At 40.1% G+C, this 72089-nt stretch overlaps 1 protein-coding gene across 2 annotated transcripts; it reads right to left on the minus strand.

Annotated features, from left to right (window-relative positions):
• Positions 1-2742: 2742 nt before the first annotated feature.
• On the minus strand, positions 2743-54370 carry LOC149440878 (choline kinase alpha-like). 2 transcript variants are annotated; one of them, XM_089658105.1, is made up of 13 exons: positions 53953-54370; positions 32064-32172; positions 26613-26666; positions 23306-23332; positions 22917-23030; positions 18323-18456; positions 17247-17351; positions 15438-15496; positions 14642-14729; positions 13026-13134; positions 12449-12555; positions 9887-9968; positions 2743-9144 (listed from the first exon to the last, which is right to left on the minus strand). In XM_089658105.1, exons 1-13 carry the CDS (start codon positions 54210-54212, stop codon positions 9085-9087), a joined length of 1308 nt encoding a protein of 435 aa, XP_089514231.1. In that variant the 5' UTR covers positions 54213-54370; the 3' UTR covers positions 2743-9084. The 2 variants fall into 2 exon arrangements, with proteins under 2 accessions (XP_089514231.1, XP_089514232.1); XM_089658106.1 differs by lacking the exon at positions 23306-23332 and having other exon boundaries at positions 53953-54369.
• Positions 54371-72089: the final 17719 nt, after the last annotated feature.

Genomic DNA, 72089 nt, shown 5'->3' on the forward strand with positions numbered 1-72089 from the left:
TCAAAGTGATGAAATCAGAGAGTTGGGTTTAAGCATGTGCTTAGAATACCAGCACTGGTGGTATCTTTTGGTTAGCCTAGGATCACTTTAGTGAGAGCTGTATCTTGTGTATGAGTAGAGTGCACTGTTATATGTGAATGGTTTAATAAATTTTAATATAAGCCTTTTTTTTTTTTATAAAAAGCACTATGGAATGTTTTATGTTCTACTTCTCTGACCCACCATCTGGATCCAGACACCCATATATTTTAACTGCTTGGTGAGTAAAGCTTTGTATGATCATACTCATTATATAAGGTCCACCTAGGAAGGTGAGAGTGTACCCATTAAGGGTGGAGTGGGATTGAGCATCAAGGGTGTTTTGGCAGATACGCACAAGATAATATGGTTGTCAGATAGCTGGCAGAAACTCAGACCTAAGTAGTATGCCTGTACTTGATGTTGACTTTTGTTAGATTACTATATATTGAATGCTGAATTTTTATTGTAATTGTTTTATAAATGTGTATTTACTTGAACCATTATGTTTTCACAACCTTGCACTGTATTTGCTGTATCATATTGCACAAGTAGAATATTAGGAAGGTATAGTGATGAACTTTGTAAAAAAAAAATACTGTATTTAAGTTAGCTTGCAGTGTGTTCCTATTCTAATTTTGGTTCTATTTATATGATGCCCACGTACTTTGGATAGGAGTGGGAGTCTCAAATTCATTGGGATGACTGCCTTATTACATACTACAACTAGCTACCCTGGAGCGGAGAGTGCTATAGATACAAACACTTCCTGGCAAATTTTTACACTTGTGTCAAAAGCAAAAAACAATTGTGCACAAAGCTAAAAATTGTGTACAATCAGATAAAAACAGTGCTGCAGTAAAGATAATAAAATATGAAAACCAAACATATAAATTACTTAATATATCATATATTATGTAATACTGTTAAGTGCTAAAAAAATTGGCTTGAAAAAAATATGGTGCAAGACTACAAAGTTCAAAAACAGTGCAATTTTCACCATCTGTTTATAAAGGGTGCTTAAATAATAACTGCAAAAAATTCAATACACAAAACTGTCAATCCCTTGTATAGATTACTATGCTTAACCTCCCTAGCGGTCTGATTATGTCAGTATTTCTGTGCTCAAAGCGGTACATTTTTTTGTATGGAAATATGTATTTTTTTAATTGTAGGCCTGTAATTTTTAGGAATAACTCACTGAAATCTGTCCCAACAAGAGTCTAATAAACATTCAAGGTATGTTAAAATTTGAAACACAAAATCATAAATTAGGATTTAATAAATAATCATAAAAAATAATATAATAATAAATTTAATTCAATAATATAATCAAAACAAAAACACTACAATTTGAAATAGAGCGCCAAGTTCACACATCACTGAGCAAAGTTGCAAAATCGTTTTCAGTGTCTGATGACGAATTTCCCCACGAATCATTATCACTCAATTCTGCAAGTGGTTCTAATTTACCATCGCTGTTCTCTAGCTGGTCTACAACCGGTTTTGACCTAAAAGGGACACTTTTTGGACGCCAGGGACATTTCTCAGTTTCCAGGCAGAAAGAACGGTAAAAATGCAGGCAGGGCACAGGACAAAGCACTAGGGACAAAATGTATGTGAAATGGTTTGATGCAGTAATGTTTTACTATGTGATTTTTGTGTATTTAGTGAATGTCACTTTTTCACAGTTTTAAATTTCCTGCCAGTTCCATCCCCCATACGTCCTGACGTCACAGGGAACGGAACCCAGAAGACAGATGCCGGCATCGGCCGGAGGACATTGCCGGGGACACATCGCGGGAGCGCAGGACAAGGTAAGTGAAGAAGAGATCCGCTGCAGGGTATTCCCGAGTGTAGCTCAGGGTTACTGCTTGTGGTACTGAAACTTTACCCTGAGCTATAGTCGGGAATACCTCCAGGGAGGTTCAGAGGTGCTCTCCTTATGGACTCTTCATCTGCCCTTAGTTTGGCAGGGGATTCAAGCATAAACACTGACTGATTTATACATCTTTTGACAATTACAGTTCAGCCCCTAACTACTAAGGCAGGCCATAGATGGTGCAAAATTCTTTCCTGTAACCAGTGTTGACAGGGGAATCCTACCCACCGAGCCATTCTGTTCTCCCAGTGGGGCAGGAGAAGCCTTCCTCTCCAGGAGAAGACAGTGATTATTGCTAATCAGCTAGAACAGCCGCTAGTGATAATTGCATGTAAAATACAACAGGCTAGTTGTACCCAAGTTGATAGATAAACCAACGTGGGTACATTCAGCCTGCACATCTATAGCTGGCTTAAGCACCGATAGGCTGGAGAAAATGCATCAGGGCGTGTGGTTTATTGGAGACATAGGTGGAGGCTTCTTGTTATCGTTTATTAACTTGGGATAGTCAGGAGTAGCACAATCCTTTCTTCATTATATTTACTACTCCCCTGGATTGGTATTAGGAGAAGCCTGTACCCCTGGGACATAGGGATATGCTATCACCTCTACTTGCAGCAGCGCCAACAGCAATCTAACAGGTTGCAATTAGACAATTCATTTATTTTCCCAACTCAGTAGCCATTTGCTAGAATTCCAATCAACATCTGGGGGTTAAAGTATTTTGAATGCAATCGATATTACTCTTTTAAAACACTAATGACAAAGGTGTCATTAATCTGAATATTTAAACAGATGCTCAGATAAAATATATTGGAAAAAAAAAAGCTACAAGACAGATATTTACCATCCACATTTTAATATAAAAATACAGCTTTGCATTTTACACGTAAAATAAAAAAGTGCAAGGTAATTTTGATATGCATAACAGATGCAGAGAATACATAAAGAATACAAAACATTTGTATATAATGTCAAGTTTTCTAAAAACCTGTCTTAGGTAAAAATCAAAGAAAACACCGGTGTTAAAAGAATACTTAACAAATAGTGTCATGGAATTTCACAGTATAATTTCTAATGTCACATTATAATTCCTATAGATAAAACAACCCAAGTTAGAAGGTAGGCAGCACCCCTGAACTAAGCCATCAACAGCATGAATACACAAAAGTCAAATCACTGTTTGTGGGTTTGTGGCCTTTACTTGTGGCACTATATTAGGTCTTTGGATACTCATTGCTGAGATAGCATGATACCCAATATGGCAGTGACCCATCAGCAAAATATTGCATCTATAGCTTCCTACGGCAATATCGCACCCTGATTTTGCAAGCTGGTGTTTATACTTTGTTATGGCATACCATTTTAATGGCAACCTCTTCTGTGAGGGAAGGTTAAGGAACAGTACCACTATTACCCAAGAGCACCATATGTGTTTATTCTGGTGCTTTTAACACTAGTCAATTGCTGCACCTCCATTCACAAGGATTATATTTCTATGGTTACAAGCGAAACCATATTAACAAAGGTCCCCCAATATGTGCTTTATGGAAGGTATGTTAAAGTGTAACACCACACCATTGTATAATATAGGCAAGATTAATTGGTTGATCTAGGGATATTGATTCTGTCTGCAACAGAAGCAAATCTGTTACTCATACTAATCCAAGTGCAGCAAGTCTACCTTTGCATAAAGGAAATCTTTATTAATAGAAACCTAAGAGCTGTCATTTCAGATGTCTGTGTTAGAGCAGTTTTCCTGGCTGTGATGCTGACCCTCTGTTGGTTTAGTACAGTGGTCTCCAAACTGTGGCCAGATATGGCCCTTTGCTTCATTTCATCCCGCCCTTCCGCAACAGTGGGGCATAGTTTCTGCCACTGACACCAAAAATGGGACACTATTCCTCCCATTGACACCAATGATGAGGGACTATTTCTCCCACTGACACCAATGATGGGGGACTATTGCTCCCACTGACACCAATGATGTGGGACTATTCCTCCCACTGATACCAATGATGTGGGACTATTCCTACCACTGATGCCAATGATGGGGGACTATTCCTACCGCTGATACCAATAACTGTATTGTTACTGTATTGTCTCCCGTTATATTGTAAAGCGCTGAGCAAACTGTTGGCGCTATATCAATCCTGTATAATAATAATAATAATGTGACACTATTCCTCCCACTGCCATCAGTCATGTGGCATTTTTTACTGCCACTGACTATTTCTACTCACACTGGCCACAGTCCGGCCCCCCTAAAGATTGAAGGACAGTAAACTGGCCACTTGTTTAGAAAGTTTGGAGACCCCTGCTTTAGTACATTGATTTACTAATCCAGAACAATTACCTATAATATAATATAAGGAGTTCACGTATTTTATTCTTATCCACATACTTGTTCCATATCAGCAACACAGAAGGTGCTAAAGCCGGTTCAGTTTAAAAATCAAGAAAAAGAAAAGCTTGGCAGCCTTGAGGTTTCTACAAGGAAAGGTTTATTTAAATTTTCTAACTAACCCTGCTTCAGAACAGCCCAAGGATATACTTCCAAGTAGAGGATGGGATGTAGCAGGGGCCAAGCCAACTACAGGACTCTGTTCTGCACAGACAGAAATTTAAATTTAAGCAAAGCCTATACCCTCTGATTATGCATAGATCTCTTTATAGAGAGGCAATATTTGCAATAGAATCTTTTACAATGACTGTGAATGGTAAATTGGAGTCACACTGTAACACTATTCCCGATTTGTGTTTAATGTCCCTACTGAGGATATTACACACATTTTTCCCCATTTAGTTCACTTAGTTAATATTAATACACAGTATTAGTGTAATTCAAGCATAAAAACCCACTACAAGATTCATTATCAAATGATTATCAAGCAAAGAATCATTAGCTTACAAATATTGTTTCCATTATTTTATATACACTTACAAGAAGAGAAGGAAAAATCGATACTTTGCCTGGCCATATAATACTGATATACGGCACATCAACCTAACTTGTGTAAGGTCCAGGATAGTACAAGCCATAGCAGTGATCTATTAGCATGGTGTAAGGATTTGCAGATCAGAGTATCTTATTTTTCCTTACGTAACCTTCATACGTTTGACAGTGAAGTAAACCACTTAACACTTTTCTAGTGCTTATGAAATAACAGGAGAAATATTTAAGTTTGCCCTGGAAAGCATACAGTATATTACCACATATGTATGGTGATCTTATCTACAGAAATTGTACTGTAAGCCCTAGTTCACACTGGTGGGACTTGTCATGTGATTTGACAGTTTCAAATTGCACCCTATTGTCAGCAATGGAACCAGTCAAATCTGTGCGACTTTGATGAGAAAAAAAAAGGTTCCTGCACTAGTTCAGGTGACACAGGACACTGACATGCGACTTTGAAACTGCTGAACTCCAACTGAAGTCGTACAATTTCAAAGTTGGATCCAGTGTGAACCTGGGCTAGATGTTACTTAAAAGAAAAATGAAAACTCGTGAAATGTGGCAGGGCTAAGTAAATAAAGATTGCACCTAGTGCCTACTTAACAACAACTATAAATGACATTTTTAATTACAACACAAAATTAGCCTTTTGTTGACCACAGCATAATTTGCAAAAAAGTTTAATGCAAACATGTCATCTGTAGAGAAGATGTCAATCATACCAAAGGCTTGTTTACACTTGCAGTTGTGGGGACGGTAAAAAACAGGCACCCCCAACCCCATCCTAACCCCGCCAACAGTCTCCCTAAGCCACAAAGGCAGTCAGATAGGGGTGTACTCATACCACAGCACATTCCTTTGCAGGCTCAACAAAAATTAACCCCCCCCCCATCCATTTGCTGGGCAGTACTGGTACCAAATATGACTCATTTAAGTTAATGAGCTGTACTGCACACTGTTGCAGCATGGTGGCAAGGCATTTACATGGTTAAAAAGGCGGTGAAGAGGCAACATTTCAACCTGCTAACTGCTTACCAAATGCCTCTGAAAATCGACCCACTATGGATCAAATTTGAATGTAGTGGCATGCACTACTGGATGTGTAAACCTAGTCTAAATCTTTAGAATCTCAGATACAGTCAAACCCCGAATACTACATCTGTTTATATAAAGCAAATACAGGTTTAATATAGGTTTTGTACATGACTGTCAGGAAGATCTCTGTGCACAAAATGAATGCATGCTAAGTACTCAAAACACATAGGGAGTTGAAATAATTTGAAGAGTGAAAGATCCTCTGCTAATAAAGTCCTGAAATTATATGTCAGTTCTCTGCACAACTGTAATTCTTAGGTATATATTCCCCATTTATGGCCAGCCCAAGTCATAGGACTATCTCATCTCCCTCGAAGAATATTTTCTAGTTCTTGTTTGCTCAGGTGTTGACACATAAAATCTGTCAGGGAAATCCACCTAAAGTACAGCAAAAAGCCCCCAATAATCACAGAGTGTTTAGCCATTAAATGACAGATGCTAGATCTCCTAATGTAGTTGATCTGCCAGCATTTGGAAGGCAAATTTGATACAGCAATAAATAGTGCTTTCAATATATCAAATGCACATTTCCTATTTTCCTTGTACATGTATATTTTGTACTGTGGGTTGAAAACATACCAAGGATACATACATTCTGCAAGCATCTGGCAACCTTAATGTTTTTAGAAAGAAAAATGGATGGATAATGACTAAAGGTGTCAGAATACACAAGTTTATGCTGCCAAAGGAATAAATCCACGTACAACATTATTGGCCATGAGCTAGGAACTATCTTAAAAAAAAGCTTCATTTAAGCCAGCACTATGATCAACACAAACTAGCTCAGTTTGCTAAAATGAAATACTTCAGGTAGCCTTAGGATGTAACACCATACACATCGTGACACGAGATCATGACCCTAATGACTGTCAGGGTAGAATACCCTTTCACATGCTTACATTTTTGCTTGACTGGCTGTTAAATAGAGCAACAGGCTAACCAAGTCCTGACGTTTAACTTTCAAGGCTGGAAATACAAGAACTGAAATATTGAAGTGGGTAAGAAATAGCTGAATCAGATAAGAAATGATATCAAAGCTATAAACAAGATGTAAATCCATGTCAGTGCAATATATACAGGATTAACAGTCTCTACACTCCAGTATGTCAATTGTGTATTATACATAAAAATGACTGCGACAGTGTTGCATTTGCATTGATATTGCACTCATTTTCTTGCAATGAAACGTATGGTAATGTGACTGGTTGCTGTAGGCAATGGAACCTTTCCTTTGTGTTTAAAAGTAGTGTTCAGCTTATGTTCCTTTGGTTGAATATAAAAATTCATCTATACAGTTCTCCCCAAGCACAAACACATACGTCAGTTTGGGCATTACCTTCTTACTTGATCCTCGACTATGGAGTCGAGAATTATATTTGAAGCCTTACCTGACATTGGTTTATTGTAATACACAAAGAACTGTACAGTACATGTTAAAGTGTTACTAAACCCACAACAGTCTATATATGCAGTAAAGCATGCTTGTTATACTCCCTGTAGAACCTAAAGGGTTAATCCTCTGCATTGTTTAAAAACTCTGTTTGGTCCTGACTTCTCTAATCCTCCCCTTCTTCCAGTGACCCCCCCCCCCCCCTCACATGCTCAGTTTGTGTGGAGATACTGTGCACATGCTCAGTTTGGTGTGTATTGCTAGAGGTTTTTTTTTTTCTCTTGGAAGAGTGCTAGTGATCAGCACAGGGCCAATCAGCACTGTCCAGACAGAGGTCAGGGATTCTGCATCCTCCTAGAGCAGAAAGAAAACTCCTCCTACAAGCTTTAACCAGTGCTCTGCTGCACATGAGAAAAGGTATTTAGCAGTTTATATTTACTAAAATAATTGCATTTCCATGTGCTGTGGGAGACCAGATAGAGTGAATACAGGGTCCTGGGTTTAGTAACACTTTAACTGGGTATTCTGGTTACTGGAATGTCAGTAAAAACATGTAAAAGCCCAAATCAGTAAACCATTCTTAAAAAAATATTTAAATACATATTACACCTTTAAAAAAAATTATACAATATTTACAATTACAATAATAAACCACTTCACATACCATCTTGGTTTCAGATTAAGGTTGTACATGTAAAATATTTTGAACTGATTTACAATTATGAGAATACATAACCCATCTATTTAATAATCTCATATCAAAAATGAGTTAACACTGGCAATATTCCTGTGATCACATTAAGCAGAAAACCCCCACTTAGCACTTTGTTGAAAAAAGATCAATGATTGCATAGTTTGACCTTAGCTCCATAAGGATTGCACAAAGTATGCTAAAGTCTTTGCAATGTAAATAGTTGACCTGGAGGAGTTTTACCAACAAAACTGAAATTTCTCTTAAAATAAAAACTCCAGTGTACAAATATTGCAGGGAAAAGCACTATACCTGCATAATGTGGAGAGCTATAGAGAAGTGGTCGCCTCCAAATCAGATAAATACTTTCTAAAACCACTGTGCCTAATATACCCAATTTTCAGCGCATAAAGAAAAGTATGTGCAAAATGCAGCAATCCTCAGCTAGAAAACATTACCAATCACTAGACTGATATCAGGAGAGTTAAATATGAAGGGTTAGAGCACCTTTCCTATATCCTAAGTAATTGTATCTGATTGGATAAGAGCACAACTGATCTCCACACACATTGAAATACATTTTTCGTTTTAATGTGGAGCCTGCATGTTGTGGGTTTATTATTCATAAAATGCTACAGTTTTCAATATGGATAGGCTGCATTCTCATATTTGCTCCAGGAGCAAAATGGGGATCTCCAAAGGGTGGAGGTATCAGCACAGTTTTGACACAATATAAATCGACTTTACTCCATCATTGCAGAAACTAAACTCAGTAAATGTTCACGGTTATATTACATTCATTCTTAAAAGAAATGTCCTAAAGAACATTAGAAAATGTGTTTGAAAAAAAGAGCTTTGTTGAGCAAAGCAACCAGAACCCATTTCATTTTCTGACCTGCACAGGAAGAATGAAAGGGAGAATTTAACTGGTTGCTATACACAATGCACAGTTCTTCTGATGCCGATAAAGAAGTCCCATCATATCTGAGATATTAACAGAAATAACAAAAGAGATGGGAGAACATCCAGCCAGTTGTTCATGCAGAATGGAATTACAGTCCAAGCCTCTTCTTCTGCAGAAAGTAGGCATCAAATCTTGCCATAGCATATTCCTTAAAAAAATTATGTAAAAGGATTACTAAAACAATACATTTGTAAGATTCCCACCTTAACATTCTCTACAAACGCCTTTTTCTAGTAGTGTCCAACATCTCTGTTGTCCTAGCACCCTCACCTCTCAACTCACTCCATAATTGTTTTCTATATGTATCTTCCAGAGAAAGAAGGAAAAAAGGAATACTATAGAGTAGTGGTCTCCAAACTGCGGCCCGGGCGGCTGGATGCGGCCCTTGGCTTGCTTTTATTGGTCCTTGGGACATTCCCCCCCCCCCCCCCACTGTCAACAAGAAAGGGGCATTGTTCCCGCCAATAACACCAACAATGGGGCACTATTCCTTCCACTGACCAATGATGTGGCATTATTTCTTCCCCTAATACCAACAATGGGGCACTATTCCTCCCACTAAAACCAATGATGGGACATTATTCCTTCCACCGACACCAACAATGGGGCCCTATTCCTTTCACTAATACCAAAGAGGAAGCATTATTTACTCCCATTGACACATGCACCATTTCTACTCCCGCTGGCCACAGTCTGTGGCCCCTAAAGTTTGAAGGGCAGTAAACTGGCCCTTTGTTTAGAAAGTTTGGAGACCGCTGCTATAGAGGGTCATTGAGTGACAGCTCCAAGTCTTCTGGGGCTGCTGACATCACATCCACATGCACATGCTTTGGCAGTGTGCAAACAAAATGAAAAAAAAAGTATAAAAGTATTAAAAAAGTATTACTCACCATATAACCAAATTCAATTGAAGAGATTTTTGCCTGTACAATAGACCAGAGGCCCCAGAAGAAATGCGATGCAAGGGCAAACCTAAGTTACAAACAGAAGCAAAAACACTCAATATACATTAGCTGATTAGAGGAAAGCACTTTCTGTCGCTTGCTGTGGTGTTAAAGGTCTCAGTGAGAAACAATTCCACTAAACATGACGAAAAAGAAATGGCAATTTTATTCTTTATCTGCATAAAAACAAGTGAGTACTGTCTGTGATACTTTTTTTATTATTTGCACTAACATCTAAATTTTCAGGAATAGCTTTCGGGGTATGTCCCCTTCTTGAAGGCCCGAGCAGTACCATTTCTTTATCTACAGAAGTCTTCACACCTAATCAATGTGCCTTACATTTTTTATTATTGCTCTTCGGCTAGAATACCTGAAATATCATGCACATATATAGTGATGACACTGCAAAACAATGACAGCAATTCTGCTACTTCAGGTGCCGAAGTGTGCGATGGAGGCCAAGCGGTTTTTAGAGGTGTGGCTGTAGTTTAGCCTTAAACTACTCATGTTACTATAGCATTACAAAGTTATTTAGGGGTTAAAACATGTCCAACAAGTTAAACTCTCAAACTCAAGGAGCTTTGCCCCAGAGGAAGATATTTTGTTTCTCAGGGGAAAAAATTCACTGACTCTACAAGGTCTCGTGTACTTAAAGATTTGACTGTAGGCACCATAAATATTCACAAGAATATTCACTTTACTGCACTTATCTCAAATATACAGTATTGTATAGGCAGGTGTGAAGAAATGCTGTAAAATTAAGAATGCTTTCAAAAATACACATTTTAATTGTTCATTTTTATCAATTTAGAAAATGCAAAGTGAGTAAATAAAGGAAAAATCTAAATCAAATCAATATTTGGTGACTATCCTTTGGCTTCACACCAGCATCAATTCAATTCATCAAGCTTTTCAAGAAGCACAAAGAATCGGGCAACATTGAGGACTGCAGACACAGTGGTTGGCCAAGGAAACTTAATGCAGCAGACGAAAGACACATGCTTACTTCCATTTGACATCAAAAGAGGTCCAGCAGTGCCTTCAACACAGAACTGGTGGAAACCAGTGGGATCCAGGTACACCCATCTGTCTGGAGAAGTCTGGCCAGAAAGGATCATCATAGAAGAATTGCAGCCAAAAAGCCATACCTCCAACATGGAAACAAGGCTAAGTGACTCAACTATGCATGAAAACATAGGAAATGGAGTGCAGAAAATGCCAGCAGTTGCTCTTGACTGAGGAGTCAAAATTGTAAATATTTGGCTATAACAGGAGGCAGTTTGTTGGCCAAAGGGCTGGAGAGTGCTACAATAGTGAGTGTCTACAGGCAACAGTGAAGCATGGTGGAGGTTCCTTGCAGGTTTGGAGCTGCATTTCTGCAGTGGAGATGGAGATTTGGTCAGGATCAATGACTTGCTCAATGCTGAGAAATACAGGCAGATACTGATCTATCATGCCATGCCATACCATCAGAGAGGAGTGTGGCCCCAAATTTATTCTGCAGCAGGACAACAACCCCAAACATACAGGCTATGTCATCAAGAACTATCTTCAATGTAAAGAAGAACAAAGAGCCCTGGAAGTGATAGTTTGGCCCCCACAGAACCCTGATCTCAACATCATGAAGTCTGTCTAAGATTGTATGAAGAGACAAAAGGATTTGAGGCAATCTACATTCACAGAAGATCTGTGATTAGCTCTCCAAGATGTTTGGAACAACCTACCTACCTTCAAACACTGTGTGTAAGTGTACCTAGAAGAACTGATGCGGTTTTGGAGGAAAAAAGGGTGGTCACACCAAATACGGATTTGATTTGGATTTCTCTTCTGTTCATTTACTTTCCATTTTGTTAATTGATAAAAAGAAACTTTTAATACTCCTAATTTCTGAAAGGATTCTTAACTTATAGCATTTTTCACAACCGCCTAACATTTTTGCACAGTACTGTATAAACAACAACTGTCAAAGGGGAAATATTTATCTTGAGATGGAATATTTAAAGTTCACATTGATGTTGGACGCAAAACATCTAGCTCCTGTTTCCTACAGGTCTGTTTAGCCCATGCCACAGGTAGAATGAACAAAGATTCCCAAGTTAGGAGATACAAGGTATCAGTACATGAGTGAACTATTGTGACTGCTTCCTTTCGGAAAATAAAAAGCTGCCCATAGATGGATTGAAGTTTGGCTGGTTCAGCAGGAAGCAGCCCAATTTCAATCCATTTATGGCTGTTTCCATCGAAGAGGAGTCAACTGCTGTTGGAAACTTTTTGCTGCAGCGCTAATCGGTGTATTCTAGCAGCTGAGGAGTCCCACTGTCAGAATACAATGACAAAGCATGGAGGATTCCTGTATCCACCTCCAAAGTGTGGACTGGAGAATCCATTCCTTTTTTTGATCAGCTGGCTGGCTGATCAAAAAAATTAATTACAATCTATGGCCAGCTTTACTTACGAAATATTAAAGTGCAGTGAAAAAAAAAAACTATAAAGTGTATTTTCACTAACCTGTTAATTTCAGTTAACATTTCATTCTCAATTTTACTTCTATCTTCATTGCTCAAGTTCTCAAACTCAGGCTGAAACTCTGCCATGTAGCTAGAAATGAAGTGAAGCTGAAAGACAGAAGACCACCACATGGCTGTCAGACACTTGACTCTGGTAATATTCAGAGAAACAAGAGCTGTCAGCTGCCAATAAGAAATATTTCAAGAGAACTAATGAAATTGCAGCTGCCACCATGCCATGCAACACAGGCTGCTAACTATGACTGGGATATTCATGCAATAGCTGTAGATCCACTTGGCCCAGGACCAGGACTCAATATAGGCAGAATATTTCACCTGATATGACCAAACATAAAACTTTTGTTCTCCTTCCAAATAAATAACACCCTGTTAATGACATCGGTGGTCTCAGCTCAAAAATGAGACAACTGTGTGGCTTATCGTTTATTTTTTCAAGTAAGGAGATTGTTTGGAAAAACTGTTGAAAGATACTCAAATTTAATGGTAAAAATGTATCTCAGCTAGGTTTGGTTTAAGTCATTTATTTAGAGAATTCACATTATAAATAAGGCTAATACCTGTTGCTTCTTTGTCGGATAATTTGAGAAATTGGCTTTGAAGAATGGAAACTTCTCATAGGTGTAATCATACATCCATTCACAGAAATGATTACCAATATCAAAACCCCTGGAGGAAGAGAATCTGGTTAAGCAACAACTCATAGTATAAATATGGATCAGTTTTAAGATTGAGGTCATGTCCATAGACACTAACTGCAATGACAGATCAACAGCTGAAGGTTTAAATGTTTGCTGATCCAGCATGTTAACAGTTATAATCCTTTCAAGATGACAAACGTGTGCATATGTAATCTGATCTGCATATACAAGGCTATATGATACACAACAGATGACCATAAAACTAAGCGGCTTAAAGCAGAGCCTACCTTTAACTTCCTATCATTAGAAACCGATGTGACTGTGTTGCAAAGTAATAGGTCAGTGCTATATACAGGAAACAAGCACATTGTCCAATGCTACATTATGGAGGTTTTTAAATTCAATATAGGTGTGTCACCTGTAGCAAAAAAGTGTGCCTTGAATTACAGCTTAGTTCAAATCTAAAGTAAATGTATGTAATGGCAGAATCCACTATTAGAAGAAGGCACTACTATTGATCTTGTGCAAGGCAAAAGGAGCCAATTTACTAAAACTGAGAGTGCAAAATCTGGTGCAGCCCTGCATAGAAACCAATCAGAGCCCAGGTTTTCTGGCAAGTTAAGGTAGAAGCCAATTGGCTGCCATGTTCAGCTGCACCAGATTTTGCACTTTCCAGTTTTAGTAAATCAACCCCAAAGTATATTTCCCTGATATTAGATGCATATACGTCTACTGTAATTATAGCTCTGCTGGGTCTTACTAAAGACTACTTATAATGAATACTGCACATCTAAAAGTAGAAAATTATACAATACTAATGTGAGATAAAAAAATTGCCTTTTGAAATATATGTCAGATTTTTTTTGCATGTGTTATTTCTTAGGGCTTGGTCATATTGGCAAAATTAAAAGTTAAAGAGGACATAAATCCCAACAATGAACTAACCTCATCTTCTGTTCAGTATACCATTGATAGAGTTGACATATCTGCTTGAATAGTGCAAAAAATATCCTTTGCTCCTGCCAGAAATCTAGTGAGCTGATAATTTATGGTGCTCACTGCAGTGTTATGAGCCCTGACCAACTCAAACTATAGACCACCACTCCCTATGCTATGTAGATGAAGAAAGGAGTGGCATTCTGTAGTCCTACACTTTCTGTCTTTAGTTGAAAAACACTGCTCCTCCATCGATACATTACACTGAATTAATGTAGTCACCCTAAGGCAGGAACTAATTTAGCCAAGACATCTAAGGACTGGTAAGCTGTAATATTGTATTTGTGTTCTTAGATTAAAAGCATGTCTTTGACTGTATACTGCATATATGAACCCATTAATAGTAGTCTTTTGCTGTACAATGCTGTCATTGTCCTCTTAGTGGACAATGAGTAATGAATCTAAGATAATACTGGCCAAAAATGTCCATAAAACTCTTAGGGTTAATAACAGCAGGACTCATGGTGTAACCAAATTGTGTGAAAATCCAATCCATCATTAAAGAAGCTACCCAACAGAGACATTATGTGATATCTTACCTGTAATTGTAGCTGCTATATTCAAAGTCTATAAGCATAAGCTTCTGTTTTTCAGAATTCTCTCTTCCTTCCAGTAATAGGACGTTACCTGCAAGGAAAAGTAAGGCAAAGTGATTCCTCAGTAGGTCACAATGAACTGTTACAATGGATTATGAAGTTTTAGTTAACAAAGATGAAGTTTCACAGTCAATAGCACAAAGTCAAGTATGTGAGCGCTGACTGTTGCAGTGTGGCAATCACCAAGGCTTGTTGGATTACCTGTGGACTTCCATGATCACTCCCTTTTCTCTATAGAAAAGCAAATAAAGTATTCCACTTTGAATGAGCATTAATTTACACCACTCATTTTTGTGAGGGATTTGCTAGAGACTTATAGGTCATAAGTGGACAATGCTTTAAAAGCCAAGACTATCACTGGACATGACTGCATTCATTATATATCTCACATTAATACAATTCAACACCAGCAGTAAAGCTTAAGGGTGGCCATATGTGGATTGAAACTGGCCCGGTTCAGCAGGGACCAGATGAATTTTGATCCATGTATGGGCAGGCTGGTTGTATAGAAGTCAATCTGCTGATCGATGTCTGTACAACCAGCCTGTTGGGTTTTTCCCAAATGATCAGTGCTGCCAGATATAGCCTGCAGTACTAATCAGTGTATTCTGATGGTAGGGAAGTCTCCTTGTCATTAGAACACAGCACAGTAGGAGGCATTTGATGTGGATGGGGGAATCTGTCTTTTTCTTTCAAACCAAAAAAAAGACAATTAATATAGGACCAGCTTTAGTCTTACCTTCCTGACAGTCATTGTGACAGAACACAACTGGTGATGGCGTTAATTCCAGCAGAGCCCTAAAAGAAAGAAGATTGAAGACCATGATTTTACATCCTCATTGATTTAGGGGAACACAATTATGCGGTGCATATTCTTAGGGATATTGATCCATTACAACAATTACATTTTCACCCATTCCAAACACCATACATGTAAAATATATTGCTTTGAGAATAACTATATTATACAATAGACATTGGAGGAGATTTACTAAAACTGGTGCACACAGAATCTGGTGTAGCTGTGAAGAGTAAACAATCCACTTGTTCAATTAAAATTTGACAATAAAACCTGGAAGCTGACTGGTTACTATGCAGAGCTGCACCAAATTCTGTGTGCACCAGTTTTAGTAAATAGTCAAAAAACTTTTGGGGCATTTACTCTTGTAAGGGTGTACTCCCCTGTCCAGGTGATTCTGAGGGTCCATACACACTGGGCATAGAAAAAAAAAATGCTGCTTATACAAACATTTTCCATTTTTTTCCTTCAACTTATAGAAGCAGTTCTGTTAGCCTTTGGGGCTGATTTACTCAAGGCTGATTTACTCAAGGCTGTTCACTTGCGCCAGAGCTTAGTAAATTAGGTACGGCTTCACTATGCAGAGAATGTCCAATCACATAGAGAAAAAAAAAAAAAAACTGCATTTTTGTTTGCACATGATTGGATAATAGAAATCAACACAGCTCCCCCTCAGATCTAGAGCAACTGCACTTGCAGTGCACAGTATATTTGCCTTTTTGTGTCCATGCACTGCATTAGGGAGTATACAGGCATATTTTCAGAGAAGCATTTAGAGGCAGAAAGAAACCCTTCAGAATCATGTTTTTGAGAGGAGCTTTCAATCAGAAAAACGTTTAACTCCCATAAACATGCAAACAGAGTTTTCAAGCGTACACTGAAAAATGAGCAGAAGGGAATGTTTTAGGAGAAAATAAAAGCTGATAAAAGCAAATGTTAATAAACTCCCAAACTGTTGTGCAATTCAAGAAACTATTAGCATTTGTTGTGCTGCTTTTTTTTCTGACAAAATTTTTTTTCTGCCCTGAAATATACTTGCCACTAAAACAGCTCCCTTTCAAATCATTACTGACTGGCCTGCCTATTTCCTCATAGTAACTCTTCAAAACTTCTGTACAGCCTACCCTCTATTCGTTTCAATAGAAAGTCTGTATTACGACTTGCTCAGCTGTTGACAGACTTGTCCAGTGAAGTGAATGGAATGTGGGCCATAAATGCGTCAAGAGATGAGGTGCAGAAGTGGGAAGACGTTAAATATTTGCTGGGCAGCACAACGAAGATTGCCAAGCAACTATATTAGACACGTATATAATAAAACCACTGGGAGTGAAGAGGGGGGCTTTAAGAGGGATAAAAACCGCTCTAAATATTCTCATTCCCTTGGTTTTCATTCTGTCTGCTCACACTTTATTATAGAATTTTTTGTCTGTCAATGAACTCCTGCTTACACCTAACATTTTAGTTCCATAAGGCACCCTCACAGATTTTGGGACCCAGATGTACATTATCAAGCCTACACAGCACTGTCCATGACAGCATCCAGTTGGTTTATTATACATTCATGCAAACAGGCATTGCTCTAGCCGCGTCCTCCTAACATAAAATTAAAAATAACAAAAAACAAAAAACTACAACTTTACTTCTTTACCTAAAATGTAGAAGATCTACAGGACTACATGACTTTTTAATGCTCAGATGCCATTTATAGAAATCTGTAACAGACAAGTCTAGTGTCAGAACAGACCTTACCTCAGGGTGTCCATTTCTTTGGAAAGATTGTAGCTTAAAAATGTATTGAGTTTCCGGATATGAGATTCTCTAGTGAACTTAATTTTCAAGACTTGCTTTAAGTACCTAACGAAAGAGTTGAATAAATGAGCATAATATGCTAGAGTCATTGCAATACAAAATACATTTTTATGAATAAACTCTAACTGGTAAAACTGTCCTCCATGTCGCCAAGGTTAAATTTTTATGGGTTTCCACTAGCCATAAATCTCTATTTTGCCATCATAACATGCAACAGCAGAGAGACTGTATCCCTACTGCTAATGAGAGCGGTTGAAGAAAGGAGACCCACCAATTATGGACCTACTCTAAGGCACGACATAGATGTGGATCAGTGTTTATGGGAGAATCCCCCAAGCAGAGTGATTGTGTTCTCCCGGCATAGGTGCATGGGGAGCCATTCCTGCTGGGAGAACACAGCGATTTTTGCTAGCAACTATAGCCATTGGAATTAAATCACATGTAAAAATCAGACATGCTGGTTGTACCCAAGTTGATCAATGGATCAACTTAGGTACAATCAGCCTGCACATAGATGTTTGGAACTTTGGCTGTTCCCTGCTAAACCAGCCGAAATTCGAACCATCTATGGCTGGCTAAATACAAAACTGTTCTATATTAAGAAAAAAAATTGGTGTAAGCCAGCTTTCATATATATGCACAGACACTATAAAGGCTCCAGTCCTCCCAACCCACCAGAAATTTGAAGCATATACTATTTTTTCCCTGAACATAGGCTCACCTTCACCTCCTACAATGCAATACCAATGGCTTTTGGGGAAGGAGGGCATAATAGTCTAATTTTCCTAAAGAATTTGAAGGACATTTGAGGGCTTCTTGAGCATTGGGGTGGTCTGGAATTAAATACAGACATTACGGTCTGCAATAAAGTTATTAAGATACTTAAGCTGATCAACCAAAAATGCTATGTATTCGCAGATCTATTGTTAATGAAATAAAGATAAAATAAATAATATAATAATAATGAAATAAGAGATAACCTGTGAAACAAATAGAAAACAGAAAAATCAACCTACTTCTCCATTGTCCCAAAGAGCCACTTGGGTTCCTTGTTGAACGGCATGCTCATACCATGAAATCGAGCCATTTTCTCAGCTATTTCAGCAGATATCGCTGGCAAAAGCAACTCAGTAGTCTCAAGCCTTCGACTCTATAAAAAGGAGGAAACGTATTACTAAAATGATAGTGGGCTTTTTATCATTTAGTGTTGGTGTTCATATTTATTTAGGGGCAAACATTAAATTCCAAACAAAGGTCTTTATAGTTTTAGTTATCCTACTACTTTTATTATTGCATGCATCTCTGCTACTACTGCTTTAGCCTTGATGTAACAAATGCTGCTATTCTTATTTATAATATCTATCTTTTCTATTACATATATGATCTCTTCTTCTCTTGGTCATTTTCTAATTCTCTGGGAGAAAATAGAAAAAATGTTTACACTGGTTAAACTGCTTGCATGCAGTAAAGGCAAAAACACCTCAGAAATTAAACGCTTTTAGTAAGCTAGATCCTCTGTGTATCACCGACTACGGAACGGTGGACTTGACTTCCATAGGAAGTCCACCTATCTTGCCCTCATGTCACAGGTCCCAGGAGGCTGTTGGACCATTCACACAGTACAGTACAGCTTGTGCATGCACAGTGCGAATCCAACTGTGAAGCTGCAAGGAGTCACAGTTGGCTTCCCACACTAAACATGCCGGCTCCAGAGGCCTGTAGATCAGCAAAGAACCAGCCCAGGTGATGGTAGTGCTGGATCCTTAGAGAGGTAATATCCTTTTATTTTAGTTGTAACTGCTGACATTTAATTTTTCCCAAAGAGGCTGAAGATCCTCTTGAAATACTTTCCTGGCTCCTTTTTTAATCCAGCACTTTGCCCGTCTGCAGCAGCGCTGGTCTCTCTTCCTGTGTTAACAGGACAGAGGCAGCAGTGGGAACCATTAGCTCCCACAGCTGCCAATCAAATCCTGCAAGGAGGGCACAGCGGCAAGGCAAAGTCACAATGTGTGTCTATGGATGCACACCGCTCGGCTCAGGAGCATGCCTGCACAGGTATCACTATAGCACACAACTTGCTATGGAGGCACTCAGGAGTGGACAGCACTGGACAGGGGACCTCAGAAGACAAGGAAAGAGGCTGCTCTGTGCAATACCCTTGCACAGAGCAGGTAGGTATAATAGGTTTGTTTTAGGAAAAAAAAATAAGCCTTTACAACTACTTTAAAATTCTGCTAATACCCCAACATGTTCTGAGAGGTCACAATGCCTCTATTACATACAAAATATGTATTTCTTCTTTCAGTCCATCTATGGCTGTTCCTGTTCCAGAGAAGTCAATCTAATGATCGACTTCTCTTGAACCGGCTTGTTGCAAACTTTTTCTTAAATCAGTGCTACAACCAACTAGATAAATGTATTCTGACAGCAGAAGAGTTCCCATTGTCAGAATATAGTCACAAAGTGGGGAGGATTACTCCATCCACTTTGTTTGTGTGCAAGGGGAAATCTTAGTGGAAGGGAAATATAGTTTATTCCGATCAGCCCACTGGCTGATGAAAAAAAAAAATTGATCCGTATAAAGCCAGCCTTAAGCTTCTCCATCACAATCAACACCCTCTAATCCAAGTTGCTAGAGACAATACAAGAAGGGTCATTTGGTAGCTGGGCAAATAACCAGTCACTGCTCTTCTTGCCTTTAGTTTGGACAGTGGTGTTGGACCTGAAGGACATTTGGAATCCGGATAGTATGGATGATTGTAATCTAAGTGTTGGCATAGTAATTAAGGTGGGTACACACGGATCAAAATGTAACTGGTTCAGCAGGGACCAGCTGAAATTTGATCGGTGTGTGACCCTCCCCATTTGACAGATGTCAATCAGAAGCTCAACTTCTGAGTTGGAAAGCTATAATGCAATCAAAGGGTGCAGCGCTGGGACTCCCTCTCCTCATTAGCGGAGGCAGACTGCTGTCAATCACAGTCAGTGAGCTAATGAGAAGAAAGGGGATGGGGCCAAGCCGCAGCTCCATGTGTGAATGGACACGCATACTATGGTGCCCCCATAGCAACCTGCTTGCTGTGGGAGCACCCAACAGGAAGGAAGGGCCAGGAGAGCCTGCAGGGGACCCGGGAAGAGGAGGATCTGAGCTGATCTGTGCAAAACAACTGCAGAGAGCAGGTACGTATGATGTGTTTGTTATTTAAACAAAATGTAAGCCTTTGATATCACTTTAACCACTTCAAGTCTGGACACTTTCACCCCCTTCCTGCCCAGACCAATTTTCAGCTTTCAGCGCTATCACACTTTGAATGACAATTGTGCGGTCATGCAACACTGCCCATATGAATTTTTTAGCAGAGTCAGATAAAACTTTATTTTGGTGGTATTTATTCACCACTGGGATTTTTATTTTTTTGCTATATAAATAAAAAAGTCCAAACATTTTGAAAAAAGAAAAAAAAAAGTGTTTTTTTTATAAAATTTTGCAAATAATTTTTCTGCATAAATCTTGACCAAAATGTATTCATCTATTTTTTAGTAGAAAAAAAATAACCCAAATTAGCTTATAGCCAAAAAGTATAATTTTTCAAATATGTTTTTACATTTTTACTTATATTGATTTTTTTTTTTTTAACATACTGTCACCCTAGCAGTACAGTGTCATTGTACTACTTGTAAGGGGATATTGAAGATTTTTATTTTTTTATTTTTACACTGATTGCTTTTACACACATAAAGGCTGTAAAAGCAACAATTTCTCCTTCTCTCTGGCTGCATTTTTGCAGCCATTGAGAAATACTGTGATTGGCCAATCAGTGATCACATGAATAGTAGTAAGCAAGCTGTCACTTGTGACATCATTGCTTAATACTTGTGAATCCTGTGATTGGTCACAGCTTGTCACATGGTACAAGGCTGTTGTGAATAGCCTTGTACCATGTGACTTCTGTGATCATTCACAGGATTCACAAGTATTAAGCAATGATGTCACAAGTGACAGCTTGCTTACTACTATTCATGTGATCACTGATTGGCCAATCAGTGATCACATGATCGGGACCTCATACAGGAGCGATCGGTGTTCTCCGGACACAGCGGCACCGGATTGCGGTGCCGCGCGCTTCCAGGGAGCGTGCACAGGCGGGGAGCAGGGAGGATGTTTATAAACGGCCACCCGCTCCTGCAATGCTCCTGTCCAGCCGTTTATATACATGGGCCGGACGGGAAGTGGTTAAGTACAGTTTTCCAATTTAATAAGAAGCAATAAGCACAAATTTTGGAAACCTGGATATTTAATGTTATAGCAACCTAGGAGCTTTTTCTCAGGGGTTTTGTTTTCTTTTGTGCTGAACAGACTAGCTTTTTGAGTCTATTAGCCAAGTTTTTTGTTTGTCCTAAAATCCAGAGATGTTGGCAAAGTTCCAAAAGTATATCTACACAGAAATGTAATTTACTTCAATTTACTAATCTCTATATGTGGTGGCTGTATTATTCTTTTAGCCTTTTTTCATCTAGTAATCCTGCAAATAATGCACTGTTCCTGGGTGGCTAAGATAACTCCTCTCAGCATCATGGCTGTCAGCTAAGCTGGATGTCAAACTGTTCATCTCCATTACATGGGGAATAATGGAGTTATGAATTTACACAAATAAGATAGTTTTCACCTCCTTATCACAGGAGGATAAGGACACTGCATTAATGGGAAGATAAACTGGTATTTTTCTGTATTTGCTGAAAATTCTTATCCTAAATAAGAAAACAAATGTAGCCTCTACAGCTAAGGACTGGTAAGCTGCAATGTATTGTATTTTTGTTCTTGGTCAGATTTATTTGTTTATTATTTCAAAAAAAGACTGACAATAATAGCATCTTTATCACATATCTGCCATCAAACTGGAACCAGAAAGCCAATCTGATGAATTATAGGTAACTCCTACTTCCTCTAGTTTCAGGACCTATTATGTGCATACACCATAATTACAGATGACAAATTTTAACCAATCCTATATCAGCAATTCTCAGTGGAATGATACGTCAGTGTTTCTAACCAACCATCTGGATGATTTAACAGAGAAGGTGGAGGTGTTATCAAAAGCAGATAACATTTCACAACATGCTATGGGAACATGTGATGTAGCATCTTGAGGGTTCTATGGTCAACACAAGTCATACATTTTCTTAAAATTTGATACATCAGGTAAAAAAAAAAAAAAAGTGCCAGTATAGTTGAAACATAATTTTGGCCCTTTATAAAATGCATTTGCTTATCTACCTAGAAATTTTGCAAAAGTCTACTGATCCTACAAAGGAAATACTGCTTCATATACGTAGCAGGACTTAAAATATGTCTACCACTAAGTGGGTTGTATACGAGACTCAACGAAGCTTAGTGGTGTCATACAATGGGCATTTCATTGCCCAGACATCGGATTCCACTCCTTCTGAAACCAAACTACTCCTATTCAGCTAGTGTTGGCACTTGTTCACTAAAAACCAAGAAGATGAGTCAGAAGCCAATGGCAGTTACACAATTAGGAATTCCACTATTTCGTAAGGCTGATTCATACAATGCCCCCCCCCCCAAAAAAAAAGTCTGCTTGTGCTTACTGGAATGAATTCTTCAAGACGTCCTTGAGGAAAGATCCCATACAGCTTCGGACCAAGGGATCTCTCTGCCAAGATTGCAAACATGACACTCTCCATTACCATGGCTGCAGCACCCTGTCAAGAAGAGATTTGACAATGGGATAATACTGATTAACACCATTACCAGGAACATGGAAGAAGGATTCAACAGCCTCATGATTAAAAGGCCACATGCTTTAGCTGTAAATGAGGTTAAAGTAAAGTCACTGATGCATCAGGTTAACTGCATGCAGACAGTAGACAGTAGTGAATGAAGCATCTAGTCTGCTTATCTTAATCCAGACAGCAATAGAGCAGCCCATTAAAGAAAACGGCAGACAAGTCGGATCAATGATGCAGGAAGTATTTACCCTTCTTATAGCTTGCAGGGAGGTTACCTGGAGATAAAGTATGTGCTCCAATCAACATTGTATACTCAGCATACACACAGACATTCTAGAAATAACCTTCAAATACTCTGTACATAAAGACTCGGGAAGTTGAAGGTAAAATGCAGATACAAATATACATCCTTGTGTACAGAGGGTAAAAGCTATTCATACAAGTCAATTTGTAGAGTGATAAAGATTTAAGAGAAATCAGCCATCAAAAGCAGCCTGACTGGTTTTAACTTTTGGTGATATGCCATCTAATGATCAGCAAAGATTTCTCATTGTAAACTCTCAATATAAACATACAACACTATCCCTCCTTGTGATGTGTTTTTATAGTGTATCTCTAGGCAACGTCTTTCTCCCACTGGGGGGGGATTCAACCCTCTATTTGTACTGGTGACCACTGTCACAGGGAAAGAAAGTTTGGGTAAAGGCAGCATTTTATTGTTGTCCCCAGAATCATCTAATGCAGACATTGGGGTTGATTTACTAAAACTGGAGAGTGCAAAATTTGGTGCAGCTGTGCATGGCAGCCAATCAGCTTCTAACTTCAGGTTGTTCAGTTAAGGTTTGAAAAAAAACAAACAAAACTGGAAGCTGACTGATTTCTATTCAGAGCTGCACCAGATTTTGCACTCTCCAGCTTTAGTAAATCGACCCAGTTTCATCTGGGGACAACTCTCTAGAGGGAAACTCCCCTTACTTGTAGAGTTATGTTTTGTAGCATTTCTGCGACAAATGGAGACATTTCTCCAATATGTACAGACAGCAAATAATTTAGCAAGGGGTTTAATTCTTCCCAACTCTGCTAAGCTACAAAAAAATTAAAAAAAGTTTAAATAAAACCACTTGAAAAAAATAACTATAGACAAGTATTAAAAAGTTATAATTACATCTTACCATTCGTTAGATGTGGCAGCTGCATTATTTTTATTTTTCAGGCTATTAAAAAAAATTCCAGCAAGTACAAGAAATACCTGTTGATCTTCCCGGAATGCCCTTGTAACTTTCAGCGAGATTACAGAAGGAATATAAGCTCCTGCAGTTAATTGTTCTCTCCATCCCCCTTGTAATGGAAATGAACAAAGGCAAATATGGTTGTAGTCCAGCCTGGATGGCAACTGATACAGAGGCGGACTAGCACAGCCACCCAAGTGTGTTACTCCCATTTTCACCAGGTGACGATAAAACAAAATGCCTAGTGAAAACATAATGCATCCACTAAATCAAAGGACTGGTAACCTACACTATAAATGTATTTTTTTTTAGGGGGGGGGGGTTAGATGTGAGGATGGAAAAACACACACAAACCCAACACTGGACAGAAATGAATATTAGCCTGAAATACTAAGACTACGGGAAGGATGACCCCATTCATGACAATTCCTTCCACCTGTAACTCGCTGCTAGAGATATAGACAGTTATGGGCAACAGTCTTGCAGCTGATCCTATTTACACAAGCCGGGTTTTGTAAAAAAAAAAAACATTTGACAAATTCTTACCATCCAAAATGGGGTCAATTACTATGAGATGCACACCTGCTAAAACGTGTAAACGCATTGATATTGCATCAAGAGAAAATATTCTGAATCTGTCTGCTAGGCAAAAGACCTGTGAAATCAAGACATGTCTTTTCCTCCATCATTTCCCTGCTGCCAATGGAGTAGCAACTCTGCACCTATATAGACAATTTTATGCATGGCCTGCTGCAGTTTGTATGTGCATTTTTTGTTAGTGAAGGTACAAGTAGGTGATCTCTCTAATATCTTAGTGCACATGGGTACTGGCTTGCCATTTTGGTAGCTTTTCCAAATAAAGCGCATCATACATTCCACAAAGATGTTCAGTGATTGCATTATTACATGGTCAATACACCATTTATATTTAAAATATGAAATCTAATTTTCAGAAGTTTATACTGTTCCCATACTTGTAGCACATGCTAGAGAACCTACTCTTAGATTCCTGGAGTTAAACTATTAACATACATGCACTGGGTGACACTTGACTTTAGAGTCAAGAAAAAGCCTGCACACAAATGACATTCAGTATGTAAGGCATTGTGCCAAAACCTGATGAAGCACAGAGTTCAGGTCAATAGAAAAAAACAAAAGGAGCCTTCGATGCATAATGAACAAAAAACAATGCATAAGAACTTCTTATCAACTGTATGACATGAATTATGCAACTTCTGTGCCTGGGTATTGAAGCACAAATCATTGGCTGTACACCTTACAGAAGCTGAAATTGTAGAACTCAAATTATTTGTCCTCAACAAACTCAGGGCCCCTAATTGGCAACCTCAGGACAGCTAAACATAAAACTCAGAGCCCCTAAATGTGCAGTGTCATCTAAACAGACTTTAGCCACTGTTTCCAAAGCTTTACTAATTATCCCCTAAGCTGAATGTATCATATAGCTTAGAAAATTGTCTGAGATCTGATCTCTGTATTTAGGCATCAACATGCAAACTGTTCCACAAAAGGCAACAGTTCCATAATGGGCACAGATATCCTCACTTTAAAAAAAATCTGAGAAATACTAGTATTTCATTTACTTTTGATTTCGATTTACAAAAAATAGGCATTGAATTCAGATATCTGGTCGAAGCCTGGTAGATCTAGTGACCAATATTGCCAAATTAAAAAGTAATAAGAATGAGAACCTAAATCTGAACTTCAAACAAGAATACAAATGCAAATATATATTATGAAACGCTGCCAGGTTAGAACTCATCTGAAACTAACAAAAATAGACAACACCCTTTGGTCCAGTTTTATACACAAAAGACCATCCACTTTAGACTTTAGTGCTGGATTAAGGTAGTCAGTCATGTTTGTGTTTTATGTAAAATTCTAACCATATTATACACACAAGATGTCAATGGTAAGCCAAGACTAGAAAATGTTGAAGCACGCCGAGCTAAACACATAAGGCAGATATAGCACCGGTAATCCTTCCACTCTCCCAACATACGTGTCTTAAAGTGTCCCAATTTTTATAGATCAGGAAAGGTGACAAGCTCACTACTGCACAGAAAATTTTTTTATAGTCCTTTTAGATCCGTTCTTGAACAAATTATTCCCAGCATGTCCTATGAATTTTAAAGTAGCAGCATTAGGACATCTCTAAAAAAGTTGGAACAGCATTTAACAGTGTTTTTCTTAACTGGATCTTTACCCAAGGCCAAGTTTACTTCCACATGTAGTTTACAGAGGATTGGATACAATATCATAAATCACATAAAGTAGAGTGTTTGACTCCGATACAAAAAATACTTACTTGAAAAAAATTTTCTCTCTGCGTCTCTTGATTTTCACCCTTGTTACACGACATCTGTTGAGGTCATAAAAAAGGTGTTATTTTAACCATCAAAGTAATTAAATCCAAACCAGGTTGGTGCGGAAAGAAATAAAGGCACAGAAATTTCACATACATATGCTTGTGCATATCTTAACAGAAAATACCAGATTTAGCTGCTTAGGTTGACAGAAAAATACTGCTAAAGCATTTTGCAAGGGACATAAACTTGCCTTTGAGATGAAAGCTTTCACAAAAGGCACACAACATTTTTCTTGAAGGACATGTTGAAAGAAGATGAACTAAGAACAAGATTTTTACACATTTCTGATTTGCTTGCTGCCAAGTACATAGCAAGGCTGACCTCTACGAGGATTTAAAAATGATCACTGCATACACTTCTTTACAAATGTTTAAACTTTTTTAGCTGTTAGTGGCTTGTTTGAAAACGCACTGCATTTATTTGAAATGCTTGACACAAATGGCTACATTTACAAAATATATCAGGCTAAAAATCTGTAGCTGAAAATAACTGTCACTTTTTAAAGCAAAATCCAAATAGTTTTGAAAATTACAGTCACATGGGTAAAAATTGTTATTGTGTAAAAGCTTTATAAATAGAGCCTAATGCATATTATCTATTTCCTTTTAGACTGTAAAAAGCAGAAGGTCTGTAGAAAACTAAGCCAAGGTTTAGAATATCATGCAATGCGGTACTGTCTAAAGATTCTAAATGATTAAAGCAGCGCTGTAGTAAGGGTAACTGGCCATTTAAGTGATTTTCCAATACTTTATTCTGCAATTGAAGCCTCGATCATTAGAAATTAAGATTTGTTGGTGACCATACTGTATAAATGCTGGTCTCCATTAATCTGAGTCCTGCTGACCATTTAAAGCTAATCTTGTTGGTTATTTTTGGGTTATAATCCCTCTTTGCAATATTAACTTGCCTTAATTACTGAGCAATTAGTATACAACCTAGTTAGACATACCTTATTCTAAATAGTTATCAAAATTCCTAGAACATAAGATAAAAGAGTAAAGCAGAAAACAGCAGGTCATATTTATAACCCAGAAAGACATTTATTGAACCAACCATAAGAAAGATCAGAAATCAGGTATCTAAATAAAAAATGTAATTTTTTTTACATGCAACAGAGTTTGCAAATAATTTAGCCCATGTAAAAAAAAAAAAAAAAGTTAAAAAAATTCAGATTTGGAGTAAAAAAAAAAAAAGAATCAAGTTAATCAGCACTAGGGCACTTTTTAATTAAAAAAAGGCCCTCTATGTGCACATAAAACATTACATATTATCCCATGTATTAAAAGTATTTGTCAATGAAATTAGAATGCTTACAGTAAAAAAGGAAATTATTAATTGCCTGTGACAGGCCTTGGCGAACATAAGATTCCATGTCCTGGATTAATTAAATGCTACAAATTGCCCATTATAAAAAAAAAAAACCTGGTTTCTGATGACAGTTGGTATCAATCGCCTCATGGGGGGATGCAGTCCACCAAACTAAACTAAGCAATTGGATAGATCCGTAAAGTAATGGATCTCAAGTTAAATGTGTATCTATGTGTGTGAGATTATATATAGTCGAATATATAAAATGCTATAATTCCTACCATACTGAGATCTAAAGGTCTTTGTCATATTTTTGCAATCTTAACTATTTATCTGAAATATTTGTATAATTCTCAAGTAAAATATGCTTTGAAATTAAATTTGTGTTTCTTCCCCAACATTTAAAATAAGGTATATTTAGGTTTATGCGATAAAAATAAGCAAACTGCAATGGTAAAGTTTGGCAATTCAAAACCGAACATCATCTGATATCTTTTTTTTTTTTTTTTTTATTGAAGTCTACTGCGCTTGCATATGGTTGATTTCCAAAAAAAAAAAACCATCTTAGCTGTGCTGTTAACAGCTGTAAGAGTTTGAACAGCATATGAATTATTTTTGACTTGCAGTCGCCTCAATATCTCATTTTGGTCCTGCAGCTCCCCATTAAAGGCATTTCAAAACAGACTGAGACATGCATTATAAACCAATGCATATGAACATTAAAAATGTAAATCTTAACAGAATGCTCCAATTTCAGAGGTCGCATACTATACCGTGTATCGTGTCTGTCACCTGGTAACCAGAGTGTGCAAGGCACGATCGCATGGGTACGCCTGCAGCAAAGAACACATGCACATACAACTAAAGAGGTATAACACCCCACCCCATCCATAATCACCATCCCCCCATATTAACCCACCCAGTAAGACTTAAAAAAGAAGACTTAAAACCAAGAAAAGATTCTAGAATGCATAACATTATGTTGCACCTTATAATGTGCACTTTAACATGTTGGAACATTAGTAGATAATTAGTATAAGGCAAAGATAAAGATTTCCAACACTTTAAAGGTCAATAAAATAGCTGGTAAAGGTTTTATCCCAAACTTCAATAAGTAACAAAGATGACAGTGTTACATAGATATTAAGTATTAAAAATTAGGCTTTACATTGACTAACCAATCAAATGGCTAGACCACTATCAAAGGATTTAAACTTCAAGTTACCAACCAGAACACTGTGCAACTTCGGTTTCTTGTGCTTATGTCCATATTCTTATCCTTACCTATATGCCTAGTATGAGAAAGAGATACACATTTGCCCGCTCTCTTAATTAAAAAAGGACATAAACATGGTCTTTTGCCACCTAAGCAGTAAAAAAAACAGGCTAATCGTAAACTAAATTTTTTAAAAAAGCTGTTGGAAATTGAAGAAAGGCTATACTGACACAAAGGCCAAAACATTAAATATGCATGGTTTGTGTAACATTTTTTTTATCTGTACAGAATGTTATATAGCAAAAGGATAAACTATACTGAGAATACAATTCTATCTCATAAATTCAAATTTATGAACGTTTATTTTTTTAATTTGGTTTATAAAACGGTCTTGCCTACAATAAATAAAAATGAATAACTACTACAATCGTATATATAGATAGATGGGTTTTAAGTCATTCACCTTGTGGAAAACTATGTAGACATGTGAATTTAACATTTGAAACAAAAAATTCAAGGGCAATTTCTGAAGCCCTGGTCTTTTTTGTTTTCCTTTTAATTAGACCACCTTCCCCCAAAAAATGTTTTGAAGTTAATAGCTGAACAAAAACAACTAAGAAATACATCATTTTAAAAACTGAGCTTGTCATAGACAGGCAGACATCTGTCCTAGAGTGACAAGGGTGCAACATCTAGCGGTCATTGGTTGTGCTGGGACCAATCTGTGACTTCTATTCAATTCACCCAAAGAAGAGATGGTGCTTGCATGATTACTACCTTCATTCAACCTTGAAAGATTGGCCAGTTATAAAACTTCTGTTGGCGACAGGGAGCTTGCAACATTAGATTCTCCCTATATTGTCTGATCTTCACCCAAGTGCTGCAACAGGCAGTTGGATCAGAGGTGGAATGGCGCCAGATTTAAAATTCTAAGATGTGGCTGGCAATTTCCCTAAGCCATAGTATACTATACATTTTTGCTATAAAGTTAATATGCTCTTTTTAATCATACACCTTTCCTTCTACAATTAAAACAATGGAAGGTTATGTAGATCTGCTCTATATTGGTGATAATGGGTATAGGGGAAAATGTTATCTGGCATCTCACAGAAAAAGCTTGACCTATTAGCAGAGAACGTACAGGTAAACCAGTTCTGCTAGTCTATAGTATTGTGTATTTTAACAGGCAGAGAATCATTTGTCTACCAGGAGAGAGAAATAAAACTGTAAGCCTGCCCGGACTGTACCTGGGTGTGGTAATCAAAGGAAAAACACCAGAAATCCTAGGGGAGTTCTACATCTGCGTTTTTTTTTTTTTAAGGCCAAAGTCTATGCCACACTGCTCAGTTAATTTAGACATTGACCTGTGACTAAAATGGAAAAATACAGAGCCATAAACACAGGAGCTGGCCAAGTGAGCTACAGCTATAAATACTCCAAATAATGTAGCAATAAAGTAGAGTCAAACTTTGGCAAAAAAAAAAAAATATGACTACATGTCATTCATAAAAGTTTGTTACGTGAGCATTCTGGAATGTTCTGACTAATAGAAATGTGATTCTTTCATCATCCTAGATTTAATTCTCTATATGATCATTTTAGAACCTAACCGGACACAAAACTATAAGTATTGCATTGTGTATTCTCTTGGCACAAGGATCTATGGCCATCATTTAGTGGCCAAGGATTTCCAACGCAGGGCAGACTGACAACTCATGGGGCCCCCGGGCAATAGGGGATCATGGGGCCCGTGTCCTTGCCCAAACTCAAAAAAGCCTATGAAAAAAGGTACCAGGGGCATCTTATGGGGCCCCCTACTGACCCCGGGCCCTCGGGCAGTGCCGAGTTTCCAAATGGTCACTCCACCCCTGTTCCAAGGTTATATTTTGAAAGTGAGATTTGCACTATTCACAAACCAAATGTGTTGCATTAAGATAATTAAACCTGTAGGGAAAGCAACAATTTACAAAAAAACGTACCTAGGGTAAAAAGCCTAACTTAATATGTTAAAGCACCTTTACCTCTAAACCTGGCATGACCAATCTACGCATTCCAGCCATTTCTTCCGAACTACAACTCCAGACATCCACAGCCAGAATGACTGAATCTGGAAAGCACAGTATCATCACCTTTGCAAATCATTGTCAGGCAGGCAGTTCACATTTTGGTAAGCACGAAAAAAATTACACACAGCAGATTTGTAAACTCAGCACAAGTCGATGATATATCAGTCCGTCACAACTTGTGTTTACGTTCGTCATGTGCCTATGTGCAATACACTCGTCTGATATTACAACAGTGTACTATATGCAGTACAAATTGTTTCACTTGATAATTACAAAGTAAAATAATGCAGTTTATGGTTCCATGGAAGCTATACAAGTGACAATTATGTGCCTAAAAAGAAAACTATAGTAATGCCACTTTTTTGCCAAAACAACGTCGGCATGCTATGTTTCTCTAGCATTTCTCATCACAGTGCATTATATGTCTATACTTAGCTAACAAACTGAACTTTCTGGATATATTAGCATTTTCTGATTTCATGCCTCTACATAGATCCTTGCAAAGATATAGGTTTTTCTTTAGCATGCATTTAGGGCTGTTTGACAACAGAGATAGGATCTATTTGATTCTGTAATCTACAGTCAAACATTGACGTTTGTGATACAGTACATTATAATCTAAGGTGGAAGCACACAATCTATGCTACAAGTATCCAAACAGCAAAGAATGGCCTATCACATTTACCTTTTAAATCTAACACCTAACAAAAATGGGCACAGACAAAAGCATTATAATTACCCTTCAAAATCTCTCCTTATTCAAAAGAATACAGTTATGCTTTTGGTCAGATTCCACCCACCTGTAGAATGGCACCATACAGCCGCAGCAGTACGCTCCTTGGCTCACTGTCTAAACACTTTTCATCATCCGGCAAAGAGCAATGAAAGAGCATGTTGCTCAGGCCACCTCTGTAGGAAGAAAACAATATGATTAAACACAATGACACCTATGAAAATTAATTAGTTTTTCTATATTGAAATTTTGAAAAAACTCAGTTGTGGTCCAGCCAAAACAAAGATACTGCATGTCTGTATGTGGACAGTATCAATGCCCCCTTTGAGCTAGCTTAACTGATAAATGGAATTGAAGTATTACAGAGTAAATGGCATGACACAGAAATTGAACTTTATTGTCAAGCTAAACACAACTAAAGTTACTTACAGAAGGATTCATTTCTGTTCACACCTTTTATATAAAAAGGATAGGCATATGCATTAACGTTCATTACCTTAGCATGTAGCAATGCATGCCACTTGAGTTTGTGCAATGTGGTGCCATTCTAATGTGCACTAATATGTGTTGCACTGCCATAAAAGATGCATGAATGCTGGTGAGCGATTTGTGTAGGAGTGGTGAGGGATAATGTAATCTATTGTTACAACAAATGGCACTGTACTTTTTAAATGGGATCAGAAGTGAACCCTTTATCCTGTTTAGTGGGTCAACCTAACAAAAGAACATGGTGACCTTGTGGCAGAAATTTTGTTTTTGGGCCAAAAGACCTAATTCCATGCAAAACTAGATCATCATATTCCCTGAGCTGTTTAATAAATTACTACAATGGTAGTTGTCAATGTCACTGAAATTCTTTTATAGTGAGTTATCTGTTTATCTCAGGCTGGTAGTTAATTTGTATAATAAAAATACACAAGAGACTGCAGTGATATTTGACTTTTTGTGAATTTTAAAGGGCTCTGCAACACAAGAAAGAATTTCAAAGCGACTTTGTAAGCACAGGGTCATTTGAACACCAATAGTCGACCTGGTAAAACAATACACAATATATGTACATTTCCAATGACTAATGTCTTATAGTACAGCTGCTTTACTGCTCCCTGACTGCGGCACACATCCTACAATTCTGTGTGTGTGTAGTTCACAGCTTCCTCCTGTAAGACCTCCTTTCCTCCTCTTGTAATACTTTCTTCCTTGCTCCACATTAGTGGCATGTATTCTACATTTCTGTGTCTGTGTGTCATCCCTTCTCCTGTGTTACCACATTCCTTCCCTTTGTAATACCTCCTTCCATCCTCCTGTAATACTCACTTCCTTGCTCCCTGACTGCAGCATGTATTCTATAATCGTGGTTGTGTATAGTATCTGCTTCCTCCTGTAATACGTCCTACCCTTTCTGCTCTGTTATCACATTCCTTCCCCCGTAATACCTCCTCCACTTCTGTGTTGCCAACATTCCTTCCCCATGTAATACCTCCTTACCTTCTCCAGTGTTACCAAGTTCCTTTTTCCTGTGAAACCTCATTCCCTCCTCCTGTATTACTCCCTTCCACACTCCCTGACTGCAGAATATATTCTATAATTCTAGTTGTGTATAGCATCTGCTTCCTCCTGTAATATGTATTTCCCTTCTTCTGTGTTACCACGTTCCTTCCCTCTGCTAGTGTTCCTGCCTTCCTTCTTCCTCTAATTACTTTGTAATTCTACAAATCTGGTTGTGTACCTACTTCCTCCTGTAATACCTCCTTCCCTTCTCCTGTGTTACCACAATCCTTCCCCCTATATTACCTCCTTTTCTCTAGTCTTGCTGCCTTCCTTCCCCTGTAATACCTCCTTTTCTTCTCTAGTGTTACTACCTCCTTTCCTCCAGTAAGACCTCATTTCCTCCTCTAACACTCCCTTCTTTGCTCCCTGACTGAGGCATGTATTCTACAATTCTGTGTGTCTTTGTTTATTCCCTTCTCCTGTGTTACCACATTCCTATAATACCTCTTTCCCTTCTCCTGTGTTACCAACAGGGTGAATTTGATTTAAATCAAACTGATTTAAATCACAATTTAAATCACGATTTAAATCATTAGTCAGTAAGGATTGATTTAAATCATAGCTTTCTACATAAAGACTAATTCTTGCTGGTATAACTTTAATATGCAAGTAGATGAAGAGTTTTAGAATAACAACTTTTCATATTAGTTTTTTTATCGCCAGTTTAATAGGTTAATCATTCATATTTGGACAACTTTTCTGTTGTACTTAGGAAGGAGAAAAATAATCATTCCCTTAATAATAACAATTTAAATAGATTTATTCAACTGAAACAATAACATTACAGCATATGTTATTTGCTTAAACAAACATCCATGTTTGTTAACTAATTTGGCTAAACAAAATATATATATTTTAAGAAACTTAGACTGTCAGCCCCTTCCTCCTCACACTTAGTTTCACTTTCTTCTTGTACAGATCTATTCCACTCCAAACAATTAGAAAAATATTGTTTCTATTCTATTCACTGAACTTCTTGAAACTTAGCACTGAAAGGGTTGATTCTGTATTCGTAGGTTTGTAGAAGTTAGGATTAAGGTCTTTTTCTTAACTCTGTTCATGTTATAACATGTTTGCTGTGAAGAAGAGGCATGTGATCTCCGCTGAGTCAAATTCAGTTTTGAGAACTGCAAAAGTAAACCAAGCATCTGTGATATCTTGTAGGCAGAGAAACTGCCCAATAATCTTATAAAAACCTCTGGAAGAGCATGACAATGTGACTGGAGTAATGGAATTTATTTACCAAAAAAATTAAACATATACAGCCTTATTCTACATAATTAAAAAAATAATTTTTATTTCATGATGGAATAACCTTTGGATGGTAATATATTTTCCTCAAAAAGCATTTTATTTAAAAAAATCTGATTTAAATAAAAAAATCAGATTTAAATAAAAAAAATCAGATTTTTTTGATTTTTTTTAAAAAATCATTGATTTTTATCCACTCTGGTTACCAAGCTCCTTTCATCCGTGAAACCTCCTTCCCTCCTGCTGTAATACTTCCTTCCTTGCTCCCTGACTGCAGCATGTATTCTATAATTCTGATTGTGTATAGTACCCGCTTCCTCCTGTAATACCATGTTCCTTCCCCCTATAATACCTCCTTCCCTTCTCCTGTGTTACCATGTTCCTTTCTCCCATGAAACCTCCTTCCCTCCTGCTGTAATACTCCCTTCCTTGCTCCCTGACTGCAGCATGTATTCTATAATTCTGGTTGTGTATAGTACCGGCTTCCTCCTGTAATACCTCCTTTCCTTCTCCTGTGTTACCATGTTCCTTCCCCCTATAATACCTCCTTCCCTTCTCCTGTGTTACCAAGTTCCTTTCTCCCATGAGACCTCCTTCCCTCCTGCTGTAATACTCCCTTCCTTGCTCCCTGACTGCGGCATGCATTCTATAATTCTGGTTGTGTATAGTACCTGCTTCCTCCTGTAATATCTCCTTTCCTTCTCCTTTGCTGCCACATTCCTTCCCCCTATAATACCTCCTTACCTTCTCCTGTGTTACCAAGTTCCTTCTGTCAAACCCCCTTCCCTCCTCTGAATACTCCCTTCCTTGCTCTCTGACTGCACTATGCATTCTACAATTTTGGATGTATACATTACTTGCCTTCTCCTGCAATACCTCCTTCCCACCATTAGTGTTTCTGCCTTCTTTTCCTCTGTAATGCCTCCCTCCTCCTATAATACTCCATTCTTTATTCCTGTAATACCATTTTCCTTTATGTGGCAGGAAAAACCAGCATTCAACCCATCCAACTGGTTGAATACTTGCATTACCTGGGGAGCAGCAGAGCATGGACGTTCCAAGACATGGGCCAGCTGAAAAGACAGGTGTTTTCTGCATCTCACTCTGAAGTGGCAATTGTTCTTAAATGTACTGCAGCTAAAAATGGCATTTCCTACAACAACTATAAGTGTTATAGCTGAACTCCATCAAACTAAATACACTGTTGAAATACAAACATGTGAACTGTGTTTCCTGGCAAAAGATTTGTAATTCTGCTGAGCCAATCTTGTACTCGTGCTCTCCAGCCACATAGTAGGTGACCTCTTTTTTTCCACTGTAGTTAAGAGATACAGTTTGATCACAGCCCTAAACTTGTGATTAGAAGCTTCACACTGAGGTCATCCATGCTCTGTCTGTAAGCAAGTTTAGACTCCTATGGTGCAGTGTAGCAGAGCCTGACCACTTCATAATCCAGCCTTCCTTAGCCTCAGCCATGCAGACTGCTACAAGCGAATATAAATAGATTTCAAAGATCTTCCTAGAGGCGTTTTAAATACAGTTAATGATTAAAAAAAATACCCATCCCCCACATCCTCCAGAATTTGTGTCTTCCATATCTGCCCGGAAATCAGCTTTAATGCAACACTTTGCACAGTAGGAAACTATGTTCGCCACAAACAGATACGGCTTTGTGCAGTTATTAATTACTATTCTGGGTTCCTGAAAACTATGGGGTGAGTGCAAGAGACTCATTCACACCATGTCTGCATAGACTGACACAGGCTCAATGCAAGGGCATATAGAAAATGGTTGCTTTCTCCATGGGCTGTTCACACAGTAGAAATGCGCACCTCACTGAAGTATATTACAATGTGTGCTTTGGATTAACAAAAAGTTTTTCCCAATTTTTTAGCTCTTTAACAAAGCATTCAGTCAGTAGTACACAGAATATAAAAACACACTAAGAAACAGGGACAAGTAAATGTACACAGAAGCTCCCGAACCACTTGCAAGTTCCCATAACCGTATCAATTTAGCAAAAAAAAGTTGTTGTTTTTTAATGAGAAGTAGTTAAAAGGTCTTTAATATGAACATACTTCTATACTAGCCCTTCGAACTAAAATTTAGAATGGATAATGAATAAGACCCTATACTGAAATGAAAAACAATACCTTCCCCCCCCAACCTTTTATCTCATTTCTAAGGTCATCTTAAGATTCTTAAATGTTATCCAAGCCCAAAAACTATTTTTATACACTGCAGCTTGCCAGTCTTTAACTACTTGCTTACCAGCACTTTCACCCCCTTCCTGCCCAGGCCAATTTTCAGTTTCAGCGCTGTCGCACTTTGAATGACAATTGCGCAGTCATGCAACACTGTATCCAAACTAATTTTTTATCATTTTGTTCACACAACTAGAGATTTCTTTTTTCGGCATTTAATCACCACTGGGGTTTTTATTATTTGCTAAATAAACAAAGACTAACATTTTTTTGTACCCATATTAAATTTGTATCTCTTTTTGAGACAGAGAGCTTTCTTTTGGTAGTATTTAATCACATCTGGTTTTTTATTTTTTGCTAAACAAACCAAAAACAACTGCAAATTTTTGGGGGAAAAAAAAAGGGGTTTTCTTAGTTTCGGTTATAAAATTTTGTAAATTAGTAATTTTTCTCCTTCACTGGTGTGCATTAATGAGGCTGCAGTGATAGGCACTGATGGGCACTAATAGGCGGTATTGATGAGGAGGCACTGGTAGGTGGCACTGATGGGCATTGACAGACATCACTGATGGGCACTGAAAGGCAGCACTCATATATGTCACTGACAGACAGCATTGACAGGCAGCACTGAAAGGCAGCTCAGAAGGGCACTGATATGTACATATGAAGGGCATTGATGTGCACTGGTAGGCAGTGATATGTGGCAATGACAGGTGGCATTGATGGGGCTATACTGACCATCAGTGCCCTGATGATCAGTGTACATGTCCCCTCTGAGTAATGCCGATTGCAGACTATTCTCTCCTCACGAGTTGTCAGCATGACAACTCGTAAGGAGAGAAATGCCGATAACCGGCATTTCTTTATTTACATGCGAACAGCTGTGATTGGACACAGCTGATCACAAGACAGAGCCGACGTCTTCGCCTCTTTCTGTTGATTGGTGATCCGCTATGTCCCAGGGACACACTGCCCCACCAATCGGCACACACACGCGGTTAGAGTGGGAGGACATCACATGATGTCCTTCCAGAACTACCTTGCGCCCGTCATTTCCTTATATGGCGGGCGTGAGGTGGTTAAAGTCAAGCTCCGGGAAATGTAAAAGTCCTCTTATACAGTAGACCAGCCTTTCTCAACCAGGGTGCCCAGGCGCCCTGGGGTGCCTTGAGGTTTCTTCAGGGGTGCCTTGGCAAAAAAAAATCTAAAAATTGCCCAAAACTTGGATACAAGCCAGCGGGTGGAACAAGCCTGCCTTTTAGTTACACACAGCCACAGGTTTTCATTGTGCACCATTACAACCTTCTAACCACCGGTGTCATGACAACCATTGACATCATCTGTTGATAAAGAGGATGTCTGTTGCCTGCACAGCATCCTTGTTTGCCCCTCCCCGTCAGTGCTGGGGTCACATTAGCTCAGTGATGGAGAAAAACTGGAGGCAGAAGAGAAACACTAGAATACTAGTCAGTACCAGTGTGGAAAAGTGTATTTGCTTTGGAAGAATAAATCACCTCTAACATTGGGTGTCCTACATGTGTGGATGTTGCTGCGTTATATAAAACTATTATAATAGTTTTTCACATTTTAGAATGGGGTGCCTCAAGACTGTCCATAATTTTAAAGGGTGCCTCGGGACTGTTCGCAATTTTAAAGGGTGCCTTGACTGAAAAAAGGTTGAGATACACTGCAGTAGACATCCTCATGTCAAGTTTTCATGATGTCAGATGGCCTTAGATGGTTGGATCATAAGGGAGAAGAGGTTGCAAGGACCAATCTCACAGTGCAAGGATCCTGTGGGTGGAGGATCAAGTACGTAAAACCACTGTACCCAGTCTCCCTAGCCATAAATGAGAGGCTAACCCTTGTGCAGCACAGCAGCAAAGGACATTTATTTTTCTTAGATTTCAGCTTTAAATGTGATGACTGAATTAGTTTTTTTTTTCAGGCTTATTTCCTTTATTTTCACCTGCTAATGCTATGTTTAAAAACTTCCTGTCCCCGGGTGGCTACTCTCAATTACTCTACTGTATGTGTCGTTGTCACTCATGCTGGACTAACATGTCATGACGGGATATGTAGTATACACAAAGCCTGGTACACACAGGTAGTTTTTGTTTTTTTTTGGTCAACCCAACGGGCTGAAAAATAAAATAAAAAAAAACACGAAGCTTGCTGTACCAACTATGCGATGTTAGTACAGTGATCTCCCCACTGAGCTATTGTGTTCTAACAGACGGAAAACACGGGTCAGTGCTCGCAGCCATTGGCTGTAAGCATTGATCGGATGCCAGATGCCAACTGCCTGGTTTACCAGCATGCCCGTTCGACAGAAGCCAGAAGTTAGGCTGGCTTCTGGTCAGACAGGCTGCTGTACACACTGGCTGGTTTCTGTTGAACTGGCCAATATTCGGCCTGTGTGTACCAGCCTTAAGACTAGACTGTTTCTGTCCAGTTCACAGAAGGTGACAAGGACCCTGCAGTTCTGGCCAGATCAACAACTATTTTATGTCCTTGCAAAAATGTTCTTAGCCTGAAAATAAATTAATGCAGCCACAACATCTGTTAGTAATGATACATTTTGATATCAATGCAGCTGTGATATTAACTAAAATATGCCTCCTGCAGGAGCAAATTGCATTATAAACCAACAATCAACGAAAGGAATAAATGAATATGTCTGAGATCAGTAACTACTGGTGGTATTTACTGCCTAAACCTGTTCAGTACTACAGCATGCTTGCTGGGGGCAAGATCATTGTGGTCATTCTGTGTAATTATCTGTTCAAAAACTCAACTTTGACCCTGGAAAAGGAATTATAGAAGCATTCCAGTCATTACATAAAGCTAAACCTACTCCCACACTATGACTATTCTATCTAACCCTGTAAAGAAAAGATAGCTATACTTACCTATTCTGAAGCTGGTCCAGTCTCCAGCATGCAGGAGAGAAAGCAGACAATGACTGGGACTGGAGATGACGTCACCCATAGACTTACTATAGGGCATCCATTGTCGGCTGCCTCTCCTGCACAAAGCTGCAGCTGACAGCTCAACTTGGCACCAGAACAAAAACGGCTTCAGTATAAGTCTTTTCTTTACAGAGCTAGAAAGAAAAGCTGTAGATTGGGGTTGGGAGTAGGTTTAGTGTTAGTTTGGTAATGACTGAAATTCCACTTTAACTTCTGTGACTTCTAGTACAGGAATTTTTTTTTTTTTTTTTTTTTAACGATGGATCAAGGATGCAATCTCAATTGAGGGAGTGTCCTAAGATTGGACAAGAAGTCCTGGTAGATTAGTTCAAGATGAGTGTGAGCCTAAAAAAGAACCACCTTTTCCCTGTCACCTTATTCACTTTCCCAATTTGTAACTATAATCTACACAAATCTATTTATAAATAAGCAGAACCCTAATTTTAAGATCTAGTGGTCCTTCATTAGAAGCAAGGCACTCTAAACAGAGCACATTCTACAACATCTAATAACCGTAAGCTGCAATATATTACACTTTTGTTATTTGGCAAACTCCCAATAAAAGATAGTGGGATCTTTGGGTATGGGCTATGGAGGGGTCTCAGCCAGGGACCCTAAATGCCTTATGCCATTCATAAATTATACATTACATGGATATTTATAGCAATTATCAAACTATTTAATACTTGGTTGGCTGCCTAGGATTAAAGCTGAGAAAAAAAAGTTAATTAGAAACTTTGATGTCTAGCCAAACATTTAAACTGCTTTTGCCTTGGATGTCAACTCAGCATCTTGACTGGCCAGGGGCCCCAGCTCCCAGTGATGCTCTGGCACACATTGACCAACCTTCCTTTAAAAGCCTGGTCCTAACCCCAATCACACGATTGAACATTAGTGAACAATGATACCACCCACCATAGTGATGGGTCAACAGAGGAACTAGATTTTTTTTTTTTTTTCTTAACCATGAAGGCCAGCTGATATGAATTACAATCCACTGTCTGAAGGATTCAAGTCACTCAAGCACTAACCTACCAGCTTATAGACTCACCTGAGGTATATGCTATGCAGTAGAATCAACCTTTTCAAAACAGATGTCACTTCAGGTTAAAAGAAATAATATAATAAAAAAAATCCCTAAGGTCCTTTTCACACAAAGTATTTTTTTTTAGGTGGCCCTAATCGGATGGCCCATTCAACCCTATGGATCAGCAGGTAGAAAACGGACTTGTGTCCATTTATACCTGCCTACCTCTGACCCACAAAAAAAGAAAAAAAAAAAAATGAAGGCCACCCGTCATCCTCCATCTAGGTAGATCGGAGCACAGTCGGGTGTAAATGTAGTACAGAACTCACAAAACTTCCCTATTTGTGTAGGAAATACCTTGCACATGTGCAGAAAAGCGCTGTCAGGCAAAGCCCTTCAGCCTACCTTCGCACATGGTGTCGCAGGGCGGTGGAGCCAAAAAGAATGGGGGTTAGAATGTAGAAGAGTAAAAACTTTTGGTATGTTTCCATTGCTGAACAAAAATCAATCCAATGCCTTAACCTTTCACACCTTGAAGAGGGTGCATAGCTAATGGACATACTTTGAAAATCCAGAAGAGTAAAAATGGCCACCAGAGGTTACAGATGTCTAATCTTGCCAGATGTCTAATCTTTACTCTTGCTCCGAGGAAGAGGCATAGCCTCAAAACGCGTCAGCCAACAGCCACCTAGAGGTCTACAGTGCCCCACCAGACATCCTTCAGGGTGATTGGAGCATGCTGCATTTCTTGTGACATGCCCTTCATTTGATTTTATTCCTTTGTGAGTATTTTACTTTTTATGAATAAATCTAGTTTTTAAAAAGGTAATGCACTAGGCCCGTGCGGCCGCTTTTTGTTTCTTCACATACAGTTCTTTTTGGATTTCCCTGGTCTGTTGAGGGCAGCAAAGCTTGCATTCCTTCTATACTCCATGTGGGAATACAGACATTGTGGAGTCCACTGTCCAGCGCATTCGGTTGCTTTTTTTTCTTCCTATCCATCTCTGGGCAGCAGTGAAGGGAAATCTGACAGCAAAAACGTATTTCAAGCTTCATCCAAAAGAGAAATACAATTTTGGATCTAAATATATTTTAAGGCCGCAGGTGTGATTTACCAAAAGTGCCAGAGCAAGAATGTAACGGAATCGGACCCAGACTGCACTTGGGTATTTCCGTTAGACTCCAGCTTCCCTGTCCGAACACAGATCCACAGACACCACCGCTGACCCAACAGGACGAGACAGCACCTTACTTGAAGGAAAGACAGAAAATGGACTGCTTTATTTTAACATAGATACAAGATATATACACAGGGCGGAGAAATACACACCCAGAAAGGAAACATCAGCAGGCCGTCCCATCAGGGGGAAGGGCTGCCGGATACATTACATCCCATAATAGTTTGCTAGAAAAATGGGATGCAGCAGCATGGCAGTGAACAATGGGATACACCATGTGGCAGTAGACAATACACAAACCCATACATCCCATAATAGTTTGTTCTCAAGCAAGACACATAATAGAACAATGGGACAACCACATGGCATTAAACAATGAACAACCCCCACACCCCACCTATACATGTCTACACAATAGCAGGACATTTCACCTTGTACCCCTAACAGGCACAGGGTGACTTACACATAATAGGGATCTGGGGAGCTGAGACAGTGGTCTCCCCACCTCTCCAAAGGGGGCTGTGTTCCATGGGCCCCCCACCCAAAGTCAATCCCATCACAAAGAAAAACAGGCATTAGTCCGTTTTTGACTTATTTTTTTTTAATCTGTCCTAAAAAAAATAAAAAATTAAATCTGATGGGTGGCTGATAAAGCAAGACTAAACCCTCCTCTCTTACAGTCAAGGAAGCTGACATCTTAGTCTCTGATCTGCAGCTATCATGGTGTGGCACATGTAATAGTTATGACACCAGCCATTTAATAGATCAACAATTCGGTTGCGAGAACAAGCAACTACCAATTATTTTTAGCATGAGTTGAATATAACCGTCTTGTGAAACCGTTAAATTGAAGAGTTCAGTTCTGCTTTAATGAAACTCATCAGCAGGCAATGACCAACGCATGACTATTTTTTCACTTATCACCTGCTATAGCAGTGAGTCATCTCCAGAAATAAAGGCGGCTGACACACGCCACTAGATATTATGAAATACTTACAAATGTACAATAAGTGTCCCCGATGTCGAGGAGGAAGTTCTTTAGAGTTGCAAAGAATTTGGCATAAGCAACAGCATATAGAGATTAGAAATAACGGGAAGTCCAGATGTTACCATCAAGTACCCATAAAGGAAATACACAGTTGGGCGGAAGAGTCTATTATAGTGTGAATACAATTGCAGTGGATGAAAATAGGCTTACTGCCAACAAAGAAAATTATTCATTGTCACAGCATTACAGTGTTAGTAACCCCAGGACCCTGCATTCACTATATCTGGTCTCTCACAGTGCACAGAACATGGAAATGAAATTATTTCAGTAAATATAAACTGCTAAATACCTTTTCTCATCAGCAGTGAGAGCAGTCTTGTGACTTCAATCAGTGTTCAGCAGAGCACTGGATAAAGCTCGTTTTCATCCTCCTCTCACTGTCCTATGAGACTGCAGGACTCCTGACCCTCTGTCTGGACAGCACTGATTGGCTCTGTGCTAATCACATGCACTCTTCCAAAGACAAAAAAAAAAAAAAAAAACACTTTAGCAATACACACCAAACTGAGCATGTGCAGCTTGCTTCCCAAGGCTCTGTTCTATCAGGAAATGAGTCGGGGACAGTGGAAGAAGGGGAGGATCAGAGAAGACAGGATTAAACATTCTTTTTACACAATGCAAAGGATTACCCACTTAAGTTCCACAGTGAGTATAACAAGCATGCTTTACTGCATATATGGATGAAATTTACGTTTGTTGGTTTAGAATTTTTTAAAGACCTCTAACCTTGATTCACACCTGAACGGTTAGTACTTTGAAGCCCAATACTCCATAACGCTCAACAACCAAAACCCCATCTTTTTAAACTGTGTCTGTTCACATATGAGACATGACGCTTGTAGCTCAATGCCCGAGACTCAGAAAGACACAGGAGCTTCCTTTGAAGCAGAATGGGGCAAAATGCCTGAAAAACCTGACAATTAAAGTTTTTCAAACCTAAACCACCATCTCTTCCTATTGACTAGCTCTCTATTGGCTAAAACAAAAATGCTCAAGCCTGAGTACGCCTGGGAAAAAAAAAAAAAAAAAACACACAAAAACATGCTCTAAACAAAAAAAATCCCTTGTAAACCCTCATGCTCAGGTGTAAGTGCAGCCTTTAAGTGTTACTAAACCTACAACCGTACAATCAGTCTGTATATGCAGTAAAGCATGCTTGTTATATTCATTGTGGAACCTAAGGGGTTAATCTTCCACATTGTATAAAAAGGATACTTAATCCTGTCTTCTCTGATCCTCATCTACTACTGTCCCCAATCCATCTGCTGATAGAACAGGGCCTTGGGGGCAAGCTGCACATGCTCAGTTTAGTGTGTACTGCTAGAGGTTTTTTTGGGGGGGAAAGTGCATGTGATTAGCACAAGGACAAATCAGCGCTGTCCAGACAGAGGCTCAGGTGTTATGTAGCCTCATAGGACAATCAGGGGAGAATGAAAACTCCTCCTCCAAGCTTTAACCAGTGCTCTGCTGGACACTGATAATAGTCACAAGACTTTTGATTGCTAATTAGTAAAACGTATTTAGCAGTTTATATTTACTAAAATCAGGGTGGATAAAAATCAATGATATTTTTTTTTTTTTTTTAAATAAAAAAAAAAGCAGATTTTTTTTATTTAAATCGGATTTTTTTAAATAAAAGGCTTTTTGAGGAAAATATATTACCATCCAAAGGTTATTCCATCATGAAATAAGATTAGTTTTTTAATTATGTAGAATAAGGCTGTATATGTTTAATTTTTTTGGTAAATAAATTCCATGAATCCATTCACAATGTCATGCTCTTCCAGAGGTTTTTGTAAGATTATTGGGCAGTTTCTCTGCCTACAAGATATTATCACAGATGATTGGTTTACTTTGCAGTTCTCAAAACTGAATTTGACTCAGCAGAGATCACATGCCTCTTCTTCACAGCAAAAATGTTATAACATGAACAGAGTTAAGAAAAAGACCTTAATCCTAACTTCTACAAACCTCTGAATACAGAATCAACCCCTTCAGTGCTAAGCTTCAAGAAGTTCAGTGAATAGAATAGAAACAATATTTTTCTGATTGTTTGGAGTGGAATAGATCTGCACAAGAAGAAAGTGAAACTAAGTGTGAGGAGGAAGGGGCTGACAGTCTACGTTTCTTAAAATATATATATTTTGTTTAGCCAAATTAGTTAACAAACATGGATGTTTGTTTAAGCAAATAACATATGCTGGAATGTTATTGTTTCAGATGAATAAATCTATTTAAGTTGTTATTAAGGTAATGATTATTTTTCTCCTTCCTAAGTACAACAGACAAGTTGTCCAAATACGAATGATTAACCTATTAAACTGGGGATAAAAAAACTAATATGAAAAGTTGTTATTCTAAAAATCTTCATCTACTTGCATATTAAAGTTATACCAGCAAGAATTAGTCTTTATGTAGAAAACTAGGATTTAAATCAAGCCTTACTGACTAGTGATTTAAATCGTGATTTAAATCAGTTTGATTTAAATCAAATCCACCCTGACTAAAATAATTGCATTTCCATGCTCTTTGCACTGTGGGAGATCAGATATAGTGAATGCAGGGTCCTGGGTTTAGTAACACTTTAAAGTGAGAATTCAGTTGCACAAAAAAGAAAAAAAACACTACTCACAACCCATTGCCAGCCTGAATAACACTAAATATGCAAAGCTAAACTCCAGGCACAAAAATTCTCACCTAAATATATTCCTTAATAGCTAGAAAAGGATATCAATCATCATTGCGTGCATCCAATGCCTTTGGAAGCCCAGTTATCTAGTAAAACTAGCAGTAACATCATTATTTTGCTATGGGAGGGACCCAGCAGGCTCCACCTACTACAGGCTGTCTGCAGAAAACTACAGAGGGGGCGGAGACAAGACCAGTCACTCTACACAAGGAGAGAGAACAGCAATGAGGGGTCTTTATTACAGGAAGATCCTGCACAAAGGCAAAGCTCCACATTGGATTACTGCACAGCTCTGGATGAAATATGCAAAGCACACCAAGATTCAATGAAGAATACACGACTCTTGTTCTTACACGATATTTCTTTTCACATAGTTCAGCTTTAAGTACAGACTCCAGATGCAGATCTAGTCTTTGCATTGCTGCACCCTGCCCAGCATCAGGTCATATTTGTAGTCTGCATCACACCACTAAAAAGTTGTGTATATAGAAATATTGCCATTATTCTTTAGGGCTGAACACAGGCAGGGCACAGCAATTACAAGCCTCCTTAGCCCTGTTCACACTTGAGCAGCTCTGCTTTCTCAAGTTTTTGGCATGTTTTTTGTGCATTTTGGGAGTGGCGACATTTGCATAAACACATGCTAAAGAAGTTCCTGTACCAAATTTTGGCACTGAGCTTTGCGTTGCACGTGGAAAACACACAACTGCTGCCTGCATTTGGGGTGCCATTATGGGGTGCAGTTTGCAGAAATGCTAGTTTCTTCCTGCATTTCTGCTACTCCCAGGAGCGAATGGGGCCTGATCCCTGGTTCATACCAGTGTGACTTGTCATGCAACTTGACAATTCAAAGTCACATGAAAAAAAAAAAAAATCACATCCCATTTTCGGCAATGGAACCGTTCAAATTGCTCCGATGACTTTGAAAAACGTTCCTACATTATTTCTGTGCGACGTCATTGCGACTTGCATTGACATCTGTTAAATGAAGTCGCACAGATGTCAGCAAGCTGCACATGAAATCGCACTGATAGTCGGCTATGAAGTTGCCCTGAAGTAGAAAGACTTCAAAGCTGCAGGGTTTAACCTCCCTGGCGGTTTTCCCGAGTGTTGCTTGGGGTAAACTTTCAGTACCAAAAGCGGTAATCCCGAGCTACACTTGGGATTACCCTGCAGCGTTGGTTAGGGATCCCTCCAGCACTTACCTTGTCCTTCGCTCCCACGATATCCCCCCCCAGCAGCCCCGGTCATCTCCTCCAGCCAATGCCGGCATCCGTCTTCTGGGTTCCGTTCCCTGCGAGCGTCGGGACTTACGAGGGACGGAACAGGCAGGAAATTCAAAAATTTAAAAGTGACATTCTCTCAATACACTAAAATCTGATAGTAGAACATTACTGTATCAAACCATTTCACATACATTTTATTCCTAGTGCTTTGTCCTGTGTCCTGCCTGCATTTTTACTGTTCTTTCTGCCTGGAAACTGAGAAATGTCCATGGCGTCCAAAAAGCCTCCCTTTAGGTCAAAAGCGGTTTTATTCCAGCTAGAGAACAGTGATAGTAAATTAGAACCACTTGCAGAATTGAACGATAATGATTCGTGGGGAAATTCGTCATCAGACACTGAAAACGATTTTGCGACTAAGCTCAGTGATGTGCAAACTTGGCGCTCTATTTCAAATTTCAGCGTTTTTAGTTTGATTACATTATTGAATTAAATGTATTATTATTTTTTATGAATATTTATTATACTATAATTTATGATTTTGCGTTTCAAATTTTATCATACCCGGGATGTTTACTAGACTCTTGTTCGGACAGATTTCAGTGAGTTATTCCTAAGAATTACAGGGCTACAATAAAAAAACAACATATTTCCATGCAAAAAAAAAAAAGGTACCGCTTTGAGCACAGAAATATTGACATAATCAGACCGCTAGGGAGGTTAAAATAGAACTTTACATACAATACAGAAGTATGCCAACAAGCAGGCTTTTTATTGCAGAACAGATATACTATGATCAGTACCGGCCTGGTGTGCACTGTGAAGATTATGGTGCTGACGCTTTCCTTTCAATTTTAATGAAATGTAACAAATTGACGTGCGACTTACAGTGAAGTCTCACGATTTTAAAGTCAGGTGACATTCCGATTTAAGGTACGATTTGTAAGACATCTGACATGTCTATGCAAAAAAAAAAAAATATCACACCAAAAGTAGTGTATGCACTACTTTAGAAATCGGTGCGGCTCCGACCAAGTCGGAACTGCACCGATATGACCTCTGTAGTTGCGGACAATAAGGTGCGACTTGCAAGTTGTATGGCATGAAAATTCAAAACATTCCATGGAGAAGAGGAAATAGTTTTTAAAGGTCAGATTCATACCAATGCCCAGAATGCTGCATTTTGCAAGGCAGTTCCTGAAACCCTTAAACATCACACAAAGACACATTTTTGGCATGAACCCCATTTTATACAGTAGTATATTTATTTACAATGTTTCATATATCTGCATGTTCCCATCATAGATACATCATTGGAATGACCTCTGGAAAACCATAGGACTGGCACTTGGTGAATGATGCCTGATTCAGGGCTCATTCACACCGGCTGGGGTGCAGAATCCATTGCATAATGCATTGCCACTGGTGTGCGTTGTGCAGGGGTGTTGTGACATGTTGTTACAACTCATTGCAGTTAACTGCTTTTTCTTTTTTTTACATTAACTTGAATGAAATGTCATTTTCTGATATTCCATACAACTCTGCATTGTCACACTACATTTTTATGCAATGTGACAATGCAAAATTGAATGACATTTCATTCAACTCTGCATTGTCACACTGTATAAAAATGTAGACATTCTGCATTTTACACAACATGCACCACTGCACATGTATGGTGCGAACAGGGTGCATAAAGAACAATTGTTTTCTATGTACACTTGTATTGAGCCTACATTGATCAATGGTACTCAACTCACATGGTGTGAATGAGCCCTTAAAGTTTGTTTACACTAACAGCTGGGGAGGTGGGGGTTGGCGGCTGCAAAATTATATGATTGAGCCGCATTTTTACAATCCCCCAACCACTCCCCCTTAAGGGGGTAAGTGGTTGTATCATGTGCACAGTCTGACCACCTCTCGTATCATGTCTGCAGTCTCTGATCATCTCTTGTATCATGTCCTCAGTCTTCGACCACCTCTTGTATCCCCCATATCAAGAAAGTTGATCACCACTGGTATCGACTGTACAGCATGTTTAGTTGGTAGCAACAGATTATTGAAAGTACAGTGTGATCAGATGGTAGTAGCAGTGTATATACTGTACAGTGTGATTGGAATGCATAAGTGTACATAGTGTACAATGTGATCAGATGGTAGTAGCAGTGTATATACTGTACAGTGTGATCAGATGGTAGTAGCAGTGTACATAGTGTACAATGTGATCAGATGGTAGTAGCAGTGAATTTACTGTACAGTGTGATCACATAGTAGTAGCAGTGTATAGATTGCAGGGTATGTACAGTGTGATCAGTTGGTATTGCACAGTATATATTGCAATGTATAGATCCTGTACATTGATCAGTTGATATTAGCAGTGTATAGATCATATACTGTGATCAATTGGTATTGCACTGTATACATTACAGTGTATAGATCCTGTACAGCAGTGGTCTCCAAACCTTCTAAGCAAAGTTTGCTGACCTTCAGACTTTATGAGGGGGTCAGACTGTGGCCATTGGTAGCAGAAAAGGTCCCGATGTCTGTGGGAAAAAAAAATTCCCCATCTTTGGTGTCATTGGAAGGAATTGTGCCCCATAATTGGTGTCAATGGAAGGAATTTTGCTTCATCATTGGGAGGAATTTTGCTCCATTATTGGTGTCATTGGGAGGAATTGTGCCCCCTCACTGGTGTCATTGTAGGGATTTTTGCTCCATCATTGGTGTCATTATTGTGCCCCTTCATTGGTGTTAATGGGGGGAATAATGCCCCATTGTTGGATGGAATAGTGCCCCAAGGGCTGAATAAAAGCAAGCAATGGGCCACAGCTTGGAGACCATTGCTGTACAGTGATCAGAAGGTATCAGCAGTGTATAGGTGATGTCCTGTGTAATCAGTTGGTATTACACTGTATATATTGCAGTGTATAGATCCAGTACAGTGATCAGATAGATGTTATTGGTGTACAGATTGCAATGTATAGATTACGTACAGTGTGATTAGTTGGTATTGCAGTGTGCAGATCTTGCACAGTAATCAGATGATATTGGTGTATACATTGCAGTGTATAGGCGCTGTACAGTGTGATGAGATGGTATTGGTGTATAGATCATCTACAGTGATGAGAGGGTATTGTGTATAGATCATCTACAGTGATCAGATGGTATTGGTGTATACATTGCAGTGTATAGGCGCTGTACAGTGTGATCAGATGGTATTGGTGTATAGATCATCTACAGTGATGAGAGGGTATTGTGTATAGATCATCTACAGTGATCAGATGGTATTGGTGTATACATTGCAGTGTATAGGCGCTGTACAGTGTGATCAGATGGGATTGCAGTGTATAGATCATGTACAGTGATCAGAAGGTATTTGTGTATAGATCATATACTGTGATCAGATAGTATTGGTGTATAGATCATGTACTGTGATCATAAGGTATTGGTGTATAGATCATGTACTGTGATCATAAGGTATTGGTGTATAGATCATGTACTGTGATCAGATGGTATTGGTGTATAGATCATGTACTGTGATCAGATAGTATTGGTGTATAGATCATGTACTGTGATCATAAGGTATTGGTGTATAGATCATGTACTGTGATCAGATGGTATTGGTGTATAGATCATGTACTGTGATCAGATGGTATTGGTGTATAGATCATGTACTGTGATCAGATGGTATTGGTGTATAGATCATGTACTGTGATCAGATGGTATTGGTGTATAGATCATGTACTGTGATCAGATGGTATTGGTGTATAGATTGCCGTGTATAGATCATGTACTGTGATAAGATGGTATTGGTGTATAGATTGCAATGTAAAGGTGATGTACAGTGATCAGATGGTATTGCAGTGTATAGATCATGTACAGTGATGAGATGGTATTGGTGTATAGATTGCAGTGTATAGATCATGTACAGTGATCATATGGTATTGGTGTATAGATTGCAGTGTATAGGTGATGTACTGTGATCAGATAATATTGGTGTATAGATTGCAGTGTATAGATCACGTACTGTGATCAGATGGTATTGCATTTTATAGATACTGTGCTGATATGGTATTGCAGTGTATAGGCGCTGTACAGTGTGATGAGATGGGATTGCAGTGTATAGATCATGGACAGTGATCAGATGGTATTGGTGTATAGAATATTGTGTATAGATCATGTACTGTGATCAGATGGTATTGCATTTTATAGATACTGTGCTGAGTTGGTATTGTGGTGTATAGGTGCTGCGCAGTGTGATCAGCTGATATTGCAGTGTTTAGATACTGTAATCAGATGGGAATGCAGTGTATAGGTGATGTACAGTGTGATAAGATGGGATTGCAGTATATAGATTATGTACAGTGATCAGATGGTATTGGTGTATGATTGCAGTGTATAGATCATGTACAGTGATCAGATGGTATTGCAGTGTATAGACCATGTACAGTGATCAGATGGTATTGCAGTGTATAGATCATGTACAGTGATCAGATGGTATTGCAGTGTATAGGCTGTAGTATACAGATCATGGACAGTGATCAGATGGGATTGGTGTATAGACAGCAGTGTACAGATCATCGACAGAGATCAGGTGGGATTGGTGTATAGATTATGTACAGAGATCGGATGGTATGGGTGTATAGATTATGTACAGTGATCGGATGGTATTGGTGTATAGATCATGTACAGTGATCGGATGGTATTGGTGTATAGATCATGTACAGTGATCGGATGGTATTGGTGTATAGATCATGTACAGGGATCAGATAGTATTGGTGTATAGATCATGTACAGGGATCAGATGGTATTGGTGTATAGATCATGTACAGTGATCGGATGGTATTGGTGTATAGACAGCAGTATACAGATCATGTACAGAGATCAGATGGTATTGGTGTATAGATTATGTACAGGGATCGGATGATATGGGTGTATAGGCTGCAGTATACAGATCATGTACAGAGATCGGATGGTATGGGTGTATGGATCATGTGCAGAGATCGGATGGTATGGGTGTATGGATCATGTGCAGAGATCGGATGGTATGGGTGTATGGATCATGTACAGAGATCGGATGGTATGGGTGTATGGATCATGTACAGAGATCGGATGGTATGGGTGTATGGATCATGTACAGAGATCGGATGGTATGGGTGTATGGATCATGTACAGAGATCGGATGGTATGAGTGTATAGATCATGTACAGAGACCGGATGGTATGGGTGTATGGATCACGTACAGAGATCGGATGGTATGGGTGTATGGATCACGTACAGAGATCGGATGGTATGGGTGTATGGATCACGTACAGAGATCGGATGGTATGGGTGTATAGACAGCAGTATACAGATCATGTACAGTGATCGGATGGTATTGGTGTATAGACAGCAGTATACAGATCATGTACAGAGATCAGATGGTATTGGTGTATAGATTATGTACAGGGATCGGATGATATGGGTGTATAGGCTGCAGTATACAGATCATGTACAGAGATCGGATGGTATGGGTGTATGGATCATGTGCAGAGATCGGATGGTATGGGTGTATGGATCATGTACAGAGATCGGATGGTATGGGTGTATGGATCATGTACAGAGATCGGATGGTATGGGTGTATGGATCATGTACAGAGATCGGATGGTATGGGTGTATGGATCATGTACAGAGATCGGATGGTATGAGTGTATAGATCATGTACAGAGATCGGATGGTATGGGTGTATGGATCATGTACAGAGATCGGATGGTATGGGTGTATGGATCATGTACAGAGATCGGATGGTATGGGTGTATGGATCATGTACAGAGATCGGATGGTATGGGTGTATGGATCATGTACAGAGATCGGATGGTATGGGTGTATGGATCATGTACAGAGATCGGATGGTATGGGTGTATGGATCATGTACAGAGATCGGATGGTATGGGTGTATAGACAGCAGTATACAGATCATGTACAGTGATCGGATGATATGGGTGTATGGATCATGTACAGAGATCGGATGATATGGGTGTATGGATCATGCGCAGTGATCGGATGGTATTGGTGTATGGATCATGCGCAGAGATCGGATGGTATTGGTGTATGGATCATGCGCAGAGATCGGATGGTATGGGTGTATGGATCATGCGCAGAGATCGGATGGTATGGGTGTATGGATCATGCGCAGAGATCGGATGGTATGGGTGTATGGATCATGCGCAGAGATCGGATGGTATGGGTGTATGGATCATGCGCAGAGATCGGATGGTATGGGTGTATGGATCATGCGCAGAGATCGGATGGTATGGGTGTATGGATCATGCGCAGAGATCGGATGGTATGGGTGTATGGATCATGCGCAGAGATCGGATGGTATGGGTGTATGGATCATGCGCAGAGATCGGATGGTATGGGTGTATGGATCATGCGCAGAGATCGGATGGTATGGGTGTATGGATCATGCGCAGAGATCGGATGGTATGGGTGTATGGATCATGCGCAGAGATCGGATGGTATGGGTGTATGGATCATGCGCAGAGATCGGATGGTATGGGTGTATGGATCATGCGCAGAGATCGGATGGTATTGGTGTATGGATCATGCGCAGAGATCGGATGGTATTGGTGTATGGATCATGCGCAGAGATCGGATGATATTGGTGTATGGATCATGCGCAGAGATCGGATGGTATGGGTGTATAGATCATGTACAGAGATCGGATGGTATGGGTGTATAGATCATGTACAGAGATCGGATGGTATGGGTGTATAGACAGCAGTGTACAGGCGCCCTAAAATGTGGCGAGATGCTATCGGTGTAGCACTGACCGTATGACAGTGATGTGGAATCGCTCCTCCTCCAGGAACCTCCAGGCCCCGGGCAGGAACTCCTTGCACCATCGGTACGCCTTGCGCCTAGTGCGGGGATCGGGCTCGTCCTCGGGCGCTCTGCAGCTCTCCTCCTCCTTCTCCGGACTCTCCACCCCCGGCTCCCCGATCCTCTGGCCGCTCACCAGTCCCCCGGCTGCAGTGATCAGTAAGCCCAGAGAATCGGGCAGCTCCTCCCCGCAGGAGAATTTGGTCTTCATGTCGGAGGAGCGCTGTGTGCGGAGAGGAAGGAGATGCTGCTATTCTGAGAGAACGGACCGTTGTTACTATTACTATGGATACACCGTGCCGTCTCCTCTGTCAGCTCACGTCTGCTCTCCCACTCCCGGATTCTGCTTTATATGTATAACGTAACGTCACAAAGGCTGATGGGGTGTGAGGCCCCGCCCAGTGCCCAGCTCTGCTCATAAGGGGCGGGTCTGTAGGTCTGGATGCTGAGATGGGATGGTTTCCCTGGAGACATGTATGGCCACCTCTGCTGTCACACATTGACTCCATCACCTTAGACAAGGCTGCTGCAGTTGCTATAGTTACAGATCTGTGATTGGAAGGTGTATCCTCCAACTATTAGGTAGTGAAGAAACAAGGTACAGTCATGAGCGGCCCTCGATCCCCTCATGTTTTGCATTGTATTGGTATTGTTCCGTCACATGTTCTGTCCCTCTTTGTAATGTACAGCTGAGCGAACTATGGGCGCTTTATAAATACTGTATAATAATAATAATGAGCAGATGACTGCAAGTATAATGGAATACCATAAAGGTCTCTTTCAGAGAGGAAGCAGTGCTCACCACCCTCTGAAAAGTGATCAAAATGTGTGAGTTTGACACAAACTCTGCAGCCTAGTAAAAAATGCTGCAGCTGCAAAGCTACGCAGAACAAATGCAGCATGTGTCCAACCCTGTCAGGCAGTAAGGTTGGAATTTGGGTGGGTGGGGATGTCGGTGACTCCCTCCCCCCATCCCCCTTCCTCCCCCAGCCTCAAAAAATTCTTCAAATATATTAACAGTAAAAAGGTCAGGTCTGAACATATAGGTTCTTTACTGGATCATTTTGAGGTGGTTATTGGGGACAAGGAGAAGGCAAATGTATGAAATACCTTCTTCAGCTCAGTGTATACAAAGGAGCATGGGGGGGTTTGAGACTTTAATGGGTATAATTTTGACATAGTCCCAAATGATCCACAATGGCTCAAAATTGGTATGGTCCAAAAACACTTAAAATAAAGGTGAATAAAGTACCTGGACCAGATGGATTACACCCTCGGGTTCTTACAGAGGTAAGCTCTCTTATATCTCATTTTTAAGGACTCTTTAATGACTGGCATAGTACCACTGGATTGGTGTAAGGCCAATGTGGTGCCAATTTCTATAAAAAGATCAAAGTCTTTACCAAGCAGGGGCGGACTGACCATTTGGAAACTCGGGCACTGCCCGATGGCCCGGGGTCAGTAGGGGGCCCCATGAGATGCCTCTGGTACCTTTTTCATAGACTTTTTTGAGTTTGGGCAAGAACACAGGGGCCCCATGATCCCCTATTGCCCTGGGGCCCCATGAGTTGTCAATCCGCCCCTGTTACCAAGTATACAGTCCAGTTAGTTTAACCTCTATAGTTGTGAAGATACTTGAACGTTTACTTAAAGACAACATAGAAGACTTTTTGCTAGAAAATTAAGCAGAAGTCAACATGAATTCATGAAATGCTAAAAATGTATAAATAAGTAAGCGCCTTCTAGATAGCAGCAGCTGTACACCAAAGGCACCATATAAGACCTTCTAATAGACAATGATATACAAAAAGGTGCACCGCTAAAACACAAATGAATAAACGTATATATACACATACATAAAATCATACAAAGATATAAAGTGACACTGTGCACTCATATATATGCCACTGGATTTGTGGCTGGTATAACGTGAAGAAAAATGCTATATCCAAGAATAAGTCCAACGTGAAGGTGTGAGCAAGATCTCAACCGATCTACTGATTTCCAAACGACACAGACTGTGCATACTGTGAAACAATTAGGATACAGTAGGTTGCGCACTCACCAGATGCGCAACCTTTATGCACATTTGTATAATATAGGGACTTCAAATATCTCATCAGAGGTCTGGTCAGATCTGGTCAGGTTTCTTTCGCTATCCCACGCTTTGCACTCAGCCTTCTCATTAAGTGATGACCACTCTGTGGATGTAACTGGCTCCCACAGGAGTTGATTTTGTAAGATTTCCAGATTTCTTAGAGTTGTCCCATTTATATTCATGCACGCTACTGAACTGGACATTGGCACAAATTGATTTGGATTATGAAGTATCTTTTCCAAATGAAATTCTTTAAGATATGTAATAAGTGCAGCTAAAGAACAAATCACAGCTCTGTCCAGTTTCAGAATGTGGGCTAAGCGTTCAGAACTCGCACCTCCTTCCTGTGACCCAAAAGGGCCCAACACTGTGTGATAAATGTTAAGTTATGCACTTGGGGGCTAAGAATATGCATGCATCATACATACTAGGGGGGGTACAGATAGGGGAATCAATGGTGGAGAAGGATCTGGGAGTTCTGGTAGATTGTAGACTTAATAATAGCATGTAATGCCAAGCTGCAGTTTCTAAGGGCTCATGTACACTGTAGCTCCTAAACTGACGTTCAGGAGCTGTTCAGCGTTTTTTTCAGCAACCCCTTAACTCTCCCTAATGTTTCCTATGTGTCCATATACACTATGTCATTTACAGTCGTTTATAGGCAGTTGAGTTTATAGTTGTGTTTTTGAATGCACCAAACTTGTGTTCAGGAGTAGATTTTACCGGCGCTTGAAACGCCAAACGTGTGTAAACGCTTGTAAACGCAGTTAACCACGTTTATAAGCGTTTGCGTTTAGAAGCGTTTTTTTTAACTGTTCCATATCCAAATGCTGTCAAGAGCCTTTTTTCATCATCAGAAATGCATGCAAAGCGTTTTCAATGTATTAAAATGGACCCGGTACACCGGCGCAGTCAGTTCCAGGTTTTGCGTGAAGGAAAAAATGGTAGAACGTGCTGCATTATGCTCATGATGGGATCCATAGTGAATACAACCAGAAAAAGACAGGTCATCTCAACACATACTGCTCTCTCTGCTTCTGCTCTCTCTATTCCTCTCAAAATGTCTGAAATAGTTAATTTTTTTATATTTTTCTGTGCATTCTGATCATTTTGGAAGGTCTTCTGAGGTTATCTTTTAAAAACACTTCTAAATGCAAACACACATAAACGTGCATAAACGCGCTATGCAAACACAGCTAAACTGACGTTTTTTAACCTATGTTTTCCAGCAGTCAGTTTCCATTATTTAGAAGAGTTTTCCAAATGTCCCGTGTACATGAGCCGTGAAGCAAGCAAAACCCTTGCTTATATTAAAATAGGTATGGCCTGCATAGAGAGGCATCATTTTGCCCCGGTACAAATCATTAGTAATACCTCATCTGAAATATGCAGTTCAGTTTTGGGCACCAATTCACAAAAAGGATATCAGAGAACTGGAGAAAGTACAGAGAAGGGCAACCACACTGATAAAAGGCATGGAGGAGCTCAGCTATGAGGAAAGATTGGAGGAACTGAACTTATTCTCTCTTTGAGAAGAGGGGGTATGATCGCCATGTATAAATGCATAGGTGGTCCCTATAATCAATTTGGTGTAGAGTTATTCACTTCCAGGTCATTACAGTCATAACTTTCACATATATATATAAGTTTCTTCACAGTAAGGCTGTGAGAATGTGGAATAGATTCCTGCAAGAACTGGTTCTGGCCAGCTCAGTAGTTTGTTTTTAAAAAGAGCTGGATATATTCCTAAATGCACAAAATATAATGTGATATTCATTTTTAGAGGTAATAACACCAGGGGAAATTGATCCAAGGAATATCCAATTGCATCCTGGGGCAAGGCCAGATCTTAATTGTCTGATGTGGGGTGCAGGAAAAAATTTCAGGGGGGAAGAGGATGGGAAATCAGTGGGGCAATGTACAAGGGTGCAGCACAGTAGAGGACAGGGTCAGTATTTTGTAAGTTACTGTACAGGGGGTCAACAGGGCAGAGTATAGGGTCAGCAGTTTGTAGGGCAGTATACAGAGGCCACTGGATTGTGAGGCAGTGTACAGGGGTCAGCAGGGCAAAGATTGGAAGGTCAGCAGAAGAGTATTCAGGAATCAGTAGGGCATAAGGGGTTAGCAGGACAGAGGACAGGGGCCAGTAGAGCCAAGGATAGGGATCAGCTGAGCCAAGGACATGGTCTGCAGGGCACAAGACAGGGATCGCTGCTGGCAGGTCAGAGGACAGGGGTCACTGATGGCAGGTCAGAGGACAGGGTTCACTGCTGGCAGGGCAGGAGCCAGGGGTCACCATTTTAAAGGCAAAGGACAGGAATCACCACTGGCAGAGCAGAAGTCAAAGATCAGCACTTGATAGGCAGAGGGCAAGGATCACCACGAAAAGGCAGAGGACAGGAGACAGGGATCACGGTTGGCAGAGCAGAAGTCAAGGATCAGTACTGGAAAGGCAGAGGACAGGGATCAGCACTGGAAAAGCAGAAGATAGGGATCAGCACTGGAAAAGCAATGGACAGAGATCAGCACTGGAAAGACAGAAGACAGGGATCACGACTGGCAGGGCAAAAATACAAAATGTTTTAGTTTTAGTTATTAAAGCATAACAGAAGGCAAAACTTATTTTTTATTTCTGTCTGTGTCCCCATTAGGGGAATTCATCCTTTCTATTATCATTAAAACTGATGAAAATCCCAAACTTTGAGTGGTGACCAGAACAGGAATAAAAGGGAAATTTTCTAATGGGTATACTAGACAACCAGAGATCCCCTCACTGTTGTGGTTATGGAACAAAAGTGAAGGGAAATCTCTCTAATGAGACACAGATGGCAGAAAAGAAACTGACAGGGGTTATAATCCCCCTTACTCTATCTAAAACAAAAAAGGGTGTTTTCAGTTCTACTTTAAATATCTTACTTTTAGTCAGGCAGCTGTTGCCTCTCAAAGCCAAATGTCTGGCACTGAGACTTTTAGTACCTGCTGCAGTACACTCAGCACACTGATTACTGTGTGATACTTGCTAGGCACCTCCTCATTTTATAAAAAGTCTGGCACTTTAATGAATACAAGGCATTCTGTGATTGGAGGAGGGGAGATTGTGATATTCATCCGCATCCCCTCTAATCACAGAGCCCATTGCAGTCATTGAAAAGAATGCATGACTTCTTATGAATGGAGGAGGTGCCAAGTAAGTATCCCACAGTGATCTGTGTACTTTGTGTAATGCAGCTGGTACTACAAATCTAAGTACTGCATATTCGGCACAATCAGGAGCATAGGTAAATGTTAAATGTGAAAAACAATCCAGCGCCCAGAGATGGGATGCTCATCATTACAACTAAGTAATTTTTACTGTGCAAATTGGCAAAAAAATTTTTGGCCATACATCAGTTTTAAACTCTGTTTTAGGAACACTACTAAAGATAAATCATCCATTACTTGTAGTTTTATAGTGTCATCTTTAGGAGGAGGATGCTACATGCAAAGAAAAAAAAAAAGATGTGGCCCCTAGAGCTGCTCAAACTGCTGCTCAGAGTTTCCTTGCATCCAAGGGGGAAAGACTATCATAACCAGACTCCAGACTGTTCCAGACTCCATCTGTTCCCTCTGATTTGGTCCCACTTTGCCCACCTATGCTAACTCCAACTTTCCTGACCTCATTGGTGATCTACATCACCACATCACACCACAGAGCTCTCAAGTTCCAGAAATGCCAACATCACCCAATAGGACTAATTCCATTCCTACATTCCCTGTCCTCCTACTCAGGGGTGATTGGAGTAGTGAGAGAGGCTAGCTTTCTTTATCTTAGACTCTATATCCATGTACATGGCACTCTCAGATCTTTAGGACCAAGACTTTTTTTTCAAGTAAAGAAGATTTTTCTCCAGAGAAGAGTTTTATTTCATTGAAATAAAATATTTTTTCCCCGGGGTATTTTCTTAGGTGCTAGCACCAGTGTTAGCTCTTTTAGATCTACAGGACATTTCAATCACTGAATACTTAGGGAATCTACTGCTGGATGTCAGTTGGTATATGCACCTGTGGCCCCTGGTGGAGTTGAGCTGCCTGCTGGTCATTGAGAAATCCTCATGGATGCCATCAATGTGCCCAGTACTTCTTGGAGAGTCTTGCATGTTTGGTTAGTGAAAGTCTTTCTTTTAATAGGATTGGACTCTGCAACTTTAGGCTAGAGTCAAGCACATTTAGTCTTATCGCTGGATCTCTCTGTCTTGTTACATGGGGACCCTTGGGCCATGGTGGATGGAGGTCTCCTCTGCAGATGACATAAGGTTGCTGCATCCAGAATAAAGCCCAGCTTAGCATCATTGTACTAGGCCCTTGTGTGATCTGAATGTCACAGCACAGCTGGATGGTATTTCCTGAGTAACACTCTGTGAGGTTCACCTTGACAATGCCATGGCTGTAACACACAGTGCCTTGAAAAAGTATTCATACCCCTTGAAATTTACCACATTTTCTGTCATTACAACCAAAAACGTAAATGTATGTTATTGAGATTTTATGTGATAGACCTACACAAAGTGGCACATAATTGTGAAGTGGAAAGAAAACGATAAATGGTTTTCAAAATTTTGAACAAATAAATATCTGAAAAATGTGGCATGCATTTATATTCAGCCCCCCTGAGTCAATACCTTGTAGAACCACCTGTCACTGCAATTACAGCTGCAAGTCTTTTGGGGGGATGTCTCTACCAGCTTTGCACATCTAGAGAGTGAAATGTTTGCCAATTCTTCTTTGCAAAATAGCTCAAGCTCTGTCAGACTGGATGGAGAGTGTATGTGAACAGCAATTTTCAAGTCTTTCCACAGATTCTCAATTGGATTTAGGTCTGGAGTTTGACTGGGCCATTCTAACACATGAATATGCTTTGATCTAAACCATTCCATTGTAGTTCTGGCTGTATGTTTAGGGTCGTTGTCCTGCTGGAAAGTAAACCTCTGGCCCAGTCTCAAGTCTTTTGCAGACTCTAACAGGTTTTCTTCTAATATTGCCCTGTATTTGGCTCCATCCATCTTTCCATCAACTCTGACCATCTTTCCTGTCCCTGCTGAAGAAAATTCAATTATGTGCCACTTTGTGTTGATCACATAACATCCCAATAAAATAAATTTACGTTTTTGGTTGTAACATGACAAAATTTCAAGAGGTATGAATACTTTTTCAAGGCACTGTAGGTCAATCCATCTGCAGGATCAATAAGTCCAGCAGAAGCGCAGGAGGTGGATCATTTCCTTAAATTAGTTGGTCACCATTTTTCCATGTTGTAAATCATAGGCACTGAGAACTGGCAGGTAACACAGACACTCTAGGTCATGAGGGACAGGTCCATACACCAGGAGCCTCATGCCATCATGGTTGAACTTGAGCTGGACACTTTTTTGTCTCCAAGGCAATCAAGGATTGAGTTAGAGAGGCGTGGTTTTGGTTTACCTGCTCAATAACGATCTATGGCATCTTCTGGTCTATCCAGACTTTTTGTTGTGAGGTCCCAACTTGCACCCTGCTTTTCAACCACTTGTTACAGCTGGCTGTTTTAGTACAGATGTTGAAACATAGAGGGTTATTTTTTCTGGTAATCCCTGCCACACTAAGGTTTGCTAGCCCTCATTTGTATGGGGTACAAGGTACCTGCAGGTCTACTATGGGATATGCAAGTCTTAGGGGTTTATCCTCACCATCACTGGCATCCTATTGTCTTGGTGGCAATCGCTGGGTCAGCAACTAGTGCTATGTACCATTTAGAATGAGGTCTTGGCCTCCTTTTCCAATGTTCCTCATCCTCTCATGAATCTGGTGAAAGTGTTTATCCATGGGGGCCACCCCTGTTGCTTTCCCTGTTCCCTCTGAAAATGAGGGCACTTTAACACACAAACACATACATGATGCATTCATCTGCTGTGATTAGCTACAGTGGAGGGCAGGGGAGACTTTGAAGGGTTAGAGTGAGCACAACAGTTCTAGGTCCCTTATTTACATTTGACTCCAAACCACAGGTCTCCAATCTTTCTAAACAAAGGGCCAGTTTACTGTCCTTCAGACTATAGGGGGCATGAAATAACTGACACCAGTGGGACTAGAAAAAGCCCCAGTGCCAATGGGAGTAAACAATGCCTCTGGCTTGGCAGTTAGTGGGAGTGAAAAAAAGTATTAATTATGCCCCATCATCAGTGTTAGTGGAAGGAATAGTTCTCTGCCATTTGTGTCAGTTGAGGGAATCGTGCCCTATCATTAGTATCAGTGGGAGGAATAGTGTTCCATCATTTAGATCTGTGGGAAGAATAATGTTCCATCATTGGATATCAATGGGAGTAATTATGCCCCATTGTTGGTGTCAATGGAAAGAATGGTGCCTCATCGCTGATGTCAGTAGGATGAATGGTGCCTCAACATTGATGTAAGTTGGAGGAATGGTGCCTCGTATCAGTAGAAGGAATGGTGCCTCAAGGCCTGGATAAATGCAAGCAAAGGGTCACATCTGGCCTGTGGGCCTCAGTTTGGAGACCACTGTTCCAAAAACAATGAGCTAGAATCACTTCTGACATTTCTCTCAATTTGTCTCTTACCTTTCATCTATTTGCCATATTACTCGTTATCTTTTCTTAGATGCCCACCTACTCTCTTCCTCACAGTACTTGGGCCATGCACCCCCCACCCCCTTTTTTTCTTTTTTCTATCTATGTTTAGTGGCTACTACATTCCTCGTAGATATTCTGCATGCTTGTCCAGTTACACTCATATTAATGTTCTGAGTACACTGGAGAATAGTTTTCCTTTGGCTCTCATGGTGGAAATCCCTCTCCAGGTGAAGGGTGTTTGCTGTTTCCTATGTTTTTGATACTAACCTATTTGTGAGAATTTATTTTGTAGGCTTACTGGACATTTGACTGCCTCACAATCCACTCATTAGGATAGTCTTACTTTTTTTGCTATCTACCTACTGTACAATTGTCATTTTGTATTTTGCTCTGCCTTGTGCAGCAACATGTATAACCTATTTTTATCAACATTGTGTATTGCAACAGATCTGGATCTTGTCCAGATCCTTATGGTCCTTCTGTTATCCCTTTTCTTTTCATGTGTGCTTGTTATGACAGAACAAAAATCTAATAAACAGAGATTTAACATAAACCAATGATCTGTATTAATATACTCTACTTGAATCCACCTCCTCCTTCTCCTAACCTGACCCCTCCCTCTACCCCCTCCCTCATTTCTCTAACTCCACAAATCCTTTTCCATACTTCTCTCCTCTCTCATCCACCTTTCTCATTTTATTGCTTCCATAGCAGGACACCTTAACTGAGGATTACGTGCCCCCCCCATGTGCATGCACATACACATACACACACACACACACACACACACACACACTATATATTTACTTTTATGTTACAGTTAACCAGTGATGGAAATTAACCACTTTAATACTGGGCAATTTTATCCCATTCCTACCCAGGCCAATTTTCAGCTTTTGGACTTTGAATGACAATTACGCCGTCCTGAAACACTGTATCCAAACTAATTTTTATCAATGTTTTCTGCATTTAATCACCACTGGGGTTTTTATTGTGATTAGCTGTGATTGGCCACAGCTCATCACATGGCACAGATGGGCTGTGTTTGGCCCAGTCTGTACCATGTGTTCGCTGTTACCAATCACAGCTAGCAAAGCAACTGTACACAATGGATGGCATGAAAGGAATTTCATTTGACCTGCTGTGATTGGTCACAGTGGTCACGTGGTACTGGCAGCGAGCCGGTACACTGATCAGTCATTAACAGATCTTTCTGCAGCGTAGCCACATGGGTGCAATCTGGGAGGACATTATATGACGTCCACCTGGAACAACGAAAGTCCCGCCCAGCTGTCATTGTGCTATAGGCCGGGCGGGAACTGATTAAACACTGATAATGACTACCTCTATTGAAACCACTACTGTAACACATGTTGTATTCTTTATCACATATATCTATGTTGCATACAAAGTGCTGTCCCCCAAAGGGGCCACTGAAAAAAACAGATCTTCCTTACCTGTTCAGAGCCTTCCAGGCCCAGATACCAGTTCCAGAGCACACAAACAAACACAGGTTAATTCTAGTGTCTTTTTGTAGTTTTACTGCAGTACTTGAACAGGAAAGCGGGATGAGGGTGCAGAGTACTCCAAAACACAAGCAAGCATTAGAGGACAGATTCTTAGGCAAAGGTCCTTAAGCAGCAGCCTTAAATATTGGTAGAGGCAGAGGGGATAGCCAGTCCATATGAGACTCTGTAAAAGCAGTCACAGTCCTTGTAGCTACACTTGGCATCTAACCCTCAAACCACAGGCACACATAAAGCTCTCTACATGGGTCCTACTCACAATGTCCAATGCAAGCTCTCCAACTATCATCCCTGCAACACTCTTCTGTGAAAGGAGGTCCTTCTCCAGCCCAACTTCATAAAGAAGTGTCCTCCAGCAGATATCTTTAAGGCCCCCAGCCAAGCACATGCTGAGGCCTGCCTATCAGCAGCAGATCTTCAGTAGCACAGGCTGCCTCCATGGGGCAGAGGCCCCTGGGAGAAAAAGAGAGCACTGAACAAGCCTTCCCAGACATTTATCCTCTCCACAGCCACCTTATGGGTCCCCCTCCCAGGGATTGGGTGAGGTCAGATAAATAATAATAATCCACTCTATTTCTGAAAGCTTTTTCCAGATGCAGGAGCAATCAACCCCAACGTTTAGGAAAAGACCTAAAAAATAAATTGCTGCTCCACTGAATACAGCAGATTCAGATTAAAAATAATTTATTAATCCCGAAGGGAAATTGTTAATTAACCTTGAAGGGAGAGACAGAAATTTTTTTTTTAATTCCATATTTATTTATGACTATACATGTTACAGCGGATTTGACAAACACAAAGTAGATAATAGCCAAAAACATTACAATTAGCAGGCTATTCATTTTGACAATGTTACAGTGAGTCATAATAGACAAACCCCTGAGGTAATAGGCCTTAATTAAACAAAACAAAGCAAATTAAGGTGCTCAACTGCAGTGGCATTACTGGTTAATTTGCACTGTACAGCTAGCCAGACATGGCTGGTATCAAGTGATTAACATAGCCTTGGTAAAACAAATAATCTAAAATTGACCAATAATAATCATACAAAGCACAATGAAAGAATAGCAGAGAAATTAGAGCCAACTATGATGAGAAAACTAGAAATTCAATTTTACCAGCCTAAGGCAGGGTACTAAACATCTTTAAAAAAATACTGTTAAAAAAAAACTGTAAACAATTTTAATATGTAAATTCATCACAGTTGCCATAAATATATATACCGTATTTGCCGGCGTATAAGACGACTGGGCGTATAAGACGACCCCCTACTTTTCCTGTTAAAATATAGGGTTTGAGCTATACTCGCCGTATAAGACTACCCCTCTTCCAACGCACACCAAATAAAAATGAAAAAACATCAGATTTGATTTCAATATGGTATGGTATTTCAGTATGGTATTCCAATGATGGGGTGCTATTCCTCCCACTGACACCAATGATGGGGCATGATTCCTCCCACTGATACCAATGATGAGGCACTACTCCTCCCACTGACACTAATGATGGGGCACTATTCCTCCCACTGATACCAATGATGGGGCACTATTCCTCCCACTGACACTAATGATGGGGCACTATTTCATCCACTGACACCAATGATGGGGCACTATTCCTCCCACTGATACCAATGATGGGGCACTATTCCTCCCACTGATACGAATGATGGGGCGCTATTCCTCCCACTGATACCAATGATGGGACACTATTCCTCCCACTGACACCAATGATGGTGCCCCATCATTAGTGTCAGTGTGTGAGGAATAGTGTCCCATCATTAGTGTCAGTGGGAGGAATAGTGCCCCATCATTGGTCAGTGGGAGGAATAGTGCCCCATCATTGGTGTCAGTGGGAAGAATCGTGCCCCATCATTGGTGTCAGTGGGAGGAATAGTGTCCCATCATTAGTGTCAGTGGGAGGAATAGTGCTCCATCATTAGTGTCAGTGGGAGGAATAGCACCCCATCATTGGTGTCAGTGGGAGGAATAGCGCCCCATCATTGGTATCAGTGGCAGGAATTGCACCTCATCATTGGTGTCAGTGGGAGGAATAGCGCCCCATCATTGGTATCAGTGGAAGGAATAGTGCCCCATCATTGGTGTCAGTGGGGAGGAGGAATAGTGCCCCATCCTTGGTGTCAGTGGGGAGGAGGAATAGTGCCCCATCGTTGGTGTCAGTGGGGAGGAGGAATAGTGCCCCATCGTTGGTGTCAGTGGGGAGGAGGAATAGTGCCCCATCGTTGGTGTCAGTGGGGAGGAGGAATAGTGCCCCATGGTTGGTGTCAGTGGGGAGGAGGAATAGTGCCCCATCCTTGGTGTCAGTGGGGAGGAGGAATAGTGCCCCATGGTTGGTGTCAGTGGGGAGGAGGAATAGTGCCCCATGGTTGGTGTCAGTGGGGGAGGAATAGTGCCCCATCGTTGGTGTCAGTGGGGGAGGAATAGTGCCCCTTCATTGGTATCAGTGGGGAGAAAAGTGCCCCATCATTGGTGTCAGTGGGGGAGGAATAGTGCCCCATCGTTGGTGTCAGTGGGGAGGAGGAATAGTGCCTCATCGTTGGTGTCAGTGTGGAGGAGGAATAGTGCCCCATCGTTAATGTCAGTGGGGGAGAGGAGCGGCTGCTCCTTCTTTCAGTTCGGCCGCCTCCTCGCCGGTGATTGGTCACCTGTGTGACTTTCCAGTGCTGGCGCCCAATCACCGGTGAGGAGGCGGAGCCGAGCGGGCGGCGGGATCATCGAGCGGCCGAACTGAAAGAAGGAGCAGCCGCGCTTCCTGGACCGGATCGTCGTGGGACCAGGACCGGAGCCAGGTAAGGTACAGCAGCCCCTCTGCCCACCCCTGTACTTGGTGTCCGTTGGAGGAGGAGGGGGGGCGGTGGCGCCCCTCGAAAAAGTGCCGCCCTGACACCGGCTTGCCGTATACCGGCGTATAAGACGACCCCCAACTTTTCAAAAGATTTTCACGGGTTGAAAAGTCGTCTTATACGCCGGCAAATACGGTATATATATATATATATATATATATATATATAGTATCTCACAGATGTGCATACACCCCTCACATTTTTTGTAAATATTGTATTTCTATCTTTTCATGTGACAACACTGAACAAATGACACTAAATGACACTCGGCTATAAAAAATATATAGTAAACCCAAGGTTAGTTATAAATTTAGGCCAAAATGTATTCTGCTACATGTTTTAAGTAAGTGTATATTGATTGCTTTTTGTGAAAATGATAGCGTCTACAGTATAGATACTGCAATTTACGCCATTTTTTTGCTATACAACGCTGCACTAGTTTAACTGACAATTGCGCAGTCATGCAATACAGTACATGAAACCAAATTTCCTTTTTTTTCACACAAATAGAGCTTTTTTTTGGTGGTATTTTATCACCTGTGAGCTTTTTATTTTTAGCTCTATAAGCAAAAAAAGTTTTGAAAAAAAAATGTATTTTGAAAAAAACAATATTTTATCATTTCTGTCATAAAAAATATCCCAAAAACTCAAATTTCATCATAAATTTAGGCTAAAATGTATTCTGCTACATGTTTAAGTGTTTATTGATTGCTTTGTGTGAAAGTTCTAGCATCGACAACTATGGTATAGATCAGGGGTCTGCAACTTTTAAGACATAAAGAGCCACTTGGACCCGTTTCCGAAGGGAAAAAAAAAGACTGGGAGCCGCAAAACCATTGCAACATTTAAAACAAATCCGACACTGCATATATTGTTTCTTACCTTAATGCTATATACAGGATCGTGCAGTTAGCTTCATCCCCCATATAGTAATTCATCCCCCATAGTAATTCATCCCCCATATAGTAATTCATCCCCCATAGTAATTCATCCCCCATATAGTAATTCATCCCCCATAGTAATTCATCCCCCATATATTAATTCATCCCCCATAGTAATTCATCCCCCATAGTAATTCATCCCCCATATAGTAATTCATCCCCCCTATAGTAATTCATCCCCCATAGTAATTCATTCCCCATATAGTAATTCATCCTCCATATAGTAATTCATCCTCCATAGTAATTCATCCCCCATATAGTAATTCATCCTCCATAGTAATTCATCCCCCATAGTAATTAATCCTCCATATAATAATTCATCCCCCATAGTAATTCATCCCCCCTATAGTAATTAATTCCCCATATTGTCTCAATTCACTTACCTTTGCTCCGCGCGTTCCTCTCACTGTGTTCCCGCGCTGTGTTCCGGTCTTCAGGGCGGACTGTGAGAGGAGTTCGTCACGCTGCCCCGCCTACATCCTGGCTGCCCCGCCTACATCCTGACAGCTAATGTTCCACGCTCCGCGGGCCGGATTAAAAGAGTCCTGACTTTTGAGGCGGCCGCCCGAGAGGAGGGAGGGGAGCGGGCACCCGGCACACAGAAGAGCCGCATGTGGCTTGCGATCCGCGGCTTGCCGACCACTGAAACCCTATTGCCTGTCACCTGGTGGGCAGTGTGCTCCGAAGCCGCAGCAAAGATGAAAAAGAGCCGCATGCTGCTCTGGAGCCGCGGGTTGCCGACACCCGGTATAGATAATAGAATTTACACAGCTTTTACTTTCTGACTGCTCATCACATTTTATGAGGTGCTAAAATACCAGGACAGTACAAACACCAACAAATGACCCCTTTTCAGAAAGTAGATATCCTAAGCTATCTGCTGAGAGGCACACTTTTACACAAAGTTGTCATTTAAATTATATATTTCTCACACAAACCATGTGTATATGTGAAATTACACCCCAAAATACATTCTGCTACTTCTACCGAGTATGGGGATACCACATGTGTGAGACTTTTTGGGAGCCTAGCAAGGGCGGACTGACAACTCATGGGGCCCCCGGGCAATAGGGGATCATGGGGCCCCTGTGTCCTTGCACAAGCTCAAAAAGCCTATGATAAAGGTACCAGGGGCATCTCATGGGGTCCCCTACTGACCCCGGGCCCTCGGGCAGTGCCCGAGTTTCCAAATGGTCAGTCCGCCCCTGGAGCCTAGCCACAGGAGCCTGAAATCCAATGACCACTTTGAAAGCCTGAAGGTGCGTAACTTCCTCATTTCACTTCCTCACCACCTGTCACAGTTTCAGAGGCCCTAAAATGCCAGGATAGCACCACCCCCCCCCCCCCCCAAATGACCCCTTTTTGGAAAGTAGACACCCCAAGGAAAAGAAGCATGGTGAGTATTTTGCAGATCTATTTTTTTCTCACAAGGTTTTGGAATGTAAAAAAAAAAATTTGTTTTTGTATTTTTTCTTCGTTTTCCAAAAACTTGTGGCAACAAATGAGATCTGCAAAATACTCACCATATTTCTTATCAAATTTCTTGCGGTGTCTTCTTTCCAAAAAGGGGTCATTTGGGGGGGTTTGGTGCTATCCTGGCATTTCAGGGCCTCCAAACCCATGATAGGTAGTCAGGAAGTGTAATGAGGAAATAAAGCCCTTTAAAAGCCTGAAGGTGCTTATTGGATTTTGGGGTCCTGTATTTGGCTAGACTTCCAAAAAGTCTCTTACATGTGGCACCACAATACTTGGGAGAAGTAGCATAATGTATTTTGGGGAGTAATTCCACATATACCCATGGCATGTGTGAGCAGTAAATCATTTAAGTGACAATTTTGTGTAAAAAAAATATATATTTTCTTGTCATTTTCCAAAAACTTGTGGTAAAAAAAAAATTCTTCTATTGATTCAACATGCCTCTCAGCAAATAGTTTGGGGTGTCTGCTTTCCAAAAAGGGGTCGTTTTTTTGGGGGGGGCATTTTATGCCCAGCATTAGAAGTTTATGCTACACATCACTCACTCTGTTAACCACCGTAAGATCAAGCCTTTTCTGACACTTTTTGTTCACATGAAAAAAAATCTGTATTTTTTGCTAGGAAATTAATTTAAACCCCCAAACATTATATTTTTTTAAAGAAACACCTTAGTGAATAAAATGGTGGGTGCTGAAATTGTTTATGTCACATAGTACTCACGCAGCAATTTTTCAAATGCAAATTTGTTTTTATAAAATACACTTTTACACAAAAATACAATATATTTGCCAATTATTTGGTAAAATATAAAAGATGATTGTAGGCTGAGTAAATAGATACCAAACATGACATGCTTTAAAACTGCGCATGCCCCGTGCAATGGTGACAAACTGCATACTTTTTTAATATCCATAGGGAACACTTTAAAAGCCTTTACAAGCTACCATTTTAGATCTACAGAGGAGGTCTAGTGCTAGAATTACTGCCCTGGATCTGACGTTCACGGTGATACCTCACATGCATGGTGCAACCGCTGTTTACATATCGCCACAGGGTCAACGCTCGCACACACAGGTGTGCGTGTGTGCGGGTTGGGGGGCAAGGGTGCTTTTTTTTAAGTTATTTTGATTTTTTTTATTATTTTTACACTGTCCCTTTCCTTTTTTTTAAATCTCTTTTTCTGCTATCACAGGGTATGCAAATATCCACTATAACTTCAACGGGCATTGTCATACTGTATATTCTTTTTTGAGAAATATGGGGTCTATGAGATTTTAGATATTTCCTCTGCCTTTACATTATCTAATCAAACCAAGATCGTTGTGATCAGATGCTTTCCCAATTTACAAATGGTGCTGTTTATATCCTGCGAAACTGAAGGGATGAAATGCTCGTAGCTTACGATTTCTTAGACTATAGAGATGATTGGCACCATTCCAGTCTCCAATCAGCTCTATGGCCAGCTGGCAAAAACACTGGCTGCATTCTCAGGTTTCCCCGTTTGCATGCGACTGCCCGAGAAGGCTGTGGAAGGCAGCGGGGGAGGGGGACTTGAGGGGGGGCTTGTAAAAGCAATCCTGCAGCTAATTAGCCACTAGGATTGCTTTTACATGAAAGCCAATCGCCATCTGAAAAAAGCAATAGCAGCTGTAGGCATCATCCTGGTATAACCATTCAAAGTCAAGTGATGTACCAGTACGTCGCTGGTCCTTGTTGGGTATATATGCTATGTTTATTTATTTATTACAGGTACTTATATAGCTCCATCAATTTATGCAGCGCTTTAGATATATATTGTACATTCACATCAGTCCCTAACCCTCAAGGGGTGTACAATCTAAGGTCCCTAACTCACATTCATACATACACATACTAGGGCCAATTTAGACAAGAGCCAATTAACCTACCAGCATGTCTTTGGAGAGTGGGAGCAAACCGGAGTACCCGGAGGAAACCCACGCAGGCACAGGGAGAACATGCAAACTCCAGGCAGGTGGTTCTGTGGCCGAGATTTGAACCAGGGACCCTAGTACTGCCAGGTGGAAGTGCAAACCATTTAGCCACTGTGCTGCCCATGTTCTTAGATAATGTACCCGGAGGAAACCAAACGCAGGCACATTCTTTTTTTTTTTTGTATGCAACCTGTGGGCTGAATGAAAAAAAGAGAAGAAATCTCTGCCAGAAAAAGTGTGTGGTATATCCACCATTAGAATATACCACCCTGCATCCACCCACTTCTAATGGTGGGCACACATTAGGTACCATGGTGCCACATGCGCCAATTCTGAGTACAAATGTCTAAATAGTAGCGCGCTTGAATAAAAATTGTCCATATATAAGTGGTACCCCATATGGAAAAAGGATGACACCAAGTCCCAAACTATCTTGCCACTACTCCCCATGTAGTCTGGGCATCCGGGGAGCTCCATGTGACTATCTTTCCCTCTTAAATCCAAAACTTATATGTATAGCCTGCTGCCCTCTCACAAATCTTCTACATCTTGACCCCATATCTGGCACGCTTGCAGGGGAGAAATTGTTTGAATGCAAGGCAGCCAGAAAAATTAATCAGGGACTCATCAACG

This window comes from Staurois parvus, unplaced genomic scaffold, assembly GCF_062004578.1.
Source record: "Staurois parvus isolate SC_StPar_1 unplaced genomic scaffold, SC_StPar_1.0 ptg001051l, whole genome shotgun sequence".
In the NCBI taxonomy this organism is placed as follows: domain Eukaryota; kingdom Metazoa; phylum Chordata; class Amphibia; order Anura; family Ranidae; genus Staurois; species Staurois parvus.

Bases quoted from the DNA above. Each gene is read 5' to 3' on its own strand.
- LOC149440878 (XM_089658105.1), bottom strand. From the start codon at position 54,212: ATGAAGACCAAATTCTCCTGCGGGGAGGAGCTGCCCGATTCTCTGGGC. The intron at 23,031-23,305 runs GTAAATACTTCC...TCTTCTTGACAG, and splicing joins CCCTGCAAGCTATAAGAAGG to GGTGCTGCAGCCATGGTAAT. The intron at 9,969-12,448 runs GTTAGTGAAAAT...TTTGTAACTTAG, and splicing joins ATGTTAACTGAAATTAACAG to GTTTGCCCTTGCATCGCATT.